Source organism: Garra rufa, chromosome 1 (assembly GCF_049309525.1).
Source record: "Garra rufa chromosome 1, GarRuf1.0, whole genome shotgun sequence".
Lineage (NCBI taxonomy): Eukaryota > Metazoa > Chordata > Actinopteri > Cypriniformes > Cyprinidae > Garra > Garra rufa.
The window spans coordinates 16,560,854-16,632,942 of record NC_133361.1 but is presented as its reverse complement, the minus strand read 5'-3'; the positions used below and the strand labels follow the sequence as shown (position 1 = coordinate 16,632,942).

Sequence of the window (72,089 nt, the reverse complement as noted above, 5' to 3'; positions counted from 1 at the left end):
AAAAATTATTCTTAAAACAAGATAGATTTATCAAATAAATTGACTTAAGATATTCAGATATCTTTTTTAGTCAAATAAGTTAATAAATAATAAACTAAATAATAAATTCAAAGGGAAAATATTATTTTCCTTATATTTTTATTATTCAAAATAGTTATTATTTAATATTTTATTATTTTATAATTTATAATATTTGTCTTACAAATATTTGTTTTCCTGTTTTAAGGATAAACGCACTTATTTTTATAAGATATTAAGATATTAAGTTTAACAATGTGTTCAAATCAAGTGAGTTCATGCTTAAAACTAAAAGATAAATACATAAAATACTAATATTTATTGATTTATTATTATTTATAGTATTTTTCTTACCAGTATTTTCTTTTTCTCATTTTTAGCATGAATGCAATATTGATAAGAGTTGAAAAATATCTTCTTTTTTTAAAAATAAATATCTAAGTTTTTTTAGCTTCTCAAGTAAGTGTACCCTTTTTAAAGACCTTTTAGATATTTGTAATGGAAAACACGACAAAAATATAATTTTTGTAGCTCTCTGCTAAGTTTTTTTACAATGCACTCACTAAACATTGGAGAAAATGATCTTTTAATGCCAACTTCAGCATCTTTCATCATCTTTTTTTACATATATATTCATATATATATATATATATATATATATATATATATATATATATATATATATATATATACAATACGACTAATCTTTTGTTGTTTTCTTTTACTTAAATGTAATTATGCCAGTTGCATTCAGATCTGGCTCACTACGAATAATGCTTTGCTTACTTGGTATTTTTGTCTTGTTTTCAAGTACACATATCTAAAAATTATTTCTAAAACAAGATGGATTTATAAAATAAAAATAAAATTTAATAAAATTAAAATGACTTAAGATGTACAGATATCTTTTTTTTTAAATCAAATAAGTTAATAAATAAAAAAAATAATGAATTCAAAGGGAAAATATTATTTGCCTTATATTTTTATTATTTAAAATTAATATTTTATATTTTATTACTTTATAATTTAAAATATTTGTCTTACAAATATTTGTTTTCTTGTTGTAGAAAGGATAAACACACTTATTTTTGATAAGATATTAAGTCTTTTGTTTTTTTTTTGTTTTTGTTTTTCTTTTCAAATATATTAAAATTAAATGAGTTTATGCATATTTATTCATTTATGATTATTATTATTTATTGTATTTTTCTTACCAGTACTAATTTTTAGCATAAATGCGATATTGATAAGATTTTAAAAATATTTAAAAATATATACGTTGGTTTGCTTCTCAAGTAAGTGTATCTTTTTTTTTTTAAAGACGTTTTAGATATTTGTAATGAAAAACAAGACAAAAAAACAAATATAATTTTGTAGCTCTCTGCTCATTTTTTTACAATGCACTCACTAAACACATGTTGATTTCATGCCGACTTTAGCATCTTTCATCATCATTTCTCTGTCTGCACCACCTTGGTTAAATTAAGCTGACTTCATTTAAATGAATTCTGGGATTGTCTTCTCCACAAAGGATACACTTGATGCTGCCTTATAATCATCTCTAATAACTATAATCAAGCCAATCCGTCAGAGACAGCAGAATAAATACACTGGAATATTCACTCCCGCAGATGAAGTCGACTCACTAGAGTTCAGAGCAGATCCTGAACAACCAGCAAGAGTTTATCTGTTTAACAAACTAAAACTGAATTTTGAAAGATTTAAGACTTACATTGACGGAATGTTCAAATGAGCCAACACTATTCAAACTCCAACTGTCAAAACTCCCACAATCCCTTGAGACTCGATCAAACTGACCTTCTATGTACTTTTTCTAATTCATTCAAACTCATTCAAACTAACTTGCTAATCATGTTAACAACATGCTAGTGACATGCTAGTAACTTGGTAATCATTCTAGAAACATGCTAGCAACTTGCTAATCATGCTAGAAACATACTAGCAACTTGCTAATCATGCTAGAAACATGCTAATAAAGCTAGTAACTTGCTAATCATTATTGGAATATGCTAGCAACTTATTAATTATGTTAGAAACATGCTAACAACATGTTTATCATGCTAGAAACATACTAGCAAATCATGTTAGAAACATGTTAATCATGTTAGAAACATGCTCTCCAAATGCTAAACCTGTTAAGCATGTTAGAAACATGCTAGCAACATGCTAGAAACATGGTAATCATGTTAGCAACTTACTAATGGTGTTAGAAACATGCTAGCAACTTGCTAATCATGTTAACAACATGCTAGTAACATGCTAATCATGCTAGAAACATATTAACAAGTTGCTAATCATGTTAAAAACATGCTAATCATGTTGAAAACATGCTATCAACATGGTAATCATGTTAGTAACTTGCTAATCATTCTTGGAACATGTTAACAACTTGCTAATGATGTTTGAAACATGCTAGCAACTTGTTAATCATGTTAACAACATGCTAGTAACATGCTAATCATACTAGAAACATGCTAGCAACTTGCTAATTATGCTAGAAACACTAGAAACTTGTTAATCATGTTGAAAACATGCTAGCAACATTTTAATCATGTTAGAAATATGCTAGAAACATGCTAATCATGCTAGCAACATGCTAGAAACATGCTAACAGCTTGTTAATCATGCTAGAAACATATTAACAACTTGCTAATCATGTTAAAAACATGTTAATCATGTTGGAAACATGCTATCAACATGGGAATCATGTTAGTAACTTGCTAATGATGTTAACAACATGCTAGTAACATGCTAATCATACTAGAAACATGCTAGCAACTTGCTAATTATGCTAGAAACATACTAGCAACTTGCAAATCATGTGAAAACATGCTAGCAACATGTTAATCATGTTAGAAACATACTAGCAACATGCTAATCATGCTAGCAACATTCTAGAAACATGCTAACAGCTTGTTAATCATGCTAGAAACATATTAACAACTTGCTAATCATGTTAACAACATGCTAGTAACATGTTAACCATACTAGAAACATGCTAGCAACTTGCTAATTATGCTAGAAACATACTAGCAACTTGCTAATCATGTTGAAAACATGCTAGCAACATGTTAATCATGTTAGAAATATGCTAAAAACATGCTAATCATGCTAGCAACATGCTAGAAACATGCTAACAGCTTGTTAATCATGCTAGAAACATATTAACAACTTGCTAATCATGTTAAAAACATGTTAATCATGTTGGAAACATGCTATCAACATGGGAATCATGTTAGTAACTTGCTAATGATGTTAACAACATGCTAGTAACATGCTAATCACACTAGAATCATGCTAGCAACTTGCAAATCATGTTGAAAACATGTTAGCAACATGTTAATCATGTTAGAAACATGCTAGCAACTTGCTAATCATGCTAGCAACATGCTAGAAACATGCTAACAGCTTGTTAATCATGCTAGAAACATATTAACAACTTGCTAATGATGTTAACAACATGCTAGTAACATGTTAACCATACTAGAAACATGCTGTCAACTTGCTAATTATGCTAGAAACATACTAGCAACTTGCTAATCATTTGAAAACATGATAGCAACATGTTAATCATGTTAACAACATGCTAGTAACATGTTAATCATACTAGTAACTTGCTAATCATTATTGGAATATGCTAGCAACTTATTATGTTAGAAACATGCTAACAGCATGTTTATCATGCTAGAAACATACTAGCAACTTGGTAATCATGTTAGAAACATGCTAGCAACATGCTAATCATGCTAGAAACATACTAGCAACTTGCTAATCATGTTGAAAACATGTTAGTAACTTGCTAATCATTATTGGAATATGCTAGCAACTCATACTGCTAGAAACATGTTAGCAACATTCTAGAAACATACTAGCAACTTGCTAATTATGCTAGAAACATGTTAGTAACTTGCTAATGATGTTAGAAACATGTTAGTAACTTGCTAATCATGTTAACAACATGCTAGTAACATGCTAATCATACTAGAAACATGCTAGCAACTTGCTAATTATGTTAGAAACATATTAGCAACATGCTAGAAACATACTAACAACTTGTTAATCATGCTAGAAACATACTAGCAACTTGCTAATTATGTTGAAAACATGCTAGCAACATGTTAATCATGTTAACAACATGCTAGTAACATGCTAATCATGTTGGAAACCTGCTAACAACATGCTATAAACAAGCTAGTCATGCTAGAAACATGCTATCTATCTACATTTATCTAACTCTCAAACATCAAGCTTTTAAATTTTTTTTTAAATTTCAAACTATTTCCAACTGAAAACCCTCAAACTTAAAACTTCTTAAACTTCTTTTTTAACCTCTTCAGACTTATTACTTTTCAAACTTTCTGGTCCAGCTTTCTCAAGCCAACGTCAAAGTTTGTCTTGACGAACTGTTGTGTCTAGTCATAATTGAGCTGTTTTTAATCAGAGAGCTTTTGTGTTGTTGTGTGTTGGTTTAGACTGCATCGGAGTGAATCCACCGCCTGACCCTTCAAATCGTCCACAAATTGACTACAACATCACCCTCAATTTCCAAAAGTAAGACACTTATTTTCATTTAGCCAATCTGAATAAGAACACAATAAACACTTATATTGTTTATGTGTGAAATATAATAATCACAGATTTAGCCCAAACAGAACATTATCTACTTTTTAAGCAGTTTTTAACTTAAAATCATCCCCAAAAAGGCAGTTTAGCTCAATTTTGGGGCCAGTTTTGCTGCTGAAGTAAGTGTAGTTCAGTAACACACACACTGTTAACTGTTCTCATTTCCTGATTTGTGTAAATGTGCCGTTTTTTGCATAACGGTTGCTCAAGTTCCTCTCTGAGCGTCTTTCTGTCTCTCCTCAGGTTGATTAATGTGACTATCCAGTTTCAGCTGAAGGCGATAAACATCCAGACGATTATCAATAATGAGATTCCCGACTGCTACACCTTCTCCATCACCGTATGCACAGATTTCACCGCACACTAAACTCAATTTGCAAAATCCAATAACATTTTATTAAAACTACATTATATTGTCAGTCAAAAGTTTGGAATCATTACGATTCGCAATGTTTTCGAAAGAACAAGCTTAACAAGGCTGGGTTTATTTGTTCAAAAATCAAGTTTAAATTGTAAGATAATATTATAAATTAAATAACTATTTTCTGTGTGAATATAGTGCAAAATGTAATTTATTTCCTGTGATCAAAGCTGTATTTTCAGCATACATTTGAAAAAATCTTGCATGATGATTTGCTGCTTAAGGCGAGACACTGCAGGTGAACAGGGTAAAAAAATAACTAATAGTTATGACCTTACTTACCCAGTTGATTGATTACATTGATAATTGCAAACTTTTTTTGTATTACAAGTTTTCTAAAATGTTAGGTTTAAATATGCACGAGGCATTATTTAATGAAACATGCGCTAATTTGCATACATTTCTAATACTAAAATCTAAACACTGGATGAAGTCAGTTTTAAAATTGTTTCATTTTTTGCCCATTAGAGTCATGTTTTTACAGAGGAGATCTAATTTTGTCACGCCATGATAAAAAAAAAAAAAAGATATACGATAGATAGGTATAATTATATTTCAATTAAATTATATATAAACAAATCCCTCTGTAAAGTACCTTCAGAATATAGACGGGAATAAAAATGTCAAGTTTGGTGTGTGTAAGTGCTACTGAAGTGGAGATTTATGTCTCAGTGTAGGAGAAAAAACTCATTTTGAGAAACAGCCTTTAAAATATGTATTGTAATTGAAATCTATTGACACAAATAGATAAAGTGCTTTAAAAGAAACACTTAACAGTGTCTTTTGCGTGTTTTCTTCCACTAGTCTAAATAAACACTTTATGAAACAGTAAAAAAGCCTAAAATCTCAAACTTGACGGGTGCATGAAAAAACTGTTTTTGCCTGCAGTGTCTCCCCTTAAGGGCGATATTTTTGTGTAAATAGATTTCAGAATTGCCGTTTTCTAAAAATGAGTTTTTTCTCCTTCTCTGAGCCATAAATCTCCACTTCAGTAGCACTTACACACACCAAACTTTTTATTCCTGTCTATATCCTGAAGGTTTTTACAGAGGGATTTGTTCATATATAATTTCCTTGATTTTTTTTACAACATTTTATTCCCCTAAAAATGGTACAAAAAAAATAAAATAAAATACATTGTTTTCTCTCTGTTGTAAGTTTTTTTTTAAATTATGAGATACCCAAAATTCCCTCTGTAAAAACATTTGACTCTAATATGTCAAAAAAACATAAAACAAGAATTTTGAAACTCCAGTGTTTAGATTTTAGTATTAGAAATGTATGCAAATTAGCACATATTTCATTAAACAATGCCTCATTTGCATATTTAAACCTAACATTTTTGAAAACTTGATGTGATGGCTATTAGTTAATTTCTTTACCATATTCACATGCAGTGGCAAAAATGATATTTTTTAATGCACCTGTCATGTTTGAGATTTTGGGCTTTTTGTTTTTTTTTATAACATGTTTTTTTCAGACAAGCGTAAAGAAAACATCCAAAAGACACCGATAAGTGTTTCTTTTATAGCACTTTATCTATTTGTGTCAATAGATTTCAATTACAATGCATATTTTTAAAGGCCCTTTTCTCCAAAATTAGTTTTTTTTTCTCCCACACTGAGCCATAAATCTCCAATTCAGTCGCACTTACACACACCAGACTTTTCATTTGTATTCCTGTCTATATTCTGAAGGGTTTCCGTTTTACAGAGGGATTTGTTCATATATAATTTCCTTGATTTTATACATTTTATTCCCCCAAAAATGTGTTTCCTGTCTGTTTTTTTTTTTTCTGAATTATGGAGTGACAAAATGAGATACCAAAATCTGTATAAACATTTCACTCTAATATAAAAAAATAATAATAATTTAAACAAGAATTTTGACTTTATCCTGTGCTTAGATTTTTGTACTAGAAATGCATGCAAATTAGCACATATTTCATTAAACAATGCCTCATTTGCATATTCAAACCTAACATTTTAGAAAAATGTTTGCATTTATCATTGTAATCAATCAACTGAGTAAGTAAGGTCATAACTATTAGTTAATGTTTTTACCCTATTCACCTGCAGTGTCGCCTTAAGAAACATTTATGATTATCAGTGTTGAAAACAGTTGTGTAGCCTTGGTGAGCAGGAAACACTTCTTTAAAAATCAGTGTATTATTATATTATGAAATGAGATATTTATGTATGGCACCTGTGTTTCAGATCCTGTTTGATAATAAGGCTCACAGTGGTAAAGTCAAGCTGAGTTTGCTCAACGAGGCGTCCATTAAAGAGTGCAGAGACCCCAATGTTTCAGGACATGGTAAGATGACACTGGACACTCATTTCTGTATATCTGTACCTGTATTTTGCCGAAGCTGATAGTGTCTCTGTGTGTCCAGGGGACAGTTACGCGCGTGTGGCGTTCGATGTGTTGGTGGCTGTGGTCTGCGGTCTGTCTCTGGTGTTGTGTGGACGCTCCATTCTCAGAGGAATCGTCTTGCAGCACGTAAGTAGGGCTTTGTGACTTCCACAAAACGGTAAAATGCAGAAGGTTTTGGGATGAATAAATCAAAAGAAGGTCAGTGCAGTTAAATCAGATGGTAATATGGACTAGCGTCTGTGAATATGAAACCACAAAAAGGCAATTCAAACAAGAATCCAGCATGTTCTGAGTGTATCTGTGTGAATGAATGGCATGGTTTTATTTACTACAAGTACACATGTGACTCTCATGGTGTTTTTAGCCTCTGTCTTCTCAGTTTATGAGGACATGAAGGCATGAACTTCATCTCCAGAGCTACTCTGAAAAGAGCATTTCACCATTTAATTTGAGAAAAAATCTCATGGCATATACACAGAAACTTCACGGCAACCTGTCAAAATAAAAGTCCGGTTACACCTAAAGTTTTCGCAGAAATATATTACCATTGTACAGTAGAAAGTACCTCTCAATATAGTAAACACTAATAATAACAAGAAGAAGAATCATTCATTTGTAATATTTATTTTTATAATATGTCATATTTATTTGATAATAATAATATAGCACTTATATTTTTAAGAAATAATCAGACAATTTATCTTCAGTGTTTTAATTTTCACAGTGAACCTCTGTTGTGCAGCACTGTGTTTGCCAAAAATGAAAGTCATCTGACTAAAAGTTTAATTAAATGGTTCATGTTTCATCCCCATTTCATTACCTACATAGTTAAAATTCACAACACAGAAAACATGTTGTACAAATATTATTGTTAAAAAAGTAACTTTAATAAATTCTGTAGTTCTTGTTCTAGATCAAATTGATTAGACAGGCTTTTTAAAGATAAAAAAAACACTTTGAATCCATAAAACACAACATTTGGTAAATAAACCAATAGTGCTGTAAAATAAAAGTTTTGTTTTTTATTTATTTTTTAAAACAGAAAAAATTGATGTGAATGTGAGTAAAATAAAACTGAATTTTTGGGGAAAAGAATATTTCATCGTGCTAATAATGTTTGTTAATGGTTAAAAACACATCTTCTCTAAAATAGGGAATAGAGATTTTTCCCTTAGGAAAATACTCTCTATTCTATTTCTATTCTTTAAAAAAACATTCTCTATTTAGTTTATATCTTCTATCTTTTTTTTTCTTTTTTTTTATTATGCAATTAACAAAAAACAAACACTCTATTCTTTTTCTATTCCATCCGTTTTCTTTTTATTTACTATATAATTAAAAAAAACTTACTACGTATAGTGCATTAAGCTAATCTAAGAAGTGTCATAGCACTTACATAGCATTGCTCTTTTGATGATTTTGATTGCTTCCATTGTCCACATTTGTAAGTTGCTTTGGATAAAAGCCTCTGCTAAATGTAAATGTAATGTAAATGTAGTTAATATATTGACTACATATTATTAGTATAAATAGATTAACTACTAACAAACAATGAACGATACATTTATTACAGTATCTATTAGTATTTTTTAATGTTAGTTAATGAAAATAGTCGTTCATTGTTAGTTTATGTCAGTTCACAGTGCATTAGCTATCTTAACGAGCACAACTTTTGATTTTAATAATGCATTAGTAAATGTTGAAATTTAACATTAAGTAAGATTACTAAATGCTTTACAAGTATTGTACAGTATATATAATGACTTCACAATTTAACGGTTAAAACGGAATAAAAACTGAAAATTGTAAATAGAAAAAAGGGGGATTTTGGGGGGTGGGGGGGATATTGAGATTTTAATTCACAATCTAAACTCTTCTGTGTTGGCAGGAGTTTGTGTGTCATTTCCGTCGGTCTCTGGGCCGGTCGGTGAGTTGGGGCGACCGTCTGGAGTTCATCAACGGCTGGTATCTGCTGCTCATCATCAGTGATGTTCTCACTATCATCGCCTCCTTCATCAAGATCGCCATTGAGACCAAGGTAAGACACACACACTTAGAATCGAGTTCTGCAGCTCTTGCTGCGTTTGAGAAATACTGTGAGCTGATTGGTGCTTGTGTTTGTGCTGCAGAACCTGTCGTCGTATGACGTCTGCAGCATTTTGATGGGAACCTCCACTCTGCTGGTTTGGGTCGGCGTGATACGATACTTCAGCTTCTTTCAGAAATACAACGTGAGTTTATGTGTTTATTCCTCACTTTTATAGTTTTTAGTAACATTTTGAATTAGTTTTTATTTTAAGACTTTCAGTTTTTGTTTTAATCTTAGTTTTAAGTTTTTTATTTCATTGTGTGTTTTTGTCATTTATTAGATAGTTTTGTCTATTGTTTTTATTAATTTAGATTTTTTTGTTATCTTAGGACATCAAGTTACTAAATAAAAGTTAGAGACCGCTGAAATAAAATAAGTTTGTTTTTTCTCTGCTTGTTTGTTTCAGTTGAAGTTTATTTTATTTCAAGCATCGAGAGTAATCTCTCTGAACGTTTTACGTTTTTGTATTACTGCAATATATATTCAAAAATCATTTAAATGGGGGGAAATTACTTATTTTAATCGCAGAGTTAAAACATCTTGAACATTTGTCCTCAGTGACTCTAAAAATAGATTTTTTTATGCATTAGTAAATAAATAATCAAATAAATAAAGATTTTATTTATTTATTTATTTTACATTTTTTATACTGATTTCGTCTTGAAACACATGTTGTCTTTACTTTTTTCAAATATGAATATGCAAATACTACCAAGATAATAATTCAAACCACAAGACAGAAAATGTTTGGATGATGTAAATCTGTTTTCAGATTCTGATTGTGACTTTACGAGCCGCGTTTCCAAACGTGATCCGGTTCTGCTGCTGTGCTGCCGCAATTTACATGGGCTACTGCTTCTGTGGCTGGATCGTCCTGGGACCCTACCATGCTAAAGTATGCTATAGCCTACTTCAATGTATTACCACGTTAAATTATGAAAGATTTCTTGACCATCCACACCTTCTGATCTCTTTCTCTCAGTTCCGCTCTCTCTCTATGGTGTCGGAGTGTCTGTTTTCTCTCATCAACGGAGACGACATGTTTGCCACGTTCTCGGAGGTGGAGCAGAGCGGGACGTTGGTTTGGGTGTTCAGTCAGGTCTACCTCTACACCTTCATCTCGCTCTTCATCTACATGATACTGTCGCTCTTCATCGCGCTCATCACCGGAGCCTATGAAACTATCACCGTGAGTCCACCTACCTAATCTAAACTAATAAAAAACATTTGCATTGATTGAAATGAAATTAATGTTAAGTGAAATTAAATACTGGGGAAAAAAAGGTGTATCAGTTTTATAGTTTTCTTTTAGTTTGTTAACTAGAATTAACTTAAATATTAAAAGTAACTTACAATTCTGACTTTTCTCAAAGTTTATGATATAAACTCAACATTGAGACATACACTCGTAATTCTGAGAAGAGAAGTCTGGAGTGTAAGATATAGGCCTGGTTTCACAGACAGCTTAGACTAAGCCAGGATTAGGCCATAGCTCAATTAGGACATTAAAGTAATTTTTATAAAAGTGCCTTAGAAACACATTACTGCTGTGCATCTTGAGACAAAACAAAGGCACTGATATATTTTAGGATCAGTCAGTTAGAGTTTAGATTTACATTATAGTCTGGGACTAGGCTTAAGCTATGTCTGTGAAACCAGGCCATAAACTCTCAACTGCAAAGAAAAAAGTCAAAATTGTGAGAGAAAACACTCAATTTTTCTTTTAACTGCGTGATATTAACTTGCAGTTAAAAGATTTAGTGGAAAAAGGTTACAGTTGTGAGCATAATTCTGACTTTTTTTAAAAAAAAGTCAAAATTACAAGATGTAAACTTAGAATTCTGAGTTTGTGTCTCATAATTCTGACTTTTTCTTAGAATTCTGAGTTTGCGTCTCATAATCTCATCACCTGAATTATCAGGCGTCTCATCGCCTGATAATTCTGACTTTTTTCTTAGAATTCTGAGTAAAACAAGTCAAAATTACAAGATGGAAACTTAGAATTCTGAGTTTGTGTCTCATAATTCTGACTTTTTCTTAGAATTCTGAGTAAAAAGTCAAAATTGTCAGATGTAAAATTAGAATTCTGATTTTGCGTTTCATAATTCTGATTTTTGTCTTAGAATTCTAAGTAAAAAGTCAAAATTACAAAATGTAAACTTAGAATTCTGAGTTTGTGTCTCATAATTCTAATTTTTGTCTTAGAATTCTACGTAAAAAGTCAAAATTACAAGATGTAAACTTAGAATTCTGAGCCTGCGTCTCATAATTCTGACTTTTTCTTAGAATTCTGAGTAAAAAGTCAAAATTACAAAATGTAAACTTAGAATTCTGAGTTTGCGTCTCATAATTCAGATTTTTATCTTAGAATTCTGAGTAAAAAGTCAAAATTACAAGATGTAAACTTAGAATTCTGAGCCTGCGTCTCATAATTCAGATTTTTGTCTTAGAATTCTACGTAAAAAGTCAAAATTACAAGATGTAAACTTAGAATTCTGAGTAAAAAGTCAAAATTACAAGATGTAAACTTAGAATTCGGAGCCTGCGTCTCATAATTCAGATTTTTGTCTTAGAATTCTACGTAAAAAGTCAAAATTACAAGATGTAAACTTAGAATTCTGAGTTTGTGTCTCATAATTCTAATTTTTGTCTTAGAATTCTACGTAAAAAGTCAAAATTACAAGATGTAAACTTAGAATTCTGAGCCTGCGTCTCATAATTCTGACTTTTTCTTAGAATTCTGAGTAAAAAGTCAAAATTACAAAATGTAAACTTAGAATTCTGAGTTTGCGTCTCATAATTCAGATTTTTATCTTAGAATTCTGAGTAAAAAGTCAAAATTACAAGATGTAAACTTAGAATTCTGAGCCTGCGTCTCATAATTCAGATTTTTGTCTTAGAATTCTACGTAAAAAGTTAAAATTACAAGATGTAAACTTAGAATTCTGAGTAAAAAGTCAAAATTACAAGATGTAAACTTAGAATTCGGAGCCTGCGTCTCATAATTCAGATTTTTGTCTTAGAATTCTACGTAAAAAGTCAAAATTACAAGATGTAAACTTAGAATTCGGAGTAAAAAGTCAAAATTACAAGATGTAAACTTAGAATTCGGAGCCTGCGTCTCATTATTCTGATTTTTGTCTTAGAATTCTAAGTAAAAAGTCAAAATAACAAGATGTAAACTTAGAATATTGAGTTTGCGTCTCCTAATTCTGATTTTTGTCTTAGAATTCTACGTAAAAAGTCAAAATTACAAGATGTAAACTTAGAATTCAGAGCCTGTGTCTCATTATTCTGATTTTTGTCTTAGAATTCTATGTAAAAGGTTTGCGTTTCATAATTCTCACTTTTTTTTTTTAGAAATCTGAGTAAATAAGCCAAAATTGTCAGATGTAAACTCAATTCAGAGAAAGAAAAGTCAAACTTATATAAAACTATAAACTAAATTTTAAGAAAAAAGTCAGAATTGTAAAATAGAAAATGCAAGAACTTGCAATTGTTCATATTTTCATGTTACATGCAGGGCCTAAACCTAACTTTTTGCCACATCTGCCAATGGCCAGTGACATCCAAATTTACTGGACTTTTTTTTTTCTTTTTTACCGGCCATGAAACTGTCCTGCATTTTCCCTCAATTCTCCCCATTAATTATAGCCATTCAACATAACAGTATAATTGAAACCCATTATTTTTAACATTTAATAGGCTCTGAAATATATAACAACTTTGAAATTAGGTGATTTTGAAACAATCTTCACATCAACTATAAATTTCATATGCATAAACTACACAGATTAATCTTTATTCAAGCTACAAAAGTTAATCAGCGACTAGAGCAGTTTAGTGATTTCTTTCTTTTTTTTTTTGTTCTTTGTTTCCATCAACGACTGACTTCAGCAGGTTTCACTTTAAAAGCAGCAAGGTCTCTTTAAAACCTGATGCACATGACGTGGATCTGACACATATCCGATTTTCTCCCAGCTCTTTACGGTCATTTAAGACTTTATAACTCATTTAGACTCTGTATACGAGGTAACTCGCCAAAACCACATAATTTGACATAATTGTGGGTGTTTTTGTCCATTGAGGCACTACTGTTGCACTGTGTGAAGCCTTTCAAACTATACCTCACTGCACCGTTTAGGCAGCGTAACCCCAGGTATGTGTCGCCACATTCTCGGGTTATAAAGAATAAAGAAGAGAAAGGTTCAACAATATCTTCTCAGGTAAAAGTCTTTAGAACTGTGTCCAGGGACAAACTGGCCATCACAATGCTTTGACCTTACCAGCCCGTTTGTATCCTATTATTTTGATTCCCTCTTGTCGCTTACGTCAGAACAGCTAATTGCAATGATTTTGTCTTCTGAAAAGATTTTTTTTTTCACTTACATCAAAAAAAGTGAAGCTCTTTAAAAGCTTGTTGTCACTACATTGTTATAAAAGTTATACCCGGGTGACTGGCGACTAATACTGTTACATTTACTCGCCAACGCCGATTTTTACTCGCATTTGGCACTTGGCGAGTGTTAATTTTAGGCCCAAGTTATGTGGTATGCATTTTCAGTTGTGTAGTCTGGGCAAAGATTGTTTCTGAAACGCTGTGAAAACGCCAGTGTAGGTGAGGATCATTTTTTATTAGTAGTACTGAGGTCTTGCGGGTTTCCGCCAAAATAAAAGTCAACATTCATAAATGTTAGTATTGTGAATTTACAGACAAAAATAATGATAACAATTATTACAACAGCTCTTTTAATACGTTTATTAGAACATTCTCCTTTGCTCAGCAAGGCTGCATTTATTTGTACATTAAAAAAACCGAAGAATATTGTTTTACTAACTTTGTTGGTAGGCTATATGTTAAAAATGTCCAGTGTAAATAAAAAAAAATAGTAAATATATATATATATATATATATATATATATATATAATATTTATTTTTTAATTATTATTATTTTTTTCAAAAGCAAGCACATTTTGGCTATTTAATTTATGCAATAGGGGGGAAAAAATGGCAAAATAGATGGGGGGGAAAAAACACGAAAAACCATGTTCGGTAATCTGCCTTTGGCCCAGAGTTTAATTTACAGAATTTACAGAAATGTAAATATCACTGTATTTGATTGTTGTTGTTTTTTCTCTCTCTCTGTATGTGTGTGTCTGTGTTCAGCAACAAACCCAGGAGGTCCCGCAGGTTTCCGAACTGCACCGGTTCATCGCCGAATGCACCGACACGCCGACCTCCGGAAACTTCCGCAGCCCAGAGTCGTCAAAATGCTCACTCTTCTGCTGCTTCAACTAGACAGACTGTTTGTGAAGGGGATTCTGGGTAACATTGCATTTCTCTGACACACGGGAGATGAAGGAACACACTTCTTTGTTTGTTTGTTTGTGTTTGTATGTTTGTTTACAGGTAAACTGTTGTAGCTGCACTGATAGAGCCGATCTCAGCATGCAGCTTTTAAACGCGTTAGAACTAATGAGCTGAATGTGTTTGCATATTCATGAGCAACTTGGCTTTGTGATCACTAGACCAGCTAAAGGGAACTGCACCCTCTAGAGTCGTGGAGGAGTTACAGCACACAAAATAACACAGAAATGCACAGAAACACAAAAACATCATATTTCAGGTGAATCGCAAAACCAAATGTCCAGGTCACATTTCACCCCATATTTCATACCTTATATTTTGCTTAAAGGAGAAGTTCACTTTCAGAACCAAAATTTACAAATAATGTACTCACCCCTTTGTCATCCGAGATGTTTATGTCTTTCTTTCTTCAGGCGTAAAGAAATTATGTTTTTTGAGGAAAACATTTCCTTCCATATAATGGACTTCTATGGTGCCCCCCAAGTTTGAACTTCCAAAATGCAGCTTCAAAGGGCTCTAAATGATCTCAGCTGAGGAAGAAGGGTCTTATCTAGTAAAAAGATTGGTTATTTTTTAAAAACATTTACAATTTATATACTTTTTAATCTCTACACAGAGTGCACACAGAGCTAGACAAGACGAGCATTTGAGGTTAAAAAGTATATAAATTGAATTTTTTTTTTTTTTTTTTTTAGAAAATAACCAATCGTTTTGCTTGATAAGACCCTTCTTTCCTCGGCTGTGATCGTTTAGAGCCCTTTGAAGCAGCATTTTGGAAGTTCAAACTCGGGGGCACCATAGAAGTCCATTATATGGAGAGAAATCCTGAAATGTTTTCCTCAAAAAACACAATTTCTTTACGACTGAAGAAAGAAAGACATGAACATCTTGGATGACAAGGGGGTGAGTACATTATCTGTAAATTTTTGTTCTGAAAGTGAACTACTCCTTTAATGGATTAGTCCAATTTTTAGAATAAGTAGTTCCTGCTAATTTACTTACCCCCATGTCATCCAAGATATTCATATATTTCTTTCTTCAGAAACTAATGAAATTTAGTTTTTTGAGAAAAAAAACATTCGGGGATTTTTCTCCATATAGTGGACTTCGATGGTGCTCAACAGATTGAAGGTTAAAAATGCAGTTTCAATGCAGCTTCAAAGGTCTCTAAACGATCCCAGCCAAGGAATAAGGGTCTTATCTAGCGAAACGTTTGTCATTTTCTTAAATAAATTAATATTTATACACTGTATTACCACAAATGCTCACCTTGTCATACTTGTGCACTCCTGTTTAAGACAGTGAGGGTATGTCAAAAAACTCCTATCTCATTTTCTCCTCCAACTTTAAAATTGTCCAACATTGCTGTTTTACCTTTTTTTTGCAAAGGGTGTTTGACCCTCCTTGCAGTTTTTTTTACTTTGTAAACACTGGGTCGGTACTTCTGCAGTGATGTAGGCGACAATTTTGAAGTTAGAGGAGAAAATGAGATGGGAGTTTTTTGACATACCCTAACTGTCTTGAACTGGAGTTAGTCAAGATGAGCATTTGAGGTTAAGTATACAAATTGTAATTTTTTTAGAAAATAACTGATTGTTTCGCTGGGTAAAACCCTTATTCCAAGGCTTGGATCGTTTAAAGACCTTTGAAGATGCATTGAAACGGCTTTTTATCTTTCAGTCCGTTGAGCACCATTGAAGTCCACTATTTGAAAAATCCTGAAATGCTTTCCTCAAAAAACTGAATTTCTTTGCGACTGAAGAAAGAAAGACATGAACATCTTGGATGATATGGGGGTGAGTAAATCATCAGGAACTTTTTATTGGAAGTGGAGTAATCCTTTAAAGAAATGAGAGCATTTTTGTTTCCCTTACTATGGTGAAATATGACCTGTGCATTTTCTTGACAGGTTTAGTGAGTTGCAGCACACAGACACAAATGAAAACACATTTTTTCCAGCATTATATTTCAGGTGCTTTGGTGAACCTCACAGTTAAATGTCCAGGTCATATTTCATCCTAAAATTAAAAGGGGAAAACTAATGCTTAAAGAAAATTAATCCTGTTTCAGGAACATTATGATGTTTTGCTTTGTGAGATTATTCTCATGCCAATTAAAATGTATTTTTTTGTAGTTATTGTCTAAATAATATTACTTTATTGAAGTAAAAGCTACGGGAATTAATTTTCAGTTCAATATGCATACATTTTAAAATGCAAATTCAAATTTAAAAAAAAGAGCAAATAAATGACTGAAAGAAAAAATTGTCATGCTGCAACAAAAATAGGCTTTGATTTCTTAAATGCAAAACAATATTATTTGTTTCTTATTTTAGGTTCATATATGATCTGCGCATTTTCAAAGGCAAGAAATAAATTATATTTTGCATGAAGAAAATACAGCCTTTTTAAGGACTGTTATGAAGTTTTGCTTTGTGAGATTATTTTCATGACAGTTATAAAATTTAATTTAATTAATACTATCGTATTACATTTTAAGTAGCATTTTACATCCGCTTACATTTAAGATGCAGATATTAAAAGTACAATAAATGCATGTAAATATAATGTATTGCATCAAAATGTAATGTTAAACATTATTTGGAAAATGCATCAAAATAATGTCACAATGCAACACATATTAATTCAGTTTAATTACCTATTCCATGACACATAAATACTTTCAATGAAAATAATGGAACAAAAAAGGGTTTTGTTTTGTTTTCTTAAATGCGAAAAATATTTCTGGTTTTAAGTTCATTTTGAAATACGGCCTGCACATTTTCTTGAGATTTGCCTTATCAGTTTTATTCCATTTGAACGCATTCATATGGTTGCAGCTGTGTATTTAATAATTTGATGCTTGTATCTAACTTTTTGAAAAAAAAATCTGTCTATATTGTATACTGCTTATGTATAATATTAGTGCTTTTGGGGCAAAGGAACGTCATATAGATGATAATATCACTCTTTCTTCTCTAGCCAGTGCTTTGTTTCAGACGTTTCTCCACACAAGCGAGTGTGTGTTTAACTGGAAGCATAGCTTGCAGGTTGATTTCGTCATTAATATTAATGTGGACGGTGTATCGTACCTGTCCCTGGTGCATTTGCTCCTTTCAAAGCCGTCACACTCACTCTGATGTCTGAGAAGCCTTGGGCATCTTGAGAGCTTTTCTCTGCATATTGACACTGGGGTCAGTCCATCAGGGAATTACTATGCTGACAAAGAGATGCTTTGAGTGTTTTCTTTGTTTTCGGTCAATACCAAGCTGATATCTCTGTAATAATGCTTAGCACGATTAATTGCTAGTTATTTAGAAAGCAAAAACATGAGGGACTGAATGGGAACATTTCCAACAGATCATTTTGATTACTGTATGGGTCATTCCCTGTCAACTCAACCAGTCCCCGGCTCAAATTTTTGATTTTGCTAATATTTATTCTGAAGAAAGATAGACATGTATAGTAATGAAAGCCAAAATATTAAATATCATGGATGAATAATTACTGAGTAATCCACTATTTTGTAAAAGCAGGTCAAAATGACAATTTTCTCCTGAGATTCAGAGTCAAGTTATGGGGGGTAAAAATGGCCTCAGAAAGATGGCAGCATCATAATGTTATTTTTACACAGAGATTGGTAGTTATATTAGTAAAATATGTTGACTTTAGCAATCTTTGTAACATTATGTACCAATGGTGACCATTCAGAAATGGGGAAACGGCACTTTTCTCAAGTTTTTCTCCAATGTTTGCATGCCTGTAACTTAAGAAGTATTAAAGATATTCTAACACCCTTTTAAATATTGGCTCTTAATAAACTTTCCTTTTGTCATCTTAATTTTTAATGCCCTATGAGATTCGCTTCCAGAGATATCGGAACTTCAATATGACTACAGGAGTACATCATTAAAATGTAGACACATTCAGTGGTCAAAAACCAAATGTGGGTCAGTTTGAAAAAAATGCAATACTTCTTTTATTTTAAAGAGGAATGACTGAAGAACAAATAATGTTAAAACTGGAGATGTATCTCGTTTCTTTCCGCCAAAACAACTGCATTGAACATGTGTGAGTGCCATAAATATTCTTTTTCCAAAGTTTGTGCGCATATAACTCAGGAAGTTTTATAGATATTGCAATATGATTTTAGATTCTAGTTCTTAATAAACTTTTCATTTGGAATATTAATTTTCAAGGCCCTACATCATTCAGTCCCTGAGATATGGGGATCTCAATGAGGCTTCATTTTTTGAAACACCCACATTTTGGTTTTTGACCACTGGAAAGTGTACATTTTAATGATTTACTCCTTGAGCCATATAGAAGTTCCAATATCTCTGGAACCGAATCTCATAGGGCATTAAAAGTAAAGATGCCAAAAGGAAAGTTTATTAAGACCCAATATCTAAAAGGGCATTAAAGTATCTTTAACACTTCTTGAGTTACAGACATGCAAACTTTGGAGAAAAACTTAAATAGTGCTGTTTCCCCATTTTTGAATGGTCACCATTGGCAGATAATGCAACAAAGATTGCTAAAGTCAACATATTTTACTAATATAACTACCAATCTCCGTGTAAAAATAAAATAATGATGTTGCCATCTTTCTGAAGTCATTTTTACCCCCCTCTAACTTGACTCTGAATCTAAAGTGAAAATTGCCATTTTGGCCCTTCCTTTACAAAATAGTGGATTACTCGGTAAATATGCATCCATGACATTTAATATTTTGGCTTTCATCACTACACATGTCTATCTTTCCTTAGAATAAATATTAGCAAAATCTAAAATTTGAGTTTGGGAATTGTTTTAAATTAGTTTGATTTGACATGGAATGACCCTATATGTTATTTATGAGCTCATGGTGAAGTATATTTATGGACTTTCAGCTTGTGGCAGTTTAATATCAGATCCGTTCATGCATGACTTCAGCTAGCGCTCTGAAAAACTGAGAAACTCTGATTATATTAGCTGTTTTTGTACTGAGGAGGATGGCGGTTTTTCTTTAATGTAATTGTTTCTTACCCAGAAAGCCTTTTTTGGTGTAGTTTCATGACTAACATTAAGTTTACTGTTGTTATGTTGGGGATATTTAATGAGATGTAGGATTTAAAGTACTTGAAATGCTGTTTTGATATTTTAATTTATTGGATCTAACTGAAAGCTCATTAGTGCCATGATTTTTTTTTTAACAAAGGGAATATTAGTGGGTTTTTTATATACATAATGCACAGTTTTGCACGTTTTTTTTAAGTTTGTAATTTATTTGGAGTAATTTATTCTCGATGTGTAGAGTTAAAATTATAAAATTGTAAATACAGACACATTTTAACACAAATCTCAACTATTAAAGTCACAAATAAATACGTCTGTGAATGTCAACATCAAACATTCTCTCTCTTTTTGTTTTATGAATAATCACAGAAAATTTTTAGTGTCCATGTGTCAGCAAAAGTCCTTTATTTCACAATTATTTTTTTATAAAAAAAAAGACCTGAAAATGTGACAATATAATATTAAATAATCAAAATAATAATAAAAAAATTTAATAATAATATTTTTTTTTCTTTTGTATTTCTCTAAAGAAAGAAGGTCAGACAGGTTTGGGTGGACTTAAACACATTATGAGCAACCCTTCCTAGGAATTATGTAATTGGGGGAAAAAAGGACTTCAATTATAAAAGTGCCCATGGCATTTAAAGGTTTTAAAACCAGGCTTCCTCACATGCAGGAATCCTTTTTTAATTTATTTTTTTATTTTTTTTGAAGACGAAAACCAGTGGTTGACGTGTGTAAATTAAGATAAGAAGAGCCTTGACTTTTAACTGGTTTAGCTTATTTTTAAACTTCTTTGACTTACTTTAAATAAATGCAATTTCGAGAAATATAACGTTTTTTGCATCTCACCATTCTGATATTTCTCTCGCAATTCTATGTTTATTAATTTCTCAGAATTCTCAGTTTAAATCTTTTGATTCTGGCTTTTTTCTTTGAAATTCTGAGTTAATATCTCACAAATAAACAATTCTTACATTTCTGAAGTTTTTTTTTTTACCTCAGAATTTTAAAATTCTGACCTTGGAATTCTGATTTTTCTTTTTTATCTCACAAACCGTTTTTTTCCCCACCAATTTCTGAAAATACATCATGCAATTCTGACTTTTTTCTTGCAATTCTTAGTTTGCATCGCGCAATTCTGACTTTTTTTTTCTTTGTATTCTAAATTCTAAATCTAAATTCTGACATTTATTTTCCTCGGAATTTAACATTTTAATCTTAATTCAATTCAATTTAGTTGTTTTTTTCCTTGGAATTTATAGTTAATATCTCACACATCATTTTTTTCCCCACCAATTACTGAAAATACATTTCTGACTTTTTCCTCAGAATTCTGAATTCTCATCTCACAATTCTGACATTTGTTTTCCTCAGAGTTTTATTTTATGATTCTGACATTTTTTCCATGTTTATTTTCCATATAAGTTTTTCGTCAGAAGTTTATAGCTTATATCTCCCAATGACTTTTTTTCGTAATTATTTTTAATTTGATTTTATAATTCTGTTTTTTTTTCCTGCATAATTCAGAGTTTTTCCTTCTGAATTCTCAATTTTCATCTTACAGTTATGAGTTTTACAATTCTGAATTTGAGTTGTTTTTTTTACCAATTTCTGAAAATACATTTTGGAATTCTGACTTTTTTTTTTATCTCATGATTCTGCCATTTTTTCTTCAGAATTTTGGAGTTTATGTTGTGCAATTCTGAGGTTTTTAATCAGAATTATGAGTTTATATCTACAAATGACTTTTTTCGTAATTATTTTTTTCTTGCAACTCTTAAGTTTTGATCTTATGATTCTTTTTTCTTTCCTTTTTATTGCCCCACATAATTCTGAGTGTTTTCTCAGAATTCAGAATTTTCATCTCACAATTCTTAATATTCAGAGTTTTTAAAAAATATTCAGTGTTTTTTCTTTCTAAATTCTGAATTTTCATCTTACTTTTTGAATGTTTATTTTTCTAATACTATTCTAATGTTTTACGATTCTGTTTTCTTGCAATTCTGAGTTTATATCTCACAAATCAGACTTTTTTTCGCCAATTTCTGAAAATACATCTTGTGGTTCTGAATTTTTTCTTGCAGTTCTGAGTTTTCTCAGGATTCAGAACTTTCATCACACAAATCTGACAATTGTTTTCCTCAAAATTCTAAATGTTAATCTAATGATTCTGCAAATTTTTTTCCCCCTCTGAATTTTGGAGCTTCTGTTGTGCATTTTTTCCCATCGAATTCTCAGTTTATATCTCCCTGTTTTTTTTTGTGTTTGTTTGTTTTGTAATTATTTTTTTCTAGCAATTCTGAGTTTTCATCTCATGATTCAAATGTTTTTTACCCTTAGAATTTACAGTTTTTCTCAGAATTCTGAGTTTTACACGTCTAACTTTTTTCCTTGAAATTCTGAATTTGCATTTAACTTTTTTTTTATGAATTGATTTATTTTCGAATACCTGAACTGACCACATAAAAGAATATAACTCTGAAAAAAAGTCAGAATTGTGAGATTCACAATTGCCTTTTCAATGATTTTATTCTACAGAAACAAGATTTCATACTCATGGTTCAGACTTGGGGCCAGATTTACTAACAGATTGGCATTAAAATAGTCATGCAGTAAAGAATTATCACTGAAAATACAATAATATACATATACAATAAGGTCACTTTTGTGCCTGACCTTATTGTATATGCATTTGTAGGAGTTTCCCTTTCAGGGGAGGAAAGTATTAAAATGAATAAATTAAATGCAATTTACTAATGTTTGCGCACGCCAAATTACAGGTATTTGCTCCACTATTTAACGCCCAAAAAAACCATCTTAAAGCAGGTGGTAATTTATGCTTCTCTTGGTAGATTGCACTGGTCATTATGGAAATGATCTGGCGGCGTCCTTGTTCTTTAATGTGCGCATTGTTAGTAAATCACATAGAATTTTCCCCTCCCATCTGCGCTTTTATGGAAGTGTGCTCTAATGCTAATTTGCCCTCTTTAGTAAATCTGGCCCTTATACATCAAGTGAGAGCACTGACTCAGATTGTCCAGTAGATGGAGCAGTGGACATCATGAGATGCGGCTCATTTACTAAAGTGTCTGGAGAGAGAAAGGAGACTAGAGAGGGAGGAGGGGCTGTGAATCAAGAGCCAGACTACTGAAGAAAACAGACACAATAAAAATGACATTGATAAATGAAAGCTGGCAAACCATTGGAATGCCTCTACGCTTCAGTCACGACACGAGCGCCAAGAACACACATCTACATTTCAAATCGAGACACGATCTGTGTTATTATCAGAAGGCAAAGCCAGCGGTGAAGAAACCTCAACAGCAACACAAGATCATCAACTGGCATTTGAGAAGATAGAAAAATGCTCTGGATGAGTGACGTGATCAGATGTGTCAGTGGGACACAAGTGTCGTCCGGTTCTCTTAACGTTCACATGCATTATTCAGTGCAGGATGGAGCCACAGGAAGCACAATCGACCATCAGATGGACTGATAGACTGGAGACTCGAGCCCAAGGGAGAGAAGAGAGCGCCATTCCTCCATGTCCTGTATTAAAGGTGGCCTGTTACCTGTCAGTCTGTCACCTGAGGCCTGAATATTTAATGTATACGCCGTTTGTTCCAGCCGTTTTACTGTGCTCATGTAAAGTGATGTTGAAGAGGCTTTTAAAATCAGGTGAAGGACCTCGAGTAAAAACCACTCCAGTTTTCTCAGGATTCACACTGTCCTTGTTCCTAAAAAGAGTGAAAGTGAATTGAGTGAGAATGCATTCATCATATTGTTTGTTTTCGTACTGCCAGTAGTTCAAATTGCGATCCTGAAAGAACAAGAATGGCCTGCATTACAAAAGAAAATGCCAGATTAAAACGCTTTTCAGTGTTACACGTCAATTCACACTCTTAAAAATAAAGGTGCTTCACGATGCCATAGAAGACCTTTTTGTCTAAATGGTTTCATAAAGAACTTTTAACATCTGAAGAACCTTTCTGCTTCACAAAAGGTTCTTTGTGGCGAAAGAAGGTTCTTCAGATTATAAAAAGGTTAGAAAGAGATGATTCTTTAGAACCTTTGACTGAATGGTTCTTCATGGCATCGCTTGAAGAACCTGTTTTTTTTTTTAACGTTTAGGGATTAAATCTATTCGGTTTTTAATATTTCATTAGCACATTTTCCTTCCACACTCTTCACAGAAATCTCCACGTCATTCTTATGGGATGTACAGTAATTAAATGTGACAACTTATGAGGTGACAAATTAAGTATGTGAGTTTTTATAGACTTCTTTGAATATAAGGCATGTTTATTGTAATGTACAGCTTTGAATGATAACAGACCTTTTTTTTAATTCAGAAACTCAATTAATGATCATTTTAAACTAGATTTTATGTATTAAGATTTCCCCTAGAAAGTAAAATCTATTTTTTAAATAAGTATATTATTTGTGTTTAAGTAGAGACACTGCAGGCAAAAACGCTGTTTTTTCATGCACCTATCAAGTTTGAGATTTTGGGCTTTTTAGTTTTTACATAAAGTGTTTTTTTTTTTTCAGACTAGTGGAAAGAAAACATCCAAAAAAACTCTGTTAAGTGTTTCTTTTATAGCACTTTATCTACTTGTGTCAATAGATTTCAATTACAAGCCATATTTTTAAAGGCCATTTTCTCAAAATGAGTTTTTTTCTCCTACCCTGAGCCATAAATCTCCACTTCAGTAGCACTTACACACACCAAACTTGACATTTTTATTCCTGACTATATTCTGAAGGTTTTAATAGAGGGATTTGTTCATATATTTTGCTTGATTTCATACAACATTTTATTCCCTAAAAAATGGTGTTAAAAAAAGTTTCCTGTCTGTTCTAAGTATTTTCTGAATTATGTTGTGACGAAATGAGATACCCAAAGTTCCCTCTGTAAAAACTTGACTCTAATACGTCAAAAAATTTTAGAATTTTGAAACTGACTTCATCCAGGGTTTAGATTTTTGTACTAGAAATGTATGCAAATTAGCACGTATTTCATTAAATAATGCTTCATTTGCATATTAAAACCTAACATTTTAGAAAACTTGTAATACAAAAAATGTTTGCAATTATCAAAGTAATCAATCAACTGAGTAAGGTCAGAACTATTAGTTTTTTTTTTACCCTATTCACCTGCAGTGTCTTGCCTTAATATAAACAATAAATATGACAATTTATGTTTCCAACTTTTTTTTCATAAAAACGGGCGTGGCCATTTGTACATTGTATCGGTGTGGCTTCCGGTCTCATCCACGTCCAGCTATCTTTAACTGTACAAAACAGCTTGTTGCTGCTTGATGTTGAAAATTGGTGTTTTATCATATTGTTTTAATGTATTATGTTAATTATGAACACACTGGTTTGTAGTGCAAACAGTTTTATCTTTTACTGCACACGTTATTGTTCTTCTCATCATTTCTAATAACGAACCGGAAGTCTCGCCCATAAACTAACTTTCGCATTGAAGAAAAAGGTGGATATGCACAAGCTAACCATTAAAATTGATAAAATCCTGTTGCTCCTTCAGACAGAAGTATGACGGTTGCTTGAAAAAGCAAAAGTTACCAAAAGCTTATTTAAAATGGTTTCCCTCTGTATTTACAGTACATAAACATTCTCATAAATCAATCTATCTAAAGGCTAATGTACTGAGACATCCAAAAGTAATTAACGAAGTGGTATGCTATTTACTCATTATATTTCCGTTGTCATAACCGTCCCGCTGTTGGAGGCTGTTTCGGGCGTGATGCGTGCACGAGCGTGTGCTTCATTATCGTTTATAAGCTGAATGTTAATCAGGTGCAGTGCCGGCATGTTCCTGTCTCCAGGGTAACCGCGCCGCCGCTCGCATGTGTGAACTCGACGGTGTGTGCGCGCTCGGAACGCTGATCGCGGGATTTGCATGCGCTGACATCTCCGCCCGTGCAGAAGCGGCTGTGGGGTGAATGCCGACACACTCCCAGTCCATCTGCGTATTTGCTTTGAGCGTGTTTCTGCTGTTTTTTTCACAGTGCGTTGCATTTTTTTTTTTTTTTTTTTAGTTTCAGAGAGGCTTTGTGTTTTACTGCTGGACGGCGGTAGGCTATACAATGTTGTTAGGAGTTTCCCCTGCGTCGCCTGAATATTATCATATGAGAAGTGATTATAGCCTACAGAAGACAGACACTTTTCATGTGCCCTTGGTTTAAGAAGTATTTTCTTGTCTTAAGTATTTAGAAAAAAAACAACAAAAGGTCATTAGTTCAACAAAGAGTCATGGACCAAACCAACCAGCATAGAGATGAATCACTGTGCAAAAAGGTATTTTAAAAATCTGACAAAAAGACAAATGTGTAAATGGGTCATGAAATGGATTTTTATTATTTTGATATATTCCTTGAGGTTTACTTATAAAGCTTTTTGCACAATAAAACAAATATGTGGAAAAGTGGTTCTATTCAAACCTCATTCTGATCCTGTCTAAATCGACCTGACCCCCTTTATGGCATCATTTCGTGATACTTTTTAATCGGCATTTATAAAATATCACAAAAGTTTTGCACAAATCTGTAATGGAAACGCACCCACTGTTATGACTGGCTAACTATCAATGCCCCCTCACTATTGCATGTGAGTGTTTTGACAAAGCATTATCAAATAATTTACTTACCATTTGTGATGCAGCTGCAATCAGATCTAGTACCACATCATCTTTCAACAAATGTTTCTTTGTAAACTCTCCATGACACTGTGTCTCATTTACAAAACAAAATGCTCCAATCAATCCTCTGACACGATCTGGGATGCCACTGAAAATAAGGGCACTAAGTGCAAATAGCTATAGATTGTATTTACACTGTGTTGAAATAGCAGGATTTTATGATATTTATAATACTTATTGCAAATAGACGCAATTATCTGCACCTCGGTATTGTATACATTAAACAGTATGCAGTAATTAGGTACTGGGTGTAAATTAATGTTTTAATTGAATGTATTAAATGGTATTGCCTTATTGGGACAATAAGCCCTGCCTATACACCCTAACCCTAACCCTAACCAATACTTTATTTTCAACTTTTCAGTTATGTCCTTCCTTTTTATCGAAAACAAATGCCTTTCCGATATGATAGGAGATTTAAAAAGGGAGAAAAAAGGTTCGCCAGAAAGGGGATTCGAACCCGGATCGGTCGCGTCAAAAAGAGTGATACACTTATCCTCTACGCCACTGGAGCCGATAATTAATGGCCATCTTTTGTAGTGTTGACTATCCCAATCACACATTGGTGGGTGGGGTTAGTGTAAATAGCTTCTGCCAACAAGGTGGGCTATTTGCAATTAGTGTAAATAGACACTCCCAAAAAAGGCAATATGTCTGTACAAAGACACAAATGAGCTGTTTAAACCAAATGCACCAAAGTGAACGTTCTTTCACTCCATTTGAGGAAAAGCGTGTGGACTGTGTCAGAAAGTGAAGGTGTATCTGTATACTGTAGACAAAATAACGGCAGTGATTGTAATTTCTATTTGCTTTTGATAGGACACAACACTTGCATTCAGTCTGATGCCTTGCTCTGGAGGCAGTGTTTATGCAAATGTTTGTACCCAGGTGACGTCACCTTGCACCTCAGATCCAAACAAGATGTTCTTGGAGCTTGATTAAATACCGTATTGACCCAAATATATGATGATTTTCTTGAAAATACATCTGAAACAATTTTGTTTGTCTTATGGCGGCAAATCCGCGTAAAACGAGTGTGCCAAAAATAATTTACTATACTTTCAAAACAAAAACTAAAAAAGGAAAAATATGCAGTATGAAAATAATTTAAGAAAAAAAAAATCTTTGGTTTTCAAAAAGCCTTTTTCCAAAAGGTACACCTTAAAAAAGGCGGGTCGTCTTATAATCAGGGTTGGCTTATATTCGGGTCAATATGGTAAATGCTTTGTTTATAAGGAGAAACTTACAGGATGTAACTTACAGGATGTATTAATGGTACAAAGACCTCTTATGGTGCATTCACATGGAGCGTCAGCGTCAATGCCTCTCGTTCACTTTGAACGGAGTGGCGTCAAATGTTGCCAAAGTCCGTTGCATCGTGTCACTGGCGTTGTATGCTGCAGAAGTTGAAAAATCTTAAGGCGTCAGCCAATCACATCACCTCATACAAATATACTAAAGCAGATGCTAGCCAATCTCATTCATGTAAGACCAGAAAAGTAATTTGATTGGTTGTTGACTTTATAATGGTCGCGTCAGCACCAAGTTTTAGCCATGCCCACTGTACGCGCATGACGCTTTTGAATTAAGGCCCGTTTACACTAAGATTGATAACTACAAAGAAAAGTACCCAATATTAATGCTGCTTTCAGTGCAGTGCTAACTTCGTTAGAAGTCGGGTGAATTCTAATTGGCTGTCAATGTTTTATTCATTCATCAGTGGAAAAAATAGCTCTGAATGACATTGTTTCTAGTGTGTTATTGTTATAATTGTGTTGTCGACTGCCATACATCTTTAAGTTTTCTAGGCTAATCGACGTAAGTAATGTTAAAATAATTGTACAGTAATTATTTTTGCCAGAATTATTCACAACCACCATGTTACAGTAATAGTGTTCAAAGAATAATGCTTTAGTGAAAATGCTGGTAGTACTTAATTAAAGCTTATAGTTTTGATTACAGTACAACACATCCACTTGAATATAGATAATCACATCTAGCCACAGAAATTCAATTATTTAAAGGGTTAGTTCACCCAAAAATGAAAATTAGCCCATGATTTACTCATTATAAAGGCATCTTAGGTGTATATGACTTTCTTCTTTCAGACGAATCCAATTGGAGATAATTGTCCTGGCTCTTACAAGCTTTATAATGGCAGTGGGCGGGTGTTTCTGTTCAACAGTCCAATAAAGTGCATCCGTCCATAATAAAAACTGGGTCACATGGCTCCTGAGGGTGAATAAAGGCCTCCTGTAGCGAATTGATGTGTTTTTGCAAGAAAAATATCCATATATGAATCGTTATACAAACTTTTCTTAAACTTTTCTCTTCGCTTGTACTTCTAATTTGTGACCGGTGTTTTGTTTTGTTTTGTTTTGTTCTCTTTTTTTCTTACAAAATTGCATCGATTCGCTACAGGAGGTTCTCCCAGAGGGAGCATTTTTTATTATGGATGGATGCACTTTATTGGACTTCTTTTAGACTGTTGAACAAAAACACCCACCCACTGCCATTATAAAACTTGGAAGGACCAAGACAATTTTTAATATAACTCCAATTGGAATCCTCTTGATAGAAGAAAGTCATATTCACCTCAGATGCCTTGAGGGTGAGTAAATCTAATGAATTTAAAGCTCAAACCAGATCCGAATAGTTGCACAGAACTTTCACATTGGTCATGAAGCAACTATTAACATCTGTTTATTCACCAGGGTAAAATATATATATATATATATATATATATATATGTTCTTTGTACAAGTATATCCACACAAAACACGTGACCCCGAATACGTTTGAAAGACAAACAGTAGGCTTTCTAGAGCTAATCAACATTAATAATGATTAGATTATTTAAAAACAAAACAAAACAAATAGGATTTTACTGCTTTACTTCTTTGCTTCTGCTCTGAGTTTCTGAATCTGTTTTTGTTTTAGGGAGTGTTTGTTCCTGTCACGTTTCTAGCTCAGGCTTGTGCTTTTGTGCGAGTGCCAGTGTTCTCGAGCCGAGTTGCCCAGCTGCAGGGCTGATCGCTGGCATTGGGGAAAAAACAATCAGATAAATAGGATAGGAAGTGAGTGGCGGCTCAAACGCCCCGCCCCTTCCTGCCGGTTCGGCACCGTCCCCTACCGCATGGGTCAGGATATTTCCTCCCTTTGTGTGCGCTCCTGAAGGAGGCCAAAACGTCCGTCACCAACTCACTTTGCCTTTGAGCTCTCTGAGGTCAGGACTCTCTAAAATGTCAGCCTTTATTTTGCCTGGACGCTCGGCTGTTGCTAAGCATGAGGTCATTGCGCCACTCCAAATGCTCTATAATGTCATAGTTGAGTCAAAGCAAAGGTTCTATTGATAGGTAACAAATCCAGCTAGGTTAGTTGCACCTGTTTGTACATTAAATATTCAGCAATATATGGGTGTGTACAGGAGCCTGGTGAGATTGACAAGTGACTGTATTCAAATGATGAGGCTGGAAATTAAAGAGAAGTAGGACAACATGAGCTAAAACAGTACCAGGGTGGGAATTGCCTATGCAATTGACTGTAAAAAACTAAGTGAGAGAGGACAGTTTCATACTGATGGGTCTGTAAGAGCGTGATCTATTAGAGAGGCTCATGGGACCCGGCAGAAACCGCAGAGAATAAATACAACAGGAGTTTTTTGTATAGCTTCTGCTGGAGGAACATTTACATGCAGCTTTGTTTGTCAGAAAAGGAGAGCGCTCGCGAGACAGAAAGGCAGACAGACATGCCGAAAGCCCACCCTGTGTCCCACCGTCTCCACTGCGCCAGAGAGAAAGGAAGACAAAGACTTGTATGAGAGCAGCAGCAGTCTAGAGGCTTCTCCAGAGTGTCTGGGAAAACAGGCTTAGGAGCAAACGCTACCAAACCACATTCAGATATTAGGACAAATATGTATTTTGCACGCCTATGAGCATGCATTCAAACAGTCCACTATTAGGAGCTATAGATGTGCTCACACAGGTGTCTGTCTGAAATCTGATCTCCCTCGTGTTTAAAAAGCATCTTTGATTTACCATTTTACCACCAATTCTGTTGAGGGTGTGTGGTTTGCAGCTGGTGGGTTGCACATCTAAAATTGTTCACAGAGAGTGTAAATAATAAAATGTGTTTAACAACATAATCATGCGTAGTCATGAAGGCAAATAGGTGTGTCAGCTTTTAAAGAGAAGGAGAAATGCTGCCAAAATCCATCAGATGTCAGTTTTTTTAAATAATTTTGAATATAGCTGGACCAAATTTTGCATTGGATGGCATTTTGTGTTCAAGGCTTAGGCAAAGCTGTGCCCTGCAGTGAACCTAGATGTCTGCTATTTTTGTCTAGTTAATGTGCTATTATAGTTTTTGTGTTTCTTTTTAATTTCTTAAAGTTTTAGTATATTTGGTGTGTTTTTCATTTTTTTTTTTTTTTTTTTTTTGTTATATAAAATAACAAATGTTTCCTGGCAGCTCGATGAAATACAGTAATCCGTTTTTTAAGTAATATATTAAGCATTTCATTTCAAGAAACCAAAATGTTAACTGTTTAAGTTTTAGTTGGCCCTTCCCCTCTCTCTTGTGTGCACTAGTGAAAGTGAAGAGTGAAAGTGAAAAGAAACGGCGGGAACGCGGGCGTGGGGGGTGGGCACATGGGGGCAGGGGGTGAGATAGAAAAGAAGAGGGACGGCGCGTAAAAGAAAGGACGCGGGGTGGCCTGTGCAATGACATCATCCCTCATTTGCATAAATCTCAGCCTGAACGCTGATTGGTCAGGCGGGAGAAACCGAAGCCGCTCGCGCTTTTCATCCTTTTCAATGCTCGTCCGCGACCGCAGAGTGTGTGCGCGTGCGTGCGCGGATCGCCCGAGCGCCGTTTCATTCTCTGCTGCCAGGAGACGCGCATCTCTTTTATCGCCGGTAGACAGTCAGTCAGTCAGCTCTAAACTGCCTCAGTCAGAGCTTCAGTCTACTGGGTTATTACCTCAACGTTTGTTGCCGGTTTTTCTCGATTTGCAGTGCCGGGTTTCGCTTGGAGAAAAAAAAAAAAAAACGGGAGGAGACGCGAGGACCGACTGGGCGTTGCTGGAGGAAAAGCGCTGTAGACTCGGTAAGATTCGCTATGTGCATAGCCGGTGATTTATTAAAAGCGTTTTTACTGAGTCTCAACTAATTAATTTAAGAATTAATGTCAGTGTCAGTTTAACAAAATGCTTTTCATTCAACAGCATGATTTACGACTGCATTGATATGTAAATGAATATTTATGAGTTCTTGTTCACATCGGTCATTATAATAGAAGTACCGGCGGAATAAATGAGATCATCAGATGAAAATGCCACTGAAGCGATCAGGTTTCACACCGGTTTGATTTACACCTTACACCTTTTAATCTACCACACGCAACCGGTTTAGTTATTTCAGCGTTTTTACTGCTTGTTAACCGGCGTAGATGTCTCTTTTTATTCCGTGTTGCCTTGTTCATCCTTTGAGTCCGCTTCAATGGTGGAAGTCTGGGCGGTGACGGCAAACCCACTCGTAACTGTGGCCGAATGTAACCACGGACAGTCGTTCAGAAGACATATATTGTGCTGACAGATTAGGGAGAAGAAATTACAATGCAGTTTTCTACATTTTGTGTGTTTCCCAGCAGGGAAACTTTCCACTCGTCCGTTCGCTTGAGTCTTTTGTTCTGCGCCTCCTCCACCCGCCCGCTCCACATTCATATAGCCTAATATATTCACCCTTTCGGTCCATACAATATTGACCCGGGCTATTGTTCGGTCTAGGCGTGTAAAATAGAAAACCCGCCGAGGTTTAAATATGTATTACAGTGACTGAATATGTAGACTTTATTGTACTGGATTATATTGGCAGAATGTCAGAATGTGAATATATAAAATATAGTTTTGTACTCAGTCCATGTATTTGAAAACTATTTAAATACCGCATTAGAAGCGTTATTAAGCCTGATATCGACCGGTATATGTGTATCAGACCTAATGATACCGCAGGAATTAATTAAACGACCCAACCTGCCAAAATACACGCCCGCCGGTTCATTTCTGAAAGATACGAACCAGCAGCTCGATATCATTCAATGGTCTACTGTGAAGTATTGATGCTCCTCCATATAAAAAGCGACAAGGGTGATTAATCTGTCATGTACTTTGAGTTTAGAGAGAATCCCCTGGCGAACTCTTATTTAGAGGTCATTTTGATTAGTTTTATGTTGGTATGTTCTTCTTCTGGTGGTTTAGGGACAATGAAAATCAACAGGGTGGTTTCTTGGCTCGGCTCCCTGCGCAACTGGAGTCAAAATGATGCGCTTCGCAGCAGGTGCGGCTTGGTTTGGCTTCTCCTGCTGCTAAATCTTGGCTTTGTAAGTCAGTTCATCCTATTGTCTTGCTTAATAGTTCCCTTCTCTCTTCTCGGCAAACAAAAGGTTTAAGACGGATGCCTCAACCCCCTGCGGCCAGCATCTCACCGCTCCAGTTTGGCTTCATCAGATCCACCTCCTCTGCCTTTGTTTGGTATATTATGTATAATTATGGGTAGATGTAAATATTAGTTATTTACATGTCCAAATGAGAGATCATTTTAGTAATAAAGGCTATTTTCAGCTGTCGCAATATGCGAGTCACTGCTGAAGGTCACGGCGGACAATTCGCTCTAATTATTTCAGATGCATTTTTGTTTGACTGTCATTGTTCGGTCATATTATGATCTTGATACAATGCTGTCGCTGTCTAACTCCGGCCTACAGGGATCAGGCTCTTGGAGGGAGGCACTGCCAGCAATTACAAATGTGTCATGGCATGATGGGTAGTGACTGTATGAGGAATGGGGGTGGGACTCGCTAGAAGAAATTACAGCAGATGACATCAGAAAGGTCAAATTCTTGTTTATGATTATCTGAAATGTGACTATGCATTATTTGGCCTGCTAACATCCGCTTGCTCACAGTACGCTTTTTTTTTATTGCCATTGTGGGTTCCATGAAGAACCTTTATCATCCATGAAACCTTGACAAAAAGTGATGAAAAAAGTTTTTTAAAATGGTTCTTTTCATGGAAAGGTTCTTTAAAGAAGCAAAATGGTTGCCACAAAAAAAAAAAAAAAAAAAAAAACATTAAAGGGATGGTTCGGAGTAGATTTGACTTCATTGCTATGTACTCCGAAGCCCATGTAAATACCCCATCTGAAGTTTTTTTTACCTTAGTCAAACATTGAGGGAGATATCAGAGTTTTTCGAATGGCTTGCTACAGCCGTACATGGAACATCTGATGTATCTCGTAAATTGCACCACTAAACGTGCACGTAATCTTACCAAAATTCTACAGTAGTGTAAATAGGGTATGTACTCACAAAACGCTGCATCGGAAAATTTGTAAGTCCACCGTGAGTGTTTTAAAAACAACTTTTACCCGATCCCTACTAGTCTCAAAAATTACAAATGGCGACACGTCGACGTCACTTCCCTGGTTTGGGAAAAGCACGTAAAAGTCCACCTACTACGTCTGTGTGCATGTCAACTTGTAGGTGGACTTTTACGTGCTTTTCCCAAACCAGGGAAGTGACGTCGACGTGTCGCCATTTGTAGTTTTTGAGACTAGTAGGGATCGGGTAACAGTTGTTTTTAAAACACTAATGGTGGACCCTATTTACACTACTGTAGAAGTTTGGTAAGATTACGTGCACGTTTAGTGGTGCAATTTACGAGATACATCAGATGTTCCATGTACGGCTGTCAAATCTACTCCGAACCATCCCTTTAAGAACCTTCTGTAGTGAGCGCTCATTGTAGTCCCAAGATGCAGTTACAGTGGTTTTCCTGTGTCATCTGTCGTTTTCTGATAATTCTCTCATATTGAAGTGCTCCCTCCTCCGGTAAAGATAGCACCCTAGGGGCTGAGCAGTTGTCGCAGTGGACAGTTGGCTCTGTTAGGATGGGATATTGTGTTGCAGCTGTGGTAATTTGAAGGGTTTGTTGCGTTCTGGGTTCTTTTTTGGGGAGTGTTTTGCGGTTACGCTTCAGCTTTCTGTAAACACGTCTGCTGTGCAGTTGTAGCACTCTTGCTGTGTTAATCTCCGTCTGCAGTCCTGTCTTGGTGCATTTTGGTTCAGTATTCTTTGTTCCAGTCTTGGCAGATGTCACTCAGTGAATGGTGTCTTTGAGAGTGTCACAGATTGAACCAGGCTCTGCAATTTACTGATGGATGTAGTATTGACCTGCTGTTTTTATGAAGGGTAAAGTTCACATGCTGTAAGAATCCCTGCAGCATCTGAATTCCATATTAAAATAATCTGTCCTGAAAACTAGGTGTCTTAATGCCGCAGGCCTCCATGCTGTGAAAAATGCCAACCTACTTTACAAAGGCGTGAGACAAATTTTCTCTTAGCATCAACCTCAAGGTGTTCATAAAACCTGCAGTTTGTCAGCAGTTTAAGATCCATCCAAACTCCCGATGGAGGTAAAAAATAAACTAGATTTTTACATTTCCTGAAGAAAAGAAATTGTGTGTTGCTTTGCAGTTGCTGAGGTCTTCAGAGTGGTTTTCAAATGTGTTTTAGATGCTTTCTAGAATGTTTTGCCTACTGTCCGTCCAAAGTCTCTGTGTCATTTTGGGCATTGTCCATGTCCTTCCTTCAAAGTCAATGGGACTTTTAAAAATCACAATGTGTCAAACGTTGCTCAGATTTGCTAACTCATTCATTGATTTGACAGGAACTCAAATGATTCTTATATATGACCCTGGACCACAAAACCATTCTTAAGTATATTAGGTATATTTGTAGCATAGCCAAAAATAGATTGTATGGGTCAAAATACAGATTTTTCTTTTATGCCAAAAAATCAGTAGGATGTTAAGTAAAGATCAAAGAAAATATTTTGTAAATTTTCTACTGTAAATATATCAAAGCCTAGTTTTTGATTAGTAATATGCATTGCTAAGAACTTTTGGGCAACTTTAAAGGCAATTTTCTTAGTATTTAGATTTTTGTTGCACCCTCAAATTGCTGATTTTCAAATAGTTGTATCTCAGCCAAATATGGTCCTATCCTAACAAACCACACACCAATGGAAAGCTTCATTATTGTTATTTATTAAAAGTGACCCTCATGGTTTTGTGGTACTGAGTCACATATTTCAAGATCAAATGATCAGAACTGCTGTCAGAATGCTCTTACGATTATTTAGTACTTTATTCCAGAAATAACTAATTTGAGACATGAAACACTCTGAAAGACCAAACTCTGAGCAATATGAATTTACTCTGGGGCATTATTATTTAGTAGATTCTTTATCTAAAGCATCTTACAGTATTTCATCACAGAGTCTGGTTTACACAACCAGGGGTTGAATACTTTCTCTCAGAGCCACAGCAGTGGAAGGACAATCACTTCTGCAGGAGTTTGAACGTACAACCTTTGGATTACCAGTCTAGATCCCCAACCATAACCATCAAATACCAATATTTGGTTGTGTACAATTTCAAAAGCTTCACATAGATTTGAGCTTCACTGGCGGGCACATCATGAAGTTTTCTGTTGAGTCAGAACAGAGGCTCAGAGTCCATCTGGAAGGTGCTGGTCAGCTGTGAGTAGAGGGATAATCCTCTTATAGGTACAGTCATTTCCTGTGGAGTGTGTGTGTGTCACTTCCTCCTGTTTGCTGAAGGGCATGTTTATTGTCTGCTGCAGATGACGTTTGTGGCCATGCTGTCACAAACAAACACACACTATCAGATGTCATTGATCGAACCCCACCAGCTGGTTTCCATCAGCTCTTATGTAATTTGGCTCTTTTGATTTTTTTTTGTGCTTGCAGTAGATAATAGAATCAAGCAGCTCCTCGAATTACAAATTAGTTAAAAGGCCCCTTTACGCCCAAAACCTCCCAATTTCAGCGTGGCCACATGCTCCGCTAATGCACTGTCCAACTCTCCCATCTGTGCCGCGACCCCTGCACTTTCTCTCGGTGATCAATATCCGTCTTATCTCATCTCGTCTCACCATTTCTCTTCTTACGCTCTTGGCCAGGTGGCATGGCATGCTGGACGGCGCCCATATCTGGCCCATGTTCTGTGTGCATCCCGTTCCGTGGGTGTCCGTCGGAGGATCGCACAGGATTAGCATCATGCTTTGTCCTGAGTTAACAAGCTCTGTCATGTGTTAATCTCCCTGTCCCCAGGCGACCGTGTTGGTCCGCTGCTGGTTATGATGTTTCCCGCTGCTGTGCACTGGGTGGACAGAAGTGCTAGTACCAGCTCCTTCAGTCGTGCGACCCTGCTCTTAAAACTGCTTTATAGCATTTAAGCCAATTATGCTGCTGTTTTACAATGGATGTGCTCTTGTGTTCACAAACCACTAGACCAGGGGTGCCCAGTCCTGTTCCTGGAGATCTACCTTCCTGAAAATTTCAGATCTAGCCCGATCAAACAAACCTGAGCCTGCTTTTTTACCCCTTTTCCACCAAGGCAGTTTGAGTGCTGGTTCGGAACCAGAGTCTACTTTCAAACCGGTTCTTTGTCTTAAGACACCCAAAGCACCAGCTCAGAACCAGGAATAGTGGTTTCTAAGTAGCACCAAAACATTGCTGGTGTAGAAGTAAGAACAGCTTGCGTCAGGGGCTGGGGGCAGGGTTACCGTGACCGACAAGACAAACAGAAACTTATGACTGGGCATTTTTTGAAATAGCAGCTAAATGCGGACTTGTTGGATTTGCCATTTCTGGATGCCGATGTAGGTTCGTGATGTGTCAGCGTTGCGTGTGGCGTAGAAGTACCGCAAGAGCAATTCAGAAGCTTAAAGAGTCATCTGCTTTCCAGTCATCCTTGCGGTGCTTTGATGTCAAGCGCTGGTCGTTCTGTATGGTGCCAATGCTTCTCGAGCAAGTCTGGTGTGTTTGGCACTGCCACGCTAGTGTTGCTTGGAAAAAAAGAGACATATTCAGTGACGTAAGACCTGGCTCTGTGGTGGCTCTCTAGCCTTTAGAAAAGCAAACCGGTTCTTAAAGGGCTTACTAATCGAACCAACTCCGAACCGGCAATAGCACTAACTCTGAACTAGCACCCTGTTCCTGCTGGTGGAAAAGGGGCCATTAAGATATATAGAATAACTTGATTATTACAGACCGATGTGCTGGAGCAACCCTGGAACTGAACTCTGGAGGTACATAGATCTCCGGTATAGAAAGTTAACATTGATTTACGTTTTGTGGTGGTAATTTCCAGAATTTGAGAATGCAAACATTTTACAAGCGAATGCAAAGTTCCTTAGGGAAAGGCACAAATTTTGTGATCAAACTCAAAATTGTATTGGGGGAAGCCAATTGTTTTGCAAGTGAGTGCAAAAGTTTTGTGAGTGAACAAAATTTATTGGGAAATGTAACATTTTCATGAACGAACCCAAAGTTTTTGGGGGGGAAGTCCAAAGATTTGTAAGCAAATGTAAATTTTATCGGGGATGGGCAAACATTTTGCAAAAGAGCGCAAAGTTTCTGGGGGGAAAGCAAAAGTATTGCAAAAGAGCTCAAGATTTTTTGTGGAAAGGCAATATTTTTGTGAGTTAATGCAAATTTTCTTAGGGGATGGCAAGCATTTTGCATTAAAGCGCAATAGATTTTTCCATCACCATAAGATAGAACACACGTACGCATTCGGTGCAAGTGGCCCCTAAGCGTTCTTGTGTAGGTCACTAATCTGTTGCATCCCAGACAGTTGTCGTGTGTTTCGTGCCCTGGAGTGGCATATGTTCCAGAAAACTTATGTAAATCTTCCTTACAGTACAAGGATTACCTCCCCATCACCTAGATGCTTTCCAGGTATCTGCCACACAAGCTGTTGGCGCCTCGAGCCAGAAAAAAAAAAACTTCTTCAACAGCTAGTTTAGTCTCGGTTTACCACTGGTTTTGTTTCCATTCTCTCCCTGAGGGTCTTAAAGCAGTTTCTTATATCCTGGCGTCACTACCTTCCCTTCCTCGCTCCACTTGTGTCCTCTACCGATTGTTCTGCAGAATGGGCCGATCTGTTTGTTTTTGTGAGTTGAACAGTGCGGCTTCCCGACCTTTGGCCAAGGGTGTTTTGGGAATGCGCTGGCCATGATCGCAATCTCGACAGCGGGGGCACTACAGTGGCTTTTGTCAGCTCGGACAGCAGCGGTCCTGTCATGTGCCTCCATGTGTGTCTATACTCTTTTCACTCCTCCGCGAGGGCCGCCACCCCAACAATCCCTTCTTTGGTGACTTGTTTCATTGCAATGCGCCTCGGGCCGGTCGACTTCATCTCGGCGTGTGTGTTCTGTATAATGGGCTGTTCAGAGAGTCATGTTATCGGCAGATAGAGAGAGGGGACCAGTATCTCCACACAGATGCGTCTAAGACGCCGTCCACTCTTGAGTGCTATTATGTAATTTTGTTTGTGTTATGGACACCAGCGGCCAATGGGCTATTCATGGACTCATGAAAGCGGTTCAGTGATGCAGGCCCCAGTCACACCTTCAGTCAGTCTTTTGCTCACACTGCTGTAAAGAAGGCTAGCATTATATGATGAATAGAGGGTTTGAAGTGCATTTTTTTGTGATTAATTTTAGTACTGTAGACTGCATTGTTACTGGTACTGGTTTTGGTACAAACACAAATTTTACAATTCTTAAGGCAAGGCACTACAGGCAACAAAATGGAGAGTAAAGGTTGAAATGAGCCTTGCATTTGGAGAAGGAAACAAAAGACTCTTAAATAACTGACAGTGAGCAAAGCTATCAATTTAAATAGCATTTATTATTGAAATACATTTGATATTCACCACTAATGTGCCCTGCAAATCAATTCATAGTTGTGTTCAGTTCCTCCCTGTTGTGGTTTTTAATGGATTTCATTAGCTTATGAACCTGAGGTGAGGTTTATTCTTGCTTTATTCTGAGGGTTCAGAATTGGATTATTTCTCTCTCAAACTCTTTGACCCTTTACCCTTCAGAGCAGCACAGCAGTGTGTTTCTTCCTTAACCAGCAAACTGTGGGTCCCGGTGGCCCTCTCTTTGTGGCAGTGGTCGTCGCTGAATAGATCTAGTGTTCCCTTGTTTTAGAGAGACGGGGGTGGAGGGAAACTTCTGCAACCTCCGGAGGGAACGAGCAAAAGGGGGGTTTGGAAGGGTGCATAAAGATGCTTCACTCAGAAATAAGTAAATAAATAAATAAAAATGTTTTTATTAGACATACTTTAATAAATAGTGTGCATTATCACCGTAGAGGCACAATAGAGTATTAGCCGGACAGACTTAATAAGTGTGACAAATTGCAGCTGATTAGTCAGTCCTCTGATCAGAGGCCAACAACAGCATCCCCAGTGCATGCAAACGGCCGGGAGAAGCCGTGCGATTCATGCAGCATCTCTGTGGTGTGCAAATTTGCACTTCCTCCCAGCACAGTCTCTCCATTGATTGCAATTTAGAGGGAAAAAACGATTTCCTATAGCGAGCCATTGAGATTGTGCAGTTTGCTGGTTTGTTTGTTTTTGTGTTCCCCAGTTATTAGACATGTCGGTTTGGCCCCGACTGGCTAAAGCTAAGATGGCATTAGCCTGTTAGCACCTGCTGTGCCGCAGTGGTTAGCTGATTGTGAGAAGCAAGCTTTGCACACGGGGGACTTTTTAAGGCACAATGCAGAACTTGGATATGCATTTATGCACGCACAAGGGCGTCTTGTGCTTGCACCTCGAATAAAGAGGCCAAAGTGCATTTTGCCGTTACAATGACCCCATTAGCATGGGATGGGGGAGGGGGGGTGATCTGCAGATCTGCAGTTCTATGGCAGGACAAATAAATGACACCATTGTGGGAGACCTGCCAAAAATACAGCTTCTGGACGGTACGACGTCTCTGCAGTGTTTGTTTACATCATATTTGGGTCTTTGGAGGATGAATGCTTCGCAGAGTCATCCCTTCAGGAGCATTAGGCTCCTGCACCAGGATTGGTTACAATAATTGGATGAGGCATTGAGCATTAGGCGTGTGCAGGTTCTTCCCTGAGAGTGACGGAGTGCCATTAAGAGGGTTTGTGGGTAAGAGGGTTTGTGGGTACGATGGGTCTTATATTTGTAAGGTCACAAAGCCTCCACAGCTATCTTTTCCGGTTTTTGTCCATCTTGTGCTCTCTAAGGCTGTAAATATGTATTTTGTATTATGTTTATAAAGAGTTAATGAGGGAATGAAAAATAATTATAGGTATAAAATAAGGTTATTTTAGAAATATCTCCAGTTGGTGCTTTAAATTTATGTAAATGCATTTCCCCCTGTACACTTCCCTCAAACTTTGATTATTAAATTTCCATATGCTTTTTTTTTCATACTTGTCTGTCGACATCAGCCACTCTGTAGAATAGAGGCCATCAGAAGTCAGCAGAGGTCAGATCCTCCCCCCAGAATTAGATGGACACCATAGGCTTCTGACCCCCTAGGGTCACTGTTGTTTACATGCAGAGGAAGCAGTCTATATCCCTCAGCAGGATCATTAAGGTCGTAAGGCCGTGTGAAGGTGTGTGTGTTTTCCTCTCAGAACAAGGCTATTTTATGCCTCTAATCTCTTCAGTTCTCCACCACCTGACATTCTCACAGGCCGATTCTCATCTATCATTCTAAACAGGATCAATGGCAAGAGAAAAAAAGAGTCAGGAGGGGTAGAGCAGATGCAACAAAGCCTGTATTTACAAGGAATATTAAAATAGAGAGACGTGATCAAGAGGAGTTGTTTTTCAGAGAAAATAGCCCTTGAGGTTGTTGTTGTGTTTGTCTAAAAGACTAAAATCTTTGATGATCTTCAATACTAACAAGTGCATTACTTAATCCAACCATATAGTTCATTTTTGTGACTGCGTGATGTAAAACTAAGCAGGTATTGTGTCCCAAAACGTAATATATTTGGTAATAATAATAGTAATATTTGGTCTTGGTCTCTAAGATCTTTTTCAAATCTGGCTTGTTTTTTAGATGTTGGCACATTTTCTTAGTTTGGTTCATTGCACTTGAATCTACAACAAAATAATCAGCCCGAGATCACCTAAATGAGGTGTCTCAGCCTGACTGAAAATGAACGCAATTGTGGTGAGAAACCCAATTCCACCCAACAGACCAACGAACCAAGTTGTATCGTAATTCATAATGAATGAATAATGAATGCGTTACATAAAAAAGCAAGCAGTATCTGATTCTAAGCAAATTCATTATCATTAAAAACCGAACTGAACTAAGAAGAAGCAATTTAACAATTGTAACAATTTGTCCGTTTCAGTACGGAGCAAATGATCTGCTGGTCTGAAAACTTGTCCATAGTTCCCCCATTTGACACAAATACTATTGTTTGTTTGCCATGGGAACAGTTGTTTGCAAGTCAATGTGGTCATTGTTGATGTTCTCAAGTGCACAATTCCTATCAGTAAACGATGGCCATAGATAGATCTCTGTCCAAGACAATAAATCTCTATTTTCTCATATCTGGCAGCATATATGGAATGGGTTCTTTCCTCCCGGTCTTTCTCTCTCTTTTCCATCACTCTCTCTCTCTCTGTCCCCCTCCCCCCAGTTTCTCTAATTTGGGATGCTCAGCTGCCTGGACCATCTGTGTGAGGACTAACTGAAGAGATTTTGTAATGGGCAGAATGAGAACAAGGGGTGGAAGAATGAATGTAGACCTAAGAAAGAATCAGGGAGAATCTGCTGCTCTGGAATATAATGCGGACGAGGTGTCCAGTGACACTGATGTCTGCTTTATGAGTGCGATTTCAGTGTTTGTTGACTGACTCTGTTATTTTGTTCCCATGCTCTCTTGAGCCAAGCCACTTCCTCTCGTTGGCCGCTTCCACTGTATGAACTTTGCTGTGGAGCTGCTGCTCCTAAATCATGCAAACAACATCTGCTTCAGTAAGGCATTGTGGGTAATGCATCTGGCATTGCTGCTTTGCTAGTAGTTAGCAATTAGAAATTCCCCCTAAGGGTTTTGAAAACCAAGAGATTTTAACACATGAATTAGCACCAGAAAAATCTTATGATAGATGTCTTGCCAAGTGTAAAACTGCATTTTAATCTGTAAAACTGTATTAACGACAGCTGTAATCTTACACCAAGCATCACTCCTAATAGCTGGCAACAACTTCTTGTGTGGCTTTAATTCAGTTTGGCTTCAGTTTAAACAAATCCACAAGCTCTGAGCTCTGAATCAGCTGTTGTTTTCCCTCGGCGCAGCACGCTCTTTACTTCGTTCCTAATCTCTTTTTTAAGCAGTTTCTCTGAGACCTGACTCTTTATCTGATTGTTCTCTTAGGTCTGTCTGCCAGTGAGAGGGGCTGCAGACTTCTCTCTTGTTCAGACTTGTTGTGTGTTTACTGTCTAAAGTCTCAGATCAGCCTATAACTCTTGTTGCTCTTGTTTTCAGGTCAGCCATAGCCGTCTGATAGCAGTAGACTCCAACTAGTGGACTGAGTCCTGGGTTCCTGATTCATCTTCTACTGAGACGGACCTCCAGGACTAGGACAAGATGAAACCGGATGGTGTTGACACGGCAGCAATGGAGCCAATGGAAGCGTTAAATGCAGGTCCTGCGGTCGAGGTGGTGCAAGAGGGCGAAGCTCAGGACCAGGCTTTCCCTGCAACGCAAACAGAAGGTGAACCACAGCAAACGGAGGCAACCAATAAGACTGGAAAGGACAAGCCTGTGGATCCCAAAGCTAAGACGAAGGCACCTGCCAAAACAAAGACAACCACAGCTGGTACCAAGGCATCTACAACCAGCTCCCGTCCCACCACTGGCCAAAGCCGGCTGACAAATGGGGCACAGAAGACGCAAGCTAATGGTGTCACCAAAAAGACCACCACAGCAGGCCTGGAGAAGAAGACCTCAACCACTGCTGCCACTAAAAAACCAATTAGCTCTACTCCTGCACCCGCAACCAAGACCCCAACCAAGGTGACTGAGAAAAAGCCGGTGGGGACAGCGAGGCCTGCCAGTGCTTCAGCCAATGGTGTGAAATCAACAGGGGCAGCGCAGCCTATCAAAAAAGCTCCTGCTGCACCAGCTAATGGTCTGAAGTCCAAACCAAAAACCACAAGTAAGTCAAAAGCATCATCTGAGCTTATTGATTACAGTAGTGGTTCCAAACCATGTTCAAGGAAAGCCCTGGGGTCTCCAACTCCTTAAGACTTCCAGCCCTGATCCAACACACCTGCCTGTATTTTTCAAGTAACCCTGAATGCTTTGATTTGCTGGGTTAGGTGTGTTTGATTGGGGGTGGAGCTAAATTCTGCTATTATTAGGTTATTAGGTTATATTTTAGTGCCATTTTCAGGAGAGTAATTCTGATTCTGATCAATTTTTTGTTTTGTTTTAATGCTCTTAAATACCCTTCATCTCCTTTATTCCAGCTCCAGCTCCAAGACCTGCCACTGCGTCCATCACCAAGACCAGCACCACTGGCTCTCTCAAACCTGATAGACCACCAGTCGCAAAGACAACCAGGTGAGCATCTCATTGGTTGGGAATGTCACAAACTGAGCTTCCAGACTGGGTATGTTAATTAGAATTGTGCAATGTGGGCCATTTCAGCAGCTCATTCTTTTCCAGTGTCCTTCGAGCATGGCTTATACAGCCTCACGTTGCAGTCCATGTCTCTTGCAGACAATCATGATGCCTCATTCACTAAATACTCAAAGCATTAGGCATCAATTCTAAGTCTGAAAGGGAAAGAGTTTCATTTGCCGGGAAATGTACTGGCACAGTTCTAAAATTCCTGATTACAAAAAAATGTGATGGGTAACTCTCGTCCCAATGAGAGAGAGTTTAAACTCTCCCCAGTGAGTTTAAAACAACCTAAAAAGGTTTCGATTCTCCCCAAAGGGAGAGAGTCTCCACAAGTGGACCAACAGTCTAAACAGCCTCTACATTAGTTTCGCACGATGCTGATATAACGCAGATTTCCGGTTATCCAAGACAGATGCAGAGAGATGTTAGGATGGTTATCGTGCAGGGAGACAATATGAGTCACGCTGGGAATCACAACATAGAGCTCACAGAAGCTGATTTGAGATGTCTGCAGTCAGCCATGAACAGTGAAGGACTTTTTTGTTGCTTGTTTATAGAGGCGATGGGGCCTGTAAAGGAGCTCTCAGACTTATGACGTTATGTAGAGGGTGGGGTAGAAAAAAAAATGTTTGCATGACTTTGGGAACATTTGTAATGTAAGACAACTTTACATTTTTGTTGATCTCTTTAGATTTTGACAGAGATGCAGTGTGTTTCTTTCAGTGCTCTTAAAGTAAAATAGACAAAAGTGGGTCTGTCAAAGTTCTTTCTGGATGTTTTAGGTTCTTGTTCCAAGAAGCTCTGTAATTAAGTGGTGTTTTAGTTATTTAGTAACAATAAAAAAGACCCCCAAAAAATTGTTCTAAGTTGTTATTCAGTCCATGTTAAAAACGTCCAAACAGAGCTCTGCCATGACATGTAGCATCTCTTCTCTCACGTTAAACAGCTGAGCAGGAAGTTTATTTCATGATTAATGGTGTTTAGAGTAGGAAAGCTGCTGTCCCGCACACAGACGACATCACACACTGCTTGAAAAAGAAACAAAATCGACACTATTAGCACTGCAGTATATTCAAGGTTTAGAAAGGATAATCTAGGGAATCCACCCTGAGCCTTTTTCTGCTTCTGCCTCATTATAAAACTCAAACACCAAACAGCAGCGAAAAGGCCACATGTCATTTAATTAGTGCAGGAGTTTGTATTTTCCTTGATATTTTGCCCCAGTGGGCATCTTCGATCTGACAAATATTTAATGCTACTTAGGTCCAAATTTGCACAGTTAAGCAGCAACATTAACAATGTCTTAATTTGACATTTACTTCACAGTTCCGTAATATACAGTATGACTCAGTTATGGGTGTGGCACATTTTTTTGTGAAGAGTGTTCGTGTAATGTGCATATACGCATCCAACCGTGTGTGTCCTGCCTTAAGCAGTAGAGGTTGTACTGCAGGGAATTCCTGCATCTCCTGAACCTACTGGATTTTAAGTAAATAAAACATGCCTTTGGCATTAAAGGTATGTGTTTGCCACCCGAAGCTTTAAATAAAATCTGCAGGACTGCAAGTACTACTAGTGGCAGCAAACGGGATTGCAAAAATTATAAAAGCTGTGCAAAATGTGTGCGAGTCCTGCGTTGGGTGCCAGCTGCATTAGAGTAGAGCAGACATGACAGAACTGGCCACAAATATCATTATTCAGTCATTTTGATTGATTGAATTCTTAGTGCAACCTTAATGAGCTTTTTCCTGTTGATGAAGACGTCATACTGATGTAAGAACTGTGGGCTGGTTGGTAAAGGGCGCGCCCAGCAGCCAAACCATCTGAGTCATTTCTCATAAATGAATTGCTCTCTTTCTGCATCTCTTTGTCCCGCTTTCTCTCGTTCATTAGTTCATGGTAGAGTTCGGTCCTCCAGAGGGATGTTTTATTGCAGCCACTGCATCTAATCTCCAAATGGAGCGTGTGTGTTTCCCAAAAGCCAACTTGATAGATGGTTTATTACACTTCAGTGATTCTGATTTTGCTGCAGTGCTTTGCGTGTTTTTCGCTTGTCAGGTTTCTGCCGAGGCTGCATGTTCGCTGGTGTCCCGCTGGTGTTTGACATGGCTGTACTTTGGTCATACACATTTGTCTTCACTATCCACTCTGGCTATGGCCTGTCACTGATTTATTTTTTCAGAATAGTTTATTTTCTTGAATTTTGAAAGCCTTATAAAAAGATATAGAGTTCCCCACAAAATGAAAAATTCTCTATACTTGTGATCATTTATTTCAATTCATGTCATGTCAGTAAGAAGGCATTGTCTATTTAAATGTTTCTTAATAATATATAAATCCTCTCTGGATATTATGATAACCCACTTTTCCCGCAGGGCACAGTATTAAATACACAATTATTAAAGAGTTTTTGTGAACAGGCATCTTTGATTTGACACAGATTTGCCACGAGCTAAGAAATCACTGCACATGAAAATGTTTGATTTTTGCTGTCGGGGTAAAGTACATGAATCAAATCTTGTTCAGATGAATGCCTGTTGGCCTATATTAAGCTAACACTGCAAATTTCCACGCAGGTGAGTGCCAGCAGGTAGACGCAATTTCTGAATTGCAGCTTTGCCAATACATTAGGATTCATCCTGAAGGGACATGAACCTCGTTATTGAGGTTAAGGAGTCCCTTCAGGCCAGAGTGCCTTATTAAAATCTCGTCAGCCATAGTCTGCCAGTCGCTGGCTCAGGAGGAGGTCGTCTTCCTCATTGCCGCTGTGGCTTCAGGGGAAGTTTTGCCGCTCGCAAATGTAACGGCAAGTTAAACAGTGTTTATTACCAAATCAGGCTGCAGGCTTCTCCATTGCTCAAGAAACATCAAAGAGCTATTTATAAAATGCTTGAATGGCGTACCGTTAGCTTGAAGCACTTAAAGCAAATGCACATGTGTAAATGTGCTTGGATTGTTTTTAAGCTTCAGTGCATTTTTTGGGTTTTCATTTGCCCCCAACCCTGGCACAGATCTGACAGAAAAATGCTTGGCTTGTGATGCGATGGATTGTTGAGGAATAGAATAACATTTCTGCACCATTTTACCACCAATGTTTTATTAATGTACCATAAAAGACCCAAATACTATATAGTGCACAAGTCATATGAACTAGTGTTTTGGTTCTTTATTGTGCCCATTTCGGAGCTTGATGGCACCTGGTCACTGTATGCCTTCATTGAATGCTAAAGAGGTTTTTGTTTCTCTTTCTCTCCCACACTCTCTTTAACTCTCTCTCTCAGTCTCTTGGGTTCCAGGAGAATGATGCTTGTGCTAATCTCTGTTCGCTCGCTTCCTATACTGAGTCATCCTGTCACTGTGGATTTCTCATAACGGTTTTATGTTTGAGATTAAGATGAAGACTTTTATAGAACTTCTCATTCGCTCCATCGCTTTCATTCTCTTCTTATCATTTAAGAGCATGCTCTCCTTTTAAGGTTTAATTATAATGCGAATCTGTATTCCAGGTGCAATAAAAATTTGGTTTATTTCCAATAATCTGTTAAATCATTACTTTCTTTCTACCTAGTGCTGCCAGTCTCTACTGCAGTACTATTTATGACTTTTTGATATAGGTAAAATCAGGTAATTAAATCTGGGAATAGATGATGTGAGGGAGAAAAAAGAAGGTAAAGGTTGTGGTGCTATGGCTAATCCTATTTTATTATAATTGTTTATATTTTATGTTGGCAAAAAGATAATATAGAATATATAATATTATATATAGTGGCCATCCTTTAATGTTAGATCTTCAGTCAGATTCTTTATTAAATGTGCACAGGTCTAATAATCAAATTGGTTTAAGACTAATGTCCTAATCCAGGTTGTGTGCTTAAGTTGGTGTTTTTGTAAAGTGAAACTAGGTCGAGAAGCTACAACAAACCACTGCATTAATTCATGTGTGGTTTTCTCTGTCAGGTTTATCTGTTTATAGACTTGCTCTCTTTGCTCCTGAGCCTTCACTGCTGGATCTCTCTCTCTCTCTCTCTTTCACCTGATACTCTAGATGTAGGACACCACAATTATGTAGAATCTCATCCCCGCCCATCTCGGCGAAATGTGGAACTTATGGAGCATGTGTTTTTAGCAAGATCCATGCTATTTGCCCAAGTAGGATTTGCATGGTTATTTTTACTCAACACAATGAAAGATTTACATGGTGCTCACTTCTGCACTGATATGCACACTGCCTTTATTTAGAACAGGAGAGACACATGCAGTGGAGCGTAGACAGAGGAAATCAGAAGCTCCTGCCCACAGGATCTAGGTTAGCTTACTCAGACTTGACCTGGACATGTACTGAGTCACTGGCGTGTGCTGAACTGAGTTCATACTAGACCAGAGTGGACAGACACTAGACCCCATCAGGGCAGAACATGTGCATTACCACTGAGTCAGACACCCCAGGATAGAACAGAGGCATTGTGGGTAGATAACTTGGGGGAGGGGATTTCTCAAAAAAGAATGTTTTTGGTGGTATTAATATAACTCCATGTTGTGTTCCTGAGCTATCTGCCTGTCCCTCAGGCCTTCTGTGCTGTGACTAATCAAAGCTTTGACTCACTGCAATGGGATATATGACCCATCACCAATGGCTGAAATGTCTGAAAAAGTGGAGACTTTAGTTTTAACTCATACACACTAATATCAAAAACCTTCCTGTGTGATATTTTCTTCTAGCATTCTGCTTTTTAAACACCTTGTTCTTGCTCAACTGAAGTCTCCTACCACGGAGTTGTGCAAGCTAGGAGCAGCCAGACCTAAAAATGCCTTAATGACTCACCCTACCTGTTATTAAGATTTGAAACAGTCTTCCTCTGTATTGATTTCTTAATTTCTTGTCACTTCTGCTATGTGCAGGTCTGTTGGCTCTGTTCCTGCTGCCCGTTCTTCCCCTGCTGCCTCTAAGCCTGGGACACCGACAACTGCCAGCAAGACATCTACAGCTGCATCCAGGCCAACCACTGCTACACCCAAGACGCCATCTACTACTGCTAAACCTTCTCCTGCTAAAACCACAGCACCCCCTGCTGGCCGCACTCCCACTCCTAAGACCACAACACCTGTCAAGAAAGGTCGGCATCTCATGGAAGACAATAAATGCATGCATGTAGTTCAGTTCAAACCATTGTAACAGTAATATTTAGTTGTAATGTGTGAATACTGAAATTTAAAGTAAATAGTTTATATTTCATTTTTATAACATACTTGCATTAAGTTTAAATTCTTTTCTAATTAAAGCTATGATATTGACTTGAAATTATATGGTCTCTTTTCATCAGATGTCGGTAAACAGCCATCTACTCCAGCGGCCAAGAAGCCCACCTCTTCTCCGCTTACCCGGCCAGCACCAACCAAGACCACCAAGCCTGACACCCCTAAGTCAGCCTCCACTGCCAAGGCAGAATCAGCCGCAAAAAAAACCACCACTTCCAGCAAGGCGGCAGATGTTAAGACAAGTAAACCCAAGGAGAGCAAAGCAACACCTTCCAAGGAGGTCAGTGCAAGCCCCAGGACCACAGGCAGCAAGCCCAGCACTAAGACAAGCAGCCCAAAGAAGTCAGTTGGCAGTAGCACTCCAATGTCATTGAAGGGTGGACCAAAAGCCTCCCAGCCTACAGATGCAGCAGCCACAGAGGCTGAGAAAAAGGACGTGATACCTGCTGTGGTTGCAGCCACTACTGCAGCTGTTGCTGTTGCTTCTCTGGTGACCTCAGCACCTGAAGACTCAGCTACAGCTTTTGCTCCTGCTGCCACTGAAAAGGCACCTGAGGACTTCTTTACCCAGGTCAATCCTGCTTCATCTGAGGAGAAATTAGAAGACTCATTTACAACTCCAATTCCAGCTTCCTCTGAGGACTCTAAAGAGGATTCTAAAGAAATTTTCACATCTGTAACTGCCCCTACCACTATGGAAGCACCTGAAGATGAAGTTACACCTGTCATTCCTCCTGTCACTGAGGAAACACCTGAAGACTCTGTTACACCTTTCAGGCCTGAAGAAACACCTGAGGACAGAACTACGTCTGTCATTCCTCCTACCTTTGATGAGGTACGAAAGGAAATGGTTTCACCTGTCATTCCTTCAGAAGAAACACCTGAAGAAGTAACTACATCTGTCATTCCTCCTACCTCTTATGAGGAACGAGAAGAAACTGTTTCACCTGTCATTCCTTCAGAAGAAACACCTGAAGAAGTAACTACATCTGTCATTCCTCCTACCTCTTATGAGGAACGAGAAGAAACTGTTTCACCTGTCATTCCTTCTGAAGAAACACCTGAAGATGTAACTACAACTGTCATTTCTCCTACCTCTTATGAGGGACGAGAAGAAACTGTTTCACCAGTCATTTCTGCTGCTTTTAAAGAAACACCTGGAGACGTAACTACATCTGTCATTCCTCCTACCTCTTATGAGGGACGAGAAGAAACTGTTTCCCCTGTCATTCCTTCTGAAGAAACACCTGAAGACGTAACTACAACTGTCATTTCTCCTACCTCTTATGAGGGACGAGAAGAAACTGTTTCACCAGTCATTTCTGCTGCTTTTGAAGAAACACCTGGAGACGTAACTACATCTGTCATTCCTCCTACCTCTAATGAGGGACGAGAAGAAACTGCTTCACCAGTCATTTCTGCTGCTTTTGAAGAAACACCTGAAGATGTAACTACAGCTGTCATTCCCCCTACATCTTATGAGGCACCTGAAAAATCCATTTCACCTGTCATTCCTCCTGCCTCTGATGAAATACCTGAAGAAACAACTGCATCAGTCATTCCCCCTACCTCTTATGAGGCACCTGTAGAAAATGCTTCACCTTTTATTTCTCCAGCCTTTGAAGAGGAACCTGAAGATACAGTTACACCTGTTATTTCACCTACTTCTGATGAGGTGGAGCTTGTCTATCATCAGGACGTCCCCCAGAGTGTATCCCAGAGCATGGACATTTGTAAAGATGACAATGTCATGTCTCAGCTGGCTGCTGAAGTGGACTTGGTCAGTCTGAAGGAGCCAGTGCCTGCTGTGTCTCCATTGGGAACCACAGTACTGTCCCCACCATCCTCTCCCACTGTCCCACCATCCATGCCAGTTGAGCTCCCAAGTTCAGCTCCCTTCTTGGGCTCTCAGGTTCCAGCTGACCCATGGGCACAGAGCTCTTCTCTGTACCCCAGTTCTGCGACCATAGAGAACGAGGAGCGGGATGAGGAAAGACAGCATGATGAAGAAAGTGAGGAAGATGATGAAAAAGATCAGGATGATATACAAATGCCCTCTGCTGCACAGAAAGTAATGGAAGACTTTGATCTGATGGGCTCCACTGATGGGGATCACATCAGAACTGCAGCTCCTGTCTCCCCTCTGCAAGAACGAGAAGAGGCGGTGGAGAAAGCTGAAGAAGAGATTAATGAAGATAATGATGATGAGGAGGAGGAGGAGGAGGAAGAAGAGGAAGAGGACGACGAGGAAGATGAGGTAAAAGAGATTGCCATACAGGAATCAGTGCCCCAAACAGAGAAAGAAGTTGACTTTAAAAAGGGGGTGGCAGATTTTGCCAGCTCTGACTGGGGTATGATGCAGTCAGATGACATGTACAGCAGTGAGAAAGTGACATCTCCTTTTAATGCTGAAGGCATCTGCAGTGCTAAAGAGACAGGTGACTTCATCATGACCGAGGCAGACAAGGAACAGCCATTCACAGGGCCTCCTGGAATCCAGTCATTTGGTAGTGAAGATGAGGAAGAGGATGAGGAAGAAGAGCATTTAAAGAAAGACTTGGATCTGGAATTAGAGCATGATGATGAGCATCACAAGCAACATAAAGACTTGGAGGAAGAAGATGAAGATGTGGAGATGGTTCACAGGGGCATGGCTGAGAGTGGACTTGGGGTTTGTAGAAATGATGGTAATGAAGAAGAAGAAGATGATGATGATTACAGAGAGGAGAGTCATCTTGGCAGCATAGGTCACACTGCTCCAGTAACATCTATGCCTTTGACAGCAGCATGGAGTAATTCCAATCCCTTCTCCGATCCCTGGGCCCAGCCTTCTTCCGTCCTGTCTGAATCAAACCTGTCAGATTTCAAAGTTCAAGATTCAGACACACTCACCAAATTCCCAGCCGATCCAGACACGACCACCACATTCTCAGCTGATCCAGATACACCACCCAAATCCCCAGCTGAGGCTTTTTTGGACATGAGTCCACCCCTAATTAAGGCCTCAGAATCTCAACCTGACATCCAAGAGGAGACAGGGGGCTCAGTCCCAGTGGAGTCGTGCATCTTGGCTCCTCCTGCTATTGGAATGTCCCAGTCCAGCACCCTCAGTGGAACAGCCCTGGCTGCTCATAGCAGCAGTGAGACCAGCACACCTGAAGAGCTTCGAGATTACGACAGCAGCTCAGGTGTAGAATCTCGATCAGACAAGCAGCAGACACCAGTCCCTGCCATGCAGACAGACATGGAGCAAGACCTAGGTATTCACCTTGAGCGAGGCGATGGGGAGGAGGAAGAAGCAGAAACGCTGCCGGCCGACGAAGTACTGGGTGACGCCGCAACGGCACCAGCCTCTGTACCATCATCACCGTCAACCTCCGGTGATGAGGCCAGTGATACAGAGGGTGAGATGCAAATCAATGACCCTGATGTTGTGGTTGATGACAACGCCACTGTCCCTCACGACCTCGCTGCCCTGGACGAAGATGAGGAGGCTCCTGAACAGATTGGAGAGGAAGATGGTGATACACCTCAGTCAGCCAACTCTGTAGCCTCCTACGGTTTCGACTGCTCCGCATCCATCTCCAATGCCCACTCTATGGCTGAGAGCTGTGGAAAGAGCCCAGGCATCTTTAGCCTGGAAAATGAAGAGCAGCTTCCAGAAGAGGCCAAGGATCCCTCTTTCATCAAGGAGCTAACCCTGCCAGCAGCTACCGCCTACAGCGATGACTTGTTGGGCTGCCCAGTAGATTTGCTGCCTATTCGCGAGCCCACAGAAAGGGATGCTGGGTTTGACGAGCACTATATGCTGTGCAGTAAGACAGACCCAGGCGCTATGGAGGAAATCGATGCTGAGTCCCCCATGCACCTCTCACCCCAACACGGGGACGATTCTGACGGCCAGCCACCGTACTACTCTACTATATGTGATAAGACTGATAACATTCTGGCAGGTAACGTATAAAGTCCCTCTTTCGGAATGCACCTTGTCTACCCCAAACCCCACGCTCCCACCCTATGTCCTTCATTTCTTCCAAATGTGGGGTTAACAAGCAAAGAAATGAATAGAAATATGTAAAAGAAGGGGGAAAGGAAAGGGGAGCTGTCAGGTGAGGGATTATAGCTTTGTCTGAGCTGCTCTCTGTTCTTCTATTACCATGGTGATGGTTATGATTGTATGGCTTAAATTTCTGTATGTACAGTAGCTATTCTCATTTTCTATTAGAATGTACTTTTTAAATAACACTGCGTTTCATGGCACCCCTGAACCTGCAATGTTAGACTAAGTTAAGTTGATGTCCTTTAATAAAAGGACAAAAATGCAAAAATTAAAAAAAAAAGAAAAAAAAGAATAATAAACACACTTGGTGGACTCCAACTACCTTTGTATTTATCCTACTGTTTTTACCAATCAAATGTCATTTTTTTTATACTTTGTTCTTTTTTTTCTTGTTTTTATTTGATTTGTTAAGATCCCTGTCTTACCTTAATGTTTGTACACACATCAGTTTTCCTGCACTGTAAAAGTAGCTTTACTGTCTTTTAAAGCATATTCCAGCTTTCTCTTTTAAAACATGTTCCAGCACTAACTATTTCAGCATTAAATACAGGTTAGATATTCTTCAGAAGCTTTTCACTCTCACAGTGTTTGACATAGGGAGGTGAACGAGTGTTAGATGGCAAGTCATACTTCATTTTTGGTTGTCTTTTGTTAGTTTTGAGCTACTGCTGCACATTTTTGTGAAGGATAATATAGATTGTCATTGGCACGTAACTTAAGTGTTTTAAAGAACTGGGCTCAGAGTTATCTGGATTTTTTAATTTACAGTTGTTAAACATTTGTACTTCGGAACAGACTAACTATTTCTGGTTATGGAAATTGAAGTGTTTTCCTGCATTTGTAAATCTTAAAATGATGCTCGCAGGTCAGTGTACTGTGAGTACTGGGACATTTCTACAAGAATTGGAAGTGCATGTGCAACTAATTAAGAAATTGTTATAATCTTGCTATGAATCCAGACATGATCCAGGGATGTCTGGACATTAATGATTCACAATAACTAAAAGGTTTTTCCCCAAAATTCCATTAAACATCATTGCAAGGCTGTCTGTTCCTGTTTGTTTTTTGTTTCTTTTTTATTTTGAGTGGCATGATAGTCTGTTCTCATCTGAGTGCTCCTATAAACAGGAAATGGATATCTGCTGAAATGGTGTTTATTCCAGATGTATTTTTGATGAAATGACAATCAGTGCTCGTCTATGATCTTCCTCTACTAAAGCATGTCATGCCCTCTAAACTCAACAGCAGGACCCCACCCTGAAAGCCCAGCAAAAAAGGTTGCATGATATCTCAAGGATGTTTTCATTATTATTCATTAAAGCATAAACACAAACTCAACATAAATACTCCCTGAACGTTAATTTGGTTTTGTGAGGATGTGTCAGGGAAGTTCCTCTTCTCAGTATGAAATCTCATCTCATCTCCTATTCACATCCTTTTTTCACCCACCTGCCATCAAAAATAGTCATTTTACATCAAAAAATATCTGGAGGTAAATTAGCCGAAGTACACTTTATCCTTGATGTATCTCGTATCTATCGGTTTATCTCTCTGTCTCTGTTTTGGAACACATCTGTTTCAGGTCAACTGTCCTCTGAACTCTAGTTTATGCTGTTATGTAAAATCATATGTGACAGATGAGGTACATTAAGAAAAAGAATTTGTTGTTCCCTTCAAGTTCCAACAAATCCCTTATTTAAAATGGCAAATTTAGGTTAGGTTTAGGATGTATGTATTTACATCTCATTTACTCTTTAAAAACATCGTCCATTAATGGAATTCAATTGTTATTTCATTCACATCATATTACATTTTCTTTATATTGTTTTATTTATTTCATACATTTTTAAACACTATCCAGGTACTCTATAAATGTACTGCATGTATTTATGCAGTAAAAGATGGCCAATTACATGCTTTTTTTTATTTTTAGCCCTTACTTTTACAAGAATCACACCTTCTCCAACCCACTCACATTCTTGGACTGGTTCAAATATGACACCTCATTACATGGATGACACACCTGTAGGTCACGGAAAACACACAAAATTTCTTTACACAGTTAAAATATTTTTAGCCAGAAGGACTGAACTATTCTGGTAAATCCCACTGGTGACATTTTTTGTTTCAACATTGTAGACTGAATAGTACTTGAAAAGAATATTCAAAGTTAAATTCGAGCTCTGTCCACAGCTTCTATGGCAGCAGTTAATCACTTGTCCGATATACGTTTGTGTATTTAAATGCCAGTAGAATTTTTTCTTGATAATCAACAGCACACCACAGATGCAGCAGATGGAGCTTCACATGCATTAAACATGTTCCTTATGTGATGGCTTGCTATTTTTGAAAAATATCCTGATGGGTTTACAGGAAAGATGTGTGGGAAAACTCGATTCCTGACTTCATTAAGAGTTTTGTCTGATTTGTTCTTTGGTTTGTTTTCTTTATTGTCTGCATGTTCCTCTTTCTGTCTGTGCTTTTCCTCTGTTCCTGTTCGGTCACACCCTACTTCATAACGAATGCCTCTGTCAGTAAACACATATTGCAAGTGCTTTTGACTGTCCACAGGGAAACCCTGGAACACTATACAGACTGGTGAGCACCAGCTTTCACTGAGCCAACAGGAGAATGTTAACTATCCAAGACTAACCCAAGAGCTGAATGATAATAACTACCTTGCCCCTCTGCCGAACACCCACAAGCAACAACAGCAGCCACAGCCTTGTATCAACATTGAACATACTGACGCTCCTCAGAGAGTCCCGCCGACTCCTTTGGTGCCTAATGTGCAGCTGCGACGGCTAGAGCAGCACCAGCTGCAGTTGCGGCACATTCGGCAGCGGCAGGAACAGGAGCGGCTGAAACGGCTGTGCCTGGAGGAAGAAAGGCAGCGGCAGGAGCAGCAAAGGGCACTGGAGAGGCAACGTCGAGAGCTGCTTAAGTTGCAGCTGCAACAGCAGCAGCAAGAACACCGACTCCGCCGCCAGCTCCTGCAACGGCAGCTCGAGATGGAGCAGCAACAGAGACTCAAACAGCAGTCACAGGTGAAAGGGCAACCATCTCTCCTGTCACCCTCCTCTGGACTCTGCACCATCTATGAGGCCATGGAAACCAGTGAGGAGGAAGAGGAGGATGCAGAGAACGAATCCACCAGCAACCAAGGTTCTCCCAACCAGATAGGCCATACAATCCCAACAGACGTACCGCTTAGAGTGGCCAACGGAAACCTCCGCAGACCGCCTCCGCAGGAGCTGGACTGGAACACCAAACTAGACATGGTCCAGCAGCTGATTAACCAAGCTCTGCTTCTGGATAGGGAGGACGGCTGTCCTCCGCTCCTGTACCTACCAGGGCAGGGAGGGGGCATCCTTAGCCCTCTAGAGAGCAGCCTGTGGCCACACATCATGTCCCACTTCGACTCCAATGCAACAGTGGCCTCCGTCAGTAGTTACTCCCCCAGCAGCCAGGCCAGTTCCCCACAGTGCGACTGGACTGTGGTGGAACTGGAGACACATCACTGACAGTCTGAGCAGCATTTAACCCAGCATGTGCACTAATAATAAAATATCAATACCTTATCCCAAACTATTATAGAAAACACTCAACTGTCCAATAGCTCTACCTGCATTTTATCCCATAGACTTCTAATTGGGTCTCGTGTTCTCATCCATTCTGAATGCAGTCATTTTCAGTCTTCAGTATGCAAGCACCTTCCTGAAGAGTTTGGGTTTCTTTGTAGGATAAACTCTTACCTATAGAGTGTTTTCACGACGCGTCATCAATCGGCCATATTGGCGACACTGAACGTAAACAATGCCACTGAACCAAACAGAACTTGCATATTTTGCTGATTACTATTATATTGTCATGTTTTGGGCTGTACTAATCGGTCAGACCGGGAAAAACATTTCTAGTACTATAGACTGCCAAGAGTTATAACAAATTAAGGAAAAGAGCACAAAAAAAAATGTCTTGAGGAATAAATGGCGTTTGTGGTTGGCCAGGATTTCCAGGGCAAAAATCTTGACAACATTCGTGTTTGCGCTTAGTTCAGGTCAGGTAAGTTAAATATTAGGCTAATATCTTACTTAAAACTGCTTGTATATATCTGTACCACCTATTGACTTTAGTTTGTCAAAATATTGTGCCCCTTCCTGCTTACTAAGTCTGTCTCTATATGATTTAGCAGCTTCCCCACGTTTTCTCAGTGGTATAGACAGCATAAATTAGCAGAACAACGTATTCAGTATTCCATTAACTGTGCAACCCATGCTGTTGTTTACATCCGAGTATCTCCAATAAGGCCACGCATCCAGGTAACTGGCCAAATCGTGACGTAAGTGCAAACCCTCTATAATATAGTTTCCACAAACATATTTAGGCATATTTAAACTCTATAAACATATATTTATAAATTAAATGGTATTTTATTAATTCCTTTTATATTAATATATGATATTAATTTTAATAAAATTTACTTGTCTATAGGATTTCATCTATGAAAACTACTTTGCTCTTGGTCATCCTGTAAATGATAGTGAAAGAGAAAATGTTGCTTTAATCTTTCTAACCATCATCCAATTGTAAGAAACAGCTCCACATTTAAAATTGCTTTTAGATATTTTTTTAGCTTTTGTAACTGTAACTATAGTTATTAGGTGATGTTAAACAAAAGCCAAATAGCTAATAAGTCATTGTTTTAGGTTAGTGTTTCAACAGTTTGGATGTCTCCCTTATCTGGCGTATACCTTATCTAATTTAAGTTTGGAGTTTTCTGCTCTTGAGCTAATGAGTTGATTCAGATGTCTGATTAGGAAGAGTCTGAAAATGTTTAGTGTTGGGGAGCCTCAAAGAACAGGTTGAAAACGGTTTTGAGCAACTGTTGTAATATTGCCATTCTTAAATCTTGCCAATAGATATGCAGAAATTTAACAGTGGATTTAACAGTCCTCATGACTGACTGCAAACTCACATTCAGGTCTGGTTCTATTTGGTATGAAACAGACACTTTTCTCAATCTAATCATTTATGTTACCTCTTGACAGCCAGTAGAGTGTTTTCAAGATGCGTCATTGATTGGCCATATTTACACTGAATTGATTATTGCTGCTGAAAATGGTCACTTATTGTCATGTTTTGGGCTGTACTAATCAGTTTGACCTGGAAAAACTTTTAGAGTACTACAGACTGCCAAAAGTTGTAAAACTGTCTGACAAAAAGCATTTGTGGTGGAACAAACTGAACCAGGATTTCCAGGGCATGAATCTTGACAACATTCGTGTTTGTTCTTATCATTTCCAGTCAGGTGAGTTAAATATTAGTCTATTATCTTAATTAATACCGCTCGCATGTATCTTTACCACCTATTAACTTAAGTTTGTCAAAATATTGTGCCATTTCCTGCTTACTAAGATCTTCTCTATATGATTAAGCAACTTCCACACCTTTTCTCTGTGGTTTAAATTAGCAGAACAACGTATTCAGTAGTACATTAACTGTGCATCCATGCTGTTGTTTACATCCAAGTATCGCCAATATGCCACTCAACCAGGCAACTGACCAAACCTTGACATAAGTGCAAACCCTTTATTGAAGTTCTTATTGCCAAACAGCTTTTTTGGTCCTGTTAACCTATTTGACTGTATTTGCCAAATAGCCATATTTAGACGTAACTTTGTAACTGTTTGTCTCTGGTTTAATGGTAAATATATATTATTAGGTTAGTAGAGATTTTACATAAATATAGGTTGTAATTAGATAATTTATTCTGTGTGTTACAGCTAATGTTTTGTGGTTGTCTAATGACTGTTGACCTCATGCGTGGCTTCGGACAGAGCTGCTCTGTTTGCCATTATCCTCTGGAGAGGGGGATTTCAGCTGTGGGGGAAACTCTTCTCTCCCAACATTCCTGCACCATTACCTCATTTCCTGGGTCCTTCTAGTTTCAATGGGTTTCCTGGGTTACTGATGATGTCATGGCAACTAGCAAAAAAGGAGGTGTCTAAAAGACACATGAGGGAGAAAACGAGGGAAGGAAGTGTGTGTATATATATGAGAGACAGAGTATGTTCTCTACTTTACTAAAGAGACAAAGCTGTAATAAATGAGAGGTTTGTTGTCAATCCCAAAAAAGGTTTTTATTTTTTTGTTTGTTTTTTGGCTGTAGAGGGTCTATTTTTATATAGAGTTAGATGGACAGTTTCTGACCGAGGGGTTGGCGTGTGTTCCTGCTGGCAAGAGTTACTATTAGTATTAAAATAGTGTTTGTGTTATATTTTCTACAGTAAATTAGTCTCTAATTTCTCTTTTTTTGTTCATTTGTGTTAACGGACATTAACCTAACTTTTAGAAACGTTAAATTTTTTTTCGGCTATAGACTAGATCTGTTGCAATAGCGCCATCTACTGATCATTAAAATAAATGAATGCGTTTTTTTGGTCTCTTAAAACAAACCATTTACATTGTATTACATTTAGGGGGAAAATATCACATATCCACCAGTTAAATGTACTTTCTGAGGTAATTTTTTTTTTTTTTTTTTTGAATATACAATGTAATTGTATATTAAAGAAAATTGTTGTAGTTTTCTTTTTGAGTGTTGTGACTATAGATGCATTAGATACAACCCCATATTTAAGATTTATTTCCTAATTTCCTATTTCTTTCTTAGAGCAACAGCAATATTTTAAAGATTTAATGTAGTGGGACAATGTAGTATAATTTATTGTCTTATCAAATGTTTTTGGTTTAAGTAATTAGCTGCAGAGTTGATTACTCTGGAAGAAAGCCACAGTAAGACGTCACTATTTAACGAAAGATATATTTATAGATACATGTTTATTTTTTATTATTATTTTTTTAAAAGATATATTTCAGGAATTGTAATAATAAGATTTGATGTTTGAAATATTTGCCATTGGTGAAGGTTGCAAGTTTGGATGATTTTGGATGACAATTGTTCTAATGTTTCACTGAACTCCGTGTCTTCTTTTACTGTGCTTTTTTGTCCTCCAGCTCCATCCATCTGTGTCCTGATTGTAAGTGAGTACAGTAGTCATTCATCAATCATACTACTTCTCAAAAGTAGATACAGCAACCACTTTTGATCGTTATTTAATAACTATCATTGTTGGGTTCAGTGTTTTTCCCCTCTATCTTGCACACTTACTATCAACACCGTCTGTTTTATGTCCAATTTTCCTGTGGATGATATTACAACATCAGTTTATAGGCTAAATACTTGCTATTAATAAAACATAGTATTTCTAACAATCATGCTTTACGCTAATTAGCCTGTAGTTTGTCCTTGCATATTTTACTATCAGCCACAGCTAAGCTACTATTAGCCTACCTTTCTCGAACGTCTTGACTTTGCTGACTGGTCACTGATTCTTGAAAATTTGGCAAAAACATGTCCCAACAAGAAAAGTGCTCATTCTGTTGGAAATGAAGAACATTTTCATAAATCAAAAGAATCAAGATTATAATCAGAGGGTCAGTTGCACAAATGTAAGGTTCTTTTATAGTTTTCTTTTAATTTTGTATTAATTTAATTATCAAATCTGGCCCATTGCCTACAAAATCACTTGTCCTCAGATAGGAGATAATCATTTCAGCTTGATTAAAAAAGCAAAAAGTAATCATTTAATTGAATAATAATTTTACTATATGAAAGAGTACATTGTAATATGTATCACAAATTACAAACACTGTGTTTGAATAATATTTACAATTATTTTTGGTTGCACAAAATGTGTCCCACATATGCGTCACCACCGTCAGATATTTATAAAAAAGCAATAAAATCAGGCAACTACAAGGTCAACTGCATTCCTGAGGACCACATTATCAAATCTTCATCTCTACTGTATGCTTCAAGATCAGCCAAGCTCCTGTAAATTTGCTATTTTCTCTTAAAATTGTTCATATTTTTGGACACTGCTACTGTGGCAACCATAACATGTCAACACCGTCTCTTTTGTATAAATAATATTAGATTTGATTATGACATAAATGTATACTTTTTAAAAACAAGTCTGAAGTAGCTAGCAACAGAGTGAAAACAAGATGGCTAATGTGAACAACTAATGCATATCATGGGAAATAGTAGGTTTTTGTCACCACCGTCAGATGTCACCACCGTCAGGTTTTCTGTCTGACGATGTTGAAATATTTGAAAAATATTTTATCAGAGTGCTCAGGATTGTTATTTGTTGGACCAAATAGTTAAATAAAGTTATTAAACAAGAAGCCGTTGACTTGAGTGGTATACATTTTGGAATTTTATGTTGTAATGAGGCCACTGTCACCACCGTCAGATTAGTGTCACCACCGTCAGAGGGAGTTTTAATTTTTTTAAATAAATATGCATAGGGGCCTACAATATATTTTGTCAGTGCTGCTGAGTTAATAAAGTAATAGTCTCTTTTAATACAAAAATACATTTGTTAAATACATTTTTTTTTTGTTTGATTTAAGCAAAAAGTAAACGTTGTAAAACACTAAAAAGTAAAACGCCTATTTTATGAAAAAAATACAAAATGGGGAGGTGACACCAGTACATTGCTGAAAAGCTAAGACCTTGGTCTATAATAATATACATTCAGATGGTGTAATTAAACACATTTTTTTTTTGGAAAATTAAAACCTGTTTTATCCAAATTCTCAAGAATCACTGTTGTGTGATATCTACAATGCCATAGATATGAACGAACTTTACTGTGGACATAAATACTATTTTAGACGGTTTTTGCTTTAGCTTGTTAAAGTCCGCGCGCGCCGAGCACCACTTGAACAAAACGGTTAACCAATCACAGCGCTTCACAATAATTAGACTCGTTTCCACTGTCGGGCCAAAAGCGGGCGTGCTAGTGCGTGCCAGGGCCAGTCGCGTTTCCACTGTCACTTCCGGGGCCTAATCGTGCCTCGTCGGTGCTTCCTCAGGGCCAATGGCCCGGCGAAAACCTTGGGCCAAAGCAGGCCAGCTGGGGCTTGAGGCGTGGTCAAAGTGAAAGGCGGAGTTCATGCAAAGTTTCGATAAGCGTGCAGTCAGGTAAACGTGTGTCTGCGGTAAGATGCGCATTTCGCTGTATTACGTCGTGCAAAGAACTCAAACACTTTAAAATGGAGAATCGACAGTACTGGTCTGTGGAAGATACCAGGGCTCTTCTGAGTATTTGGGCCGAGGACAATGAACAACGCCAGTTTGACGGCGTCTGCAGAAACGAAGACATGATCGTTGCTGAACTCGCAAAGTTATCCAAAATAACTCGCAAAATATCCAGTTAAGTTCGAGACAAGAAGAAATTGCGGGCGCAGCACAAAGCCATAAAAACACAAAATGGACAAAGCGGTTCCCATGCAGAAGACACATTAGGCAGATATTGATATGGAAATTATGCCGTTTTGATGGGCACATTACTTAAATGGTTATCTGATGGAGCACCTTTTTTGTCATGTGTAAATCAGGTCCTATATTAATAATAGTTGCACCATTAACTGTTGTTACTGACAACTATGTGATGAAAACATTATTTAAACGCATGTCTGATGAGTATACTCTTATTTAAATTTGGACAAATGCAAGTACGATCCTATAAAATGAGATCTGATTTATAAGTTGATTTACATCGTCCAAAGAAACCTCCCAAAAACTCACCAACACACCTTGATAACATATTAACACTGTATTTGTACCTAAATAAAGGCATAAAAGATTATACTAGAAGTACAAAGTTGTCGTTATTTTTTGCAGTAGTGTGTAGTAGGTTATGCAACATTTTGTTGTGATACAAAGTTAGACGAAAGATTTGTGTGTAGGTCATAAAAACAAAGCTTCTTTTCACGTGATTTATTAATGTAATATATTACAAATATTGCTGCTGCATTAACAACTGTTGCAGAGCATTTCTTGCATCAGAACAGACATCACCAACTAACATTACAAGGCGTTTCTGCATTCGCTGTATCCGGTTTCCACGTCGCTGTATTGTTCTTTTTTTCGCCTTGCAGCTAACATAAGCTTCCATCTTCGCATCTGGGTTTCGCTGCCTCATCTTCCACCAAGAAAACACCGAAAGGAGCAAACAAACAGCCGCTTTCGCTCTCTCCATTTTGTTCGTTTGATAATCACACTATGGTGGCCACCTGACTAAAACTTTCAATCTCCCCGCTGAAAGGGGAGGGGTTTCGTGACGTTTGATCCAATGAGGTGTGTAAAGGGCGGGCTTTAGGTTTGCACAGCGAGGCTACTGGCTCGATAGTGGAAACGCAGCTTACTTTTGGCCTTAGTGCTTGCGACTCGAGGCCATTGGCCCCGCCCGGCACGCTCTTAGCACTGGCTCGCACTGGCCCGACAGAGGAAAAGCGGCTATTATTCAGTAAATCATGTTTGATGTATTTTATATAGTTATTAGACTATTTAATGTTTTAAACAAATGTAATAATACGCATGCTTGGTTTTATTAACTACATTTTATTATACAAACGTACGTTTTTGGATATTCAAGTTTCAGATTGAACTGCAGAATTTTAAAGTAATTTTAAATTACATTTGTGACTCTGGACCACATTTGTCATTTGTTTTAATTGAGATTTACACATAATAAATAATATTTACATTGATGTATGGTTTGTTGGGATAGGACAATATTTGGCCGAGATAGCCTACTATTTGAAAATCTGGAATCTGAGGGTGCAACAAATCTAAACATTCAGAACATCGCCTTTAAAGTTGTCCAAATGAAGTTCTTAGCAATGCATATTACTAATCAAAAAATAAGTTTTGACATTTACGGTAGGAAATATCTTCATGGAACATGGACCCACAGTGTATTTTTGGCCATTGCTACAATACCCGTGCTACTTATGACTGGTTTTGTCGTCCAGGGTCACATTTAAATCTGACTGATAAAATAATGTTTAGTTTTGACTGTATTTTGTGCTATTAAGTATAATTCACGCACGAAAATAATAATAAATTAGAAACGCAAATAATAATAAATTAGAAAATAAATAGTAGCCTAACGTTTCCAATATTTTGAAAATGTGATTATAGTGACTGAAAAAAACTTAACGGCACCGTTTGATATGAATATTTTTTAAAGCTCCTTTACAAAAAAAATAAATAAATAAATAAAAAATAAATCAAATAAATATATATATATATATATATATATTTTTTACGAGCACATGGGGGCGCATTTTCCAACTTGAACCCACAAGTAAACGCTTATTATTGAGTGTGACAGATTAACCGTAATTGCGTGCAATACATCATTATCTCTGCTGCAGTCTTGGATGAATTTGCAGAATGCGGTAATACACAACATTACAGCTCAGATTTACAGAGTCTAAAACCCTGATAGCAGAAATGGAAAAGTCTATAACTTGTCTACTTGAACAGGCGCATTTCAACCTGATTTTATAGGATGATACAACATAATTTAATTTATTTTGTAAACAGTATCCCATGTCAAGTCATTGTTAACCAGATTATGTTCCTAGAGCACCAATGTGAATTTCACTTCGCATAAAGTTCAACACGTGTGGTTAGACGATTAAAGTGAAAACGAAAGCGCTCTGTTCTACAGCGGACACAAACGTCCATCACATGACCGCGCAATGTTGCGCGCAGGCGGCTGGTCGAGCGCCAGGGAGCGCGCCACCGGAGCTCGAGATCACCGGGTGACGGTTGCTGCGCGTGCTTATTTAGTCTCATCACAGAATGACGGCGGCAGGACGCTCCTGATGAACCTCTTTGAGTAGTGAACTGGACCGGGATCGTTCAGTCATGTTTGGATTTTGAGTCCGAAGATGTACTTTAGAGTCTAATTTTGGACTTGGGATGAATATCTGTCCCAGACGCAGGGAAAACAACTTCCCTTTATTCACAATGCTGCAACGCGATCCGATGTAAACTGGGCGACTAATAAAACTCGTTTCTCTGCTTTACCAAGGGAGTTCACGTGCTTATTTTTCTTAGAAATGGCCCCGTGGATTTGATCTTTATGACCAAGCACAGCAGCGCAACAGGACGCAGTTCATCGCATCTGCTTCATCACGGTATCGGGGTATTTAACGCTTCACTGCCGTTATGATGCGTCGCTGGTGAAACTGAAGCTGCTCAGGTGAGAAGCATCGGCATCTCCGCTCCCTGTCACCTGAGATGGCCATCAACAAAACCGGCTCCATGCGTGTAAGTTTAGACCATCTGTCGCTGTGAATGAGCCGCGATGCTCTAATGCACTTCACATAATCTATTCTTTATTAGTGTGTGTGTGTGTGTGTGTGTGTGTGTGTGTGTGTGTGTGTGTGTGTGTGTGTGTGTGTGTGTGTGTGTGTGTGTGTGTGTGTGTGTGTGTGTGTTTGTGTGTCTTAAAAGCTACTTGAATACTTATGTAAAATGACACTGAACAGATAGAATGAACATATTCTGCTCTCTCTTGCTAACTCAGTACAGGTAACGAGGATTATCGCACTTTTTACTCCAGGAAATATTAGAGTAAGCGCCCAAAGACAAACTAGAGAAGGCTATATCGCGGTGTAGACGGTTATGTGACTCTGGACCACAAAAAAAAAAAAAACATATATAAGTAGCAAATACCCGATATTTGTGGCAATAGCCAATACATTGTATGGGTCAAAATGATCGATTTTTCTTTTAAGATCATTAGGATATTAAGTAAAGATCATGTTCCATGAAGCTATTTTGTAAATGTCTTACCGTAAACATATTAAAACTTAATTTCTGATTAGTAATATGCATGGCTAAGAACTTCATTTGGACAGCTTTAAAGTCGATTTTCTCAATATTTCGATGTTTTTTTTTTTTGTTTTTTTTTTGCACTCTCAGATTCCAGATTTTCAAATGTTGTATCTCGGCCAAATATTGTTTTATCCTAACAAACCATACATCAATGGAAAGCTTATTTATTTAGATGATGTATAAATCTCACATTTAAAAAATAGACCCTTGGACTGGTTTTGTGGTCCAGGGTCACATATATTTTTTGTTGTTGGAGTGAACAGGCCTGTAGAGTACTTGCGTTGGATTATAGACTGTAAATAAGGGTAAACAGACGTGGGTGAACGTTAGATGAACTCCCCTTTGCCCTCAGTCACCTTTTTGAGGATTTGCTACAGGGTTGCGATTATACAATGAGCTCTCTGAAAATGATTTCTCTTATAGCATTTGAATGGCAGTGTAATCCTATTGCTGGGTAAATTACCTAGATTTGCTGTTTTCATAACCTTTGTTCTAGCAGGTTTGTCATTTGAAGTGCTGGTACACAAGGCGACCAGCGGTCAGCAGCTGTTTCAGTCTTGTGTACATGATTCCTGTAAATATAACTGTAGTACTGATGGTCTGTCAGCATGTCTAGAGTTTCAGGAGAATATCCCGGCAATAATTGAATTGGTTTCTCTCTGGTGATTATCTGTTTTGCAGAAAGCTTTGGATTTAACATGTTTGATGTTGGACTGTTCAAGGAAAAATACAAGATATATAAGAGCCAGATATAAACCCTTAAAATTAAAACTGGAGTTTAGTGACTTTTCCCCCCATTTTTGTTATACTTGAGGTCATCTATATGCTGTTGCACTCTGAATGCTGACAAATAAACCAGTCTTTCTCTTTAAGGACAATAGACCACATATTGATGTTTTTATAATGATGTTGTTGTTTATAGGGGCATACATATTTTTGTTTTGTTTTGAATCAAAACCTGACGAGCCAATTTTTTAAAATTGAGATCTAAACATCATCTGAAAGCTGAATACATAAGCCTTCTATTGATGTATGTGTTAGGATAGGACAATATTTGGCCGAGATACAACTAGTTAAAAATCTGGAATCTGGGGGGGGGAAAAATCAAAATATTGAGAAAATCACCTTTAAAGTTTTCCAAATGAAGTTCTTAGCAATGCATATTACTAATCACAACTTAAGTTTTACTATATTTATGGTAGGAAATGTACAAAATATCTTCATGGAACATGATCTTTCCTTAATATCCTAATGATTTTTGGCATAAAAGAAAAATAGATAATTTTGACCCATACAATGTATTGCTGGCTATTGCTACTGGTTTTGTGGTCCAGGGTCACAAATGGCCTCTATAATGAGAATTAAAAAGCTTTTGTAATGGTAATAATCGGTTGACCATAAAAAAGGTCTAAAAATCTCACAGATGCACATTAAAGCAGACACCCAAGCAGTCTAGGACTCTTATTGCTACATGCAACAGAAAATCAGGGCCCGCTGTAGCATTGATGTTTCAGCTTCATCCAGGGAAGAATTAAAAATTAAACAGCTTTTCTGAGCCCATCTTGCTGTACCATAGACGAGAAACTGTATCAGCTGGCTGGCTCAGCTGTTCTCTGTCAGTACGGTACGTCTACCAGTGAGGTTTTGCACTCATTTGTACTGTTTCAGCACAAATTTTAAACTGAACTGATGGTCAGGGGTAAAAGAAAAAAGATACTTCATTCAGGATGATTGCAAATGTTTTTAGATATACTAGTGCATTATTTTGTCATGGTTGCATTCTGAGTGCAATTTGAAATGCAAGTACATATGTTGCCACAGGAGGTGCTATAGCGAGCATAGCTTAATCGCATGTTGTGTTAAAAAATCTCACTTTTACACGTTTGAACATTGTGTGTTGGCAGTTTGTGTACACAAACATCCTACAATGATAAAAATCCACCCAGTGGTATTTTTATTTATTTTATCTTTAAAAGTAATATCCCCTTTTTAAAATCAGGTCATTCTCAGCTTCTTGTCTGTGTGATGACACACCAACAGAGGACGCTCCCACGATAGTTGACTGACATGAGCGCCTTACCTTAGACCCGCCCTCACCGAGCTGAAACAGTCCGACTCCGATCGCCATTGTGTGACTGACAAGAATGTCTCAGGTTGAACAGTTGAGGTGTTCTGTTGTTGGATGTAATGATGAACATAGCAGTCGTCATTTACTTCCGACATCTGAGCTGCTGAAGAAGCAGAGGATTAATGTTACTTTCGTTTTTTCAAAAGGAAAGCGCTGATCCCGATCTACATATGCCTTGTGCAAATCATTCATGATGCAGCTTCACCCACAGCAGAAGTGTTTTTTATGCATCTTTGCAAATTGCCTTTCTGAATGATGTGCTAGTTAGCAAGTTTCACAGCTAAACGCTGCTAAATTTGGTTGAGGTAAACACTACGGCTCATCATCCCACGGCAGAGAGGGGTGGGGCGAGCAGAGCTCATTAAAGGAACACTCCACTTTTTTTGGAAATAGGCTCATTCTCCAACTCCCCCCGAGTTAATAAGTTGAGTTTTACCGTTTTGAAATCCATTCAGCTGTTCTCCTGCTCTGGCGATATCACTTTTAGCATAGCTTAGCATAGATCATTGAATCCTATTAGACCAATAGCATCACATTCAAAAATGACCTACGAGTTTCGATATTTGTCCTATTTAAAACTTGACTCTTCTGTAGTTATACTGTAGTTGTGTACTAAGACCGGTGGAAATGCGAAGCTTCAATTTTCTAGGCTGATAAGATTAGGAACTACTCTCCCATTCCGGCGTAATAGTCAAGGAAGTTTGCTGCCGTAATATGGCTGAAGCAGGAGCAGTAATACCACGCAGCACATGTGCAAATGCTAAACTAGCTGGGAACTCATTTCTGATAATACTCCGCCTGCTTCGGCCATATTACAGCAGCAAACTTCCTTGACTATTACGCCGGAATGGGAGTGTAGTTCCTAATCTTATCAGCCTAGAAACTCGCAGCTTTGCATTTCCATCGGTCTTAGTACACGATATAACTACAGAAGAGTCAAGTTTTAAATACAACAAATATGGAAACTCGTTGGTAATTTTTGAACGTGATGCTATTGGTCTAATAGGATTCAATGATCTATGCTAAGCTATGCTAAAAGTGATATCGCCAGAACAGGAGAACGACTGAATGGATTTCAAAACGGTAAAAATCAACTTATTAACTCGGGGGGAGTTGGAGAATGAGCCTATTTCCGAAAAAAGTGGAGTGTTCCTTTAACATTTAAAGGAACATGCAACAGAATGGCTCACTCTAAAAAGGGCTGAGTTTGACAAGGTAAAAAGAGTGTATTTAGTATGTTATATATAACATATAAATATGTTATAGGCTCATTAAGACCCTAAAGAATCATACTAACTTCTGGAAAATGGGCATCCGATGGCCCCTTTAATAATCTGACATTGTAGGTTAAATTGACCTCCATTGGGTTCATACAATGTGCCAAAAATCAACTAGACTAGACTAAAATAATGAGAAATTATGAATTTAGGAGCTCAGCTTGACTCGGATCTTTCTCTTCTTTCCCCTCCCTACTGAACATGATCAATTTTGAAAAAAAAAAAAGTGAAAGCAAAAAAAAAAAACGTGCATACAATAGCAATTGCACGCTTTCGCGAGCATCAGCGACTGCACGTGATTGCACGCTTACCACCTGAAACACCCTGGTGCCGACCCGGATATTTTGTTAAAAATTGGCTGCACAGACAAAAATATTTTCATGATTTTTTTTTTTTTAATTGACTACACTCTTAAAAATAAAGGTGCTTCAAAAGGTTATTCAAGCGATGCCATAGAAAAACCATTTTTGGTTCCACAAAGAACCATTCAGTCAAAGGTTCTTTAAAGAACCATTTCTTGCTTACTTTTTTATAATCTGAAAAAACGTAATTGCCACAAAGAACCTTTTGTGAAACAGAGTGTAGTCACTATTTGCACACAATTAGCTACACATAAGTATAAATGGCATTTAACATACTTGGTGTCAATAGTATTTATAGCTATTTGTATTTGGTGTAAATAGGCTCTGCTTTTATGTCTGGTTCTCAAACCCTTGTGAGGGTAAAATGGGTTTCTTACACTTCTCAGTGGTGCAACTGGCTATTATTTGAGATCCAAAAAACAAACATTATTTCAGACTTTTAGACTATGAAAGACAAATACACTCTTAAAAATAAATGTACTTCACAATGCCATAGAATAACTTTTTTTTTGTTTAAATGGTTCCATAAAAACCTTTAACATCAGAAGAAACTTTCTGTTTCACAAAAGGTTCTTTGTGGCGAAAGAAGGTTCTTCAGATTATAAAAAGGTAAGAAAGAGATGGTTCTTTAAAGAACCTTTGACTGAATGGTTCTTTGTGGAACCAAAAATGGTTCTTCTATGGCATCACTGTGAACAACCTTTTCAAGCACCTTTATTTTTAAGAGTGTCAAATTGACCCCAACATTACAGGAAGGTCAAGTATGTTAAAAGGCACATTGCTTGCAATCATGTCTGCCTTTGTGTACTTGGTTATGTTTCTGGGATTTATCTGCAAGGTGTTTGTCTAACTGCTCGCTCGCTGGAGAAATATCCGTCCCATGATCCTTTTAGCCTGGCCGTGTCCCTCTTCACCCGCTGCTTTTGCAGCCCATTAGATGCATTAAAGCTCACTGCACAAAATCAATAACCCGCTGTGGGTCGTTTGCTAAAACAATTGTCCAAATGTTTTTCTTCTGCGAGGAGAGCAGAAACCCGCCCTAATGCCCTCGGGCTCAGTGAGTGTCACCGGTGGTAATGCGAGCACTCCCGTTACGAGCTTTCTGTCCATTGCGACTGGAGAGAAACGACTTGAGATGGCTTGAAGGGCCCTTATGGTGAAATTTACCACCATCTGTTTACATTACAAGAGAAACATGAGCGCCATCGAATCGTAATGAGAGACAGTGATGTTTTGACAACACTTGAGCACATTTTGACCACTTCATTTGGAACCAATGTTGTAGATTTGCGCATGAAACCTTGATGCAAATTTTCTTCCTCCGCAACTTTACCCTAGGTTGGTGTTGGTGCCAGTTGATAAAGTAGACTTATAGACTGCTGCCTTTCAAGGCAAGGCACTAAAAATGAACTATTAGAGGTCATCATATATCTCCAGCCGATTAATCACAGTATAAGACGATTGTTTTCTGACATGCTGTGTTTAAATATGCAAAGGAGGCTTTAATTAAATATGCACAAATTTGAATAAATCTGACCATTGGATAAATCCATGTTCAAAGTTGACATATTACAGTAAAATGTTTTGACTGCAGAGGATTTTAGATTCTATTTAGCTATAAATCAGAAAAATTGTCAGCATTTTTACTATGTTTCAGGATTAAAATGCTATATAAATCACTGCAAATGATACATGAACAAACTCTTCTGTAAAAACCTTCAGAATAGAGATAGGAATAAAACTGTTAAGTCTGATGTATGTAACTCCTGCTGAAGTGGAGAAACAAACTCATTTTGAGAAATCAACTTTAAAGATATGTATTAGAATCGAAATCTACAGACGGAAATAGATAAAGTGCAACAATATATTCAATCAAATGATATATGAACAAATCACCTTTAAAAATCTTCAGAACATATATAGGAATATAACGTCTAAGTTTGATGCATGTAAGTGCTGCTGAAGTGGAG

General features: G+C 37.4%; 2 protein-coding genes across 3 annotated transcripts in view; both read left to right on the top strand.

Annotated features, from left to right (window-relative positions):
- The window catches only part of mcoln1b (mucolipin TRP cation channel 1b), a 21,202-nt gene extending 5,963 nt beyond the window's left edge, over positions 1-15,239 (top strand). Inside the window, exons 5-13 of the mRNA XM_073848067.1 lie at positions 4,512-4,590; positions 4,906-5,002; positions 7,300-7,399; positions 7,479-7,585; positions 9,348-9,497; positions 9,589-9,690; positions 10,321-10,443; positions 10,531-10,737; positions 14,717-15,239. Coding sequence (XP_073704168.1) covers positions 4,512-4,590; positions 4,906-5,002; positions 7,300-7,399; positions 7,479-7,585; positions 9,348-9,497; positions 9,589-9,690; positions 10,321-10,443; positions 10,531-10,737; positions 14,717-14,848 — 1,097 coding nt within the window. The 3' untranslated portion in view covers positions 14,849-15,239. The remainder of the gene's footprint in view (positions 1-4,511; positions 4,591-4,905; positions 5,003-7,299; positions 7,400-7,478; positions 7,586-9,347; positions 9,498-9,588; positions 9,691-10,320; positions 10,444-10,530; positions 10,738-14,716) is intronic.
- A 16,296-nt stretch (positions 15,240-31,535) lies between these two features.
- prr36b (proline rich 36b) lies at positions 31,536-60,104 on the top strand. Of its 2 annotated transcripts, XM_073836642.1 has the most exons (6): positions 31,536-31,807; positions 43,125-43,797; positions 44,111-44,204; positions 49,167-49,381; positions 49,589-53,476; positions 56,155-60,104. In XM_073836642.1, the coding sequence occupies exons 2-6, from the start codon at positions 43,227-43,229 to the stop codon at positions 57,105-57,107; spliced, it is 5,721 nt and encodes a 1,906-aa protein (XP_073692743.1). In that variant the 5' UTR covers positions 31,536-31,807; positions 43,125-43,226; the 3' UTR covers positions 57,108-60,104. The 2 variants fall into 2 exon arrangements, with proteins under 2 accessions (XP_073692743.1, XP_073692751.1); XM_073836650.1 differs by lacking the exon at positions 56,155-60,104 and having other exon boundaries at positions 49,589-54,628.
- Positions 60,105-72,089: the final 11,985 nt, after the last annotated feature.

Coding starts and splice junctions, on each gene's coding strand:
- prr36b (XM_073836642.1), top strand. CDS start 43,227: ATGAAACCGGATGGTGTTGACACGGCAGCAATGGAGCCAATGGAAGCG. Junction 43,798..44,110: donor GTCCAAACCAAAAACCACAA/GTAAGTCAAAAG, acceptor CCTTTATTCCAG/CTCCAGCTCCAAGACCTGCC. Junction 49,382..49,588: donor CACAACACCTGTCAAGAAAG/GTCGGCATCTCA, acceptor TCTTTTCATCAG/ATGTCGGTAAACAGCCATCT.